Source organism: Xenia sp. Carnegie-2017, unplaced genomic scaffold (genome assembly GCF_021976095.1).
Source record: "Xenia sp. Carnegie-2017 unplaced genomic scaffold, XeniaSp_v1 HiC_scaffold_12, whole genome shotgun sequence".
NCBI classification, from domain to species: Eukaryota; Metazoa; Cnidaria; class Anthozoa; order Malacalcyonacea; family Xeniidae; genus Xenia; species Xenia sp. Carnegie-2017.
In genome coordinates, this window is record NW_025813425.1 from 39301 (window position 1) to 102783 (window position 63483).

General features: G+C 32.2%; 2 protein-coding genes and 3 long non-coding RNA genes across 10 annotated transcripts; 4 read left to right on the forward strand and 1 right to left on the reverse strand.

The window, feature by feature from the left end:
- Positions 1-1652: 1652 nt before the first annotated feature.
- On the reverse strand, positions 1653-5759 carry LOC124446599. The gene is made up of 3 exons (XR_006948489.1): positions 5677-5759; positions 4899-4949; positions 1653-1795 (listed from the first exon to the last, which is right to left on the reverse strand). It is a non-coding gene; the product is annotated as an uncharacterized LOC124446599 (long non-coding RNA).
- A 12894-nt stretch (positions 5760-18653) lies between these two features.
- Positions 18654-24409, forward strand: LOC124446449. Of its 5 annotated transcripts, XR_006948435.1 has the most exons (14): positions 18654-19232; positions 19586-19697; positions 19892-20077; positions 20340-20389; positions 20690-21016; positions 21199-21347; positions 21550-21664; positions 21743-21826; positions 22248-22428; positions 22944-23015; positions 23107-23166; positions 23269-23353; positions 23473-23565; positions 23676-24409. XR_006948435.1 is itself a non-coding variant. In XM_046997303.1 (4 exons), exons 1-4 carry the CDS (start codon positions 19050-19052, stop codon positions 20741-20743), a joined length of 570 nt encoding a protein of 189 aa, XP_046853259.1. In that variant the 5' UTR covers positions 18654-19049; the 3' UTR covers positions 20744-20924. The 5 variants fall into 5 exon arrangements, 1 of the variants encoding a protein (XP_046853259.1); XR_006948431.1 differs by lacking the exon at positions 22248-22428; XR_006948434.1 differs by lacking the exon at positions 22248-22428 and having other exon boundaries at positions 19928-20077.
- Positions 24410-30848: 6439 nt separating this feature from the next.
- LOC124446492 lies at positions 30849-31422 on the forward strand. Its single transcript, XR_006948454.1, has 3 exons — positions 30849-31016; positions 31095-31159; positions 31341-31422. It is a non-coding gene; the product is annotated as an uncharacterized LOC124446492 (long non-coding RNA).
- A 1758-nt stretch (positions 31423-33180) lies between these two features.
- On the forward strand, positions 33181-33637 carry LOC124446485. The gene is made up of 2 exons (XR_006948453.1): positions 33181-33280; positions 33368-33637. It is a non-coding gene; the product is annotated as an uncharacterized LOC124446485 (long non-coding RNA).
- A 2215-nt stretch (positions 33638-35852) lies between these two features.
- On the forward strand, positions 35853-41943 carry LOC124446466. 2 transcript variants are annotated; one of them, XR_006948450.1, is made up of 13 exons: positions 35853-36333; positions 36691-37182; positions 37443-37492; positions 37809-37890; positions 38059-38235; positions 38741-38888; positions 39091-39205; positions 39284-39367; positions 40483-40554; positions 40646-40706; positions 40809-40895; positions 41015-41107; positions 41209-41943. XR_006948450.1 is itself a non-coding variant. In XM_046997325.1 (6 exons), the coding sequence occupies exons 1-6, from the start codon at positions 39361-39363 to the stop codon at positions 41279-41281; spliced, it is 393 nt and encodes a 130-aa protein (XP_046853281.1). In that variant the 5' UTR covers positions 39214-39360; the 3' UTR covers positions 41282-41943. The 2 variants fall into 2 exon arrangements, 1 of the variants encoding a protein (XP_046853281.1); XM_046997325.1 differs by lacking the exons at positions 35853-36333; positions 36691-37182; positions 37443-37492; ... (2 more) ...; positions 38741-38888; positions 39091-39205 and having other exon boundaries at positions 39214-39367.
- Positions 41944-63483: the final 21540 nt, after the last annotated feature.

Consider the following 63483-nt stretch of genomic DNA (forward strand, 5'->3'; position numbering starts at 1 on the left):
TCATTTTTACAAATATGAGAATCCGCATACTCGTCAAATTTCAAATAATGCATGCATTTAAAGCAAAATAAATCCAATTTTAAATTAGAAAAAAGTTTAGGATTTAAGCTTAAGTCATAGTGAGAATCATTTAACCATAAAAAAATAATTTTATCACTAATGTGAAAGGAATCATGATTACTCACTCTTGAATCATAAATTATTTGTATCTAATTTATCTTTAGAAAACACCAAATGAAAATTATCTTTTAAGTAGTTTTCTGTAAACTAAATTTAATTGGTTAATGGCGACACTTCCTTCTGATAATTTGCTTCTTTATAAAATGATTTAACTTCGTCTACAGTAATTATTTCATCAACTGTTTTATTTAAATTTTTTAAAATTGTTAGTTTCTCATCATTATTAATAAACATTTTCCAACTAATACAGCCACAGCAAAACAACAATTTTTAACTTGAGTTTGCAATTTGTCACACTTAATTTGCAATATACCATTTCTAACTTCTCTTTGATGTTTCAATACTGGACGATTTGTTTTACCACCCCCCCTACTATCATCATCAGGATTTAAATTATAAATAAGTTTTTTGTTTTGTTTTTCCGAATTGGTCTTTTTTTTCCTAAATGAGATTTTCTCATTTTATATTGATTTGGGACAATCATAAGACATACATTAGTTTCCAGTCATTATTTAAAAATTCTGAAATATTACTTTGTAAATTATGTTCAAAAGTATCTAATAATCTCTGTATAGTAAATTTTTAAGGGTAATAAGGATGTTGAAAAAGGTTTTAACGGAGCTTTTCGAAAAAATCTAATTAAATCATTCTCAGAATTTACGGATAATTTTGCTATATTGAGCAAATAATATTTTTGAAAATTGTTTCAAAAAATCCAGTAAACTGTTGAAATTGTTTTTTATAAAATTTGATATACGTGATCCTTAACTTCACCATTTAACGTAAAATGGTATTTTATATTGTAAATCAATTAATTTTTATTTTTTTTGATGTATTAAATTTTTCACCAATTTTGAATGAAATATACTAACTATTTTTATTTCATCATTCGAAATAATTTTCATTTTTTCTTCTTTCTTCTTCAATTCTTCATTTTCCGTTTTGACATGGTTTGGGTTTTTTCTTTTTTATTTTTTCTTTATTATTTTCTTTTTCCTTTATTTTTTCTTCACCGTCTACATTATCATGATAATCAATTTCATTTTCGGAACCTTTTATACACATGCAGTTTAGATTTAATTTTATAAGCGGTGTATCGTTGATGGTTTACACATAGAATTACCCACATTGAATTAATTAATAAAATGGCTGGAGAAACACTATGTTATATAGAAGTTCATTTATTCTTAAATGAAAATGAAAAGAAAAATAAAAATAATAAAAGAGCTAGTACTAAATGTACCTATCAAATACTGGATAATGATAAATGTATTTTATTCTCACCTTCTTATTTCAACAATCAATTCAAGATTGGAAATCAGATGATAATGATGATAATTCTGTAAGGTATTATGATGTCAATTCATTAAAAAAGAATTTTCTTTTTTTAAAAAAAGAAATATATAATCTCGAGTCAAATCATTCTGATATATGTTTTAAAATTGAGAAATTAATAGAATATATTGAAACAAATATTGAACTTTATGCTGGAATAAGATTAATTTACTAAAAAAATGAAACAAAGTATACGAAAAGTACAACAATGTGATGGAATTACCTTAAAAAATGTAAGATGTCGAAAAAAAACTTCAATGACCAATTTATGTTGGATTCACTTGGGAAAAAAGTTTAATTTAAGAATTAAAACTTCAAACATTTCAAACGGTGGTAAAGGATTATTTGCATACAAAAAAAAAATTCCGAAAAACAAAAAAATTGCAAATTATACAGGAAGACATCTTACCTCAAGTCAAGTAATAAGAAAATATGGTGATGGTTTAGCAGAATACGCAATTTGCGATAAAGGAAAATGTGTTGATGCTAATGAAACAACTGATGGCGCACCAAGATATGCAAATGATGCTCGAGGGTCACGCTTTAAAAACAACTCGTTTTTACTTGGAAAAAAATTTAATTATTTCTTAAAATCATCAAAAAACATTAAACCACACCAAGAAATATTTACTAATTATGGTAGAGAATATTGGAAAAAAAGTAAAAAAGTAAAATATTTGTAAATAAATAATATTTTTTATTGAATAAAAATATATTTTTACATAAATGTTTTTAATTAATTAATTAGTACACAAATTGATTTCAACTAAAATATCGACCCCACATTGGTGCTAACAATGGTAATATTCTCCTTTTGACCTCTTCTTCTTTTTACCCTTACATACATCTGACCTCTATATGCACCTTTACCCAATTGATTATTTGCAATTTCAAATGCTTTATCCATTAAGGTGAATTTACAAATTTTTTTGCTTTAGAACCCAGTATTCCTGATTTTGCTATAGCTCTGGCAGCTTTTGCAGATTTTAGCGCTAAATGTTTTTTACTTAATGCTTTTTTAAATCCAGATTTAAGTGTATTGCGAATTTTAGAAAATTTAATAAATCCTCCTTTTGTCGTCTCCCTCCTCTTTGACGTCTCCCCATTTTTTTGTAATTTTAAAAAAATATTATTTCAGAAACTTAAAATGTGATTTTTGTAAAAAAATCTATATATATGTTATAACAATTGTACTACTCTGCATAAATAAACAGATATTGCTTCCATGCATATATTTATTGAATTTGCTTACTATTTATTTTACTTATTTATTCTTTTTTAAAAATAAAATAAAAATGTATAAAAGAAAACGAAAAGAATTAAAAAAAGAAAATATAGGAAAGCACAAAGAGGAGGAATTTGGTGGACTAGCAGGATTGGCATTAAAGGGTATTGTTCCAGCTATAGCCGGTGGAGTTGTTAAAAAAATATTTAAATAATAAATTGATAAGGAATAATTTCTTTCTGATGAAACAAAAAATGTGTAAAAGGAAAAGAAAAAGGAAAAATTATTGTATAAGAGGATCAATAAAAAAAATAAAACAAAAGGGAGGTGGTTATTTAAAGACAATGATGAATGAAAATAGAAAAAATAGAAAATTTGTATTTAATTAATCAATTATTTTCATTAAAATTAAAAAAAAATAATTCGTATCTATCAAGTCCATTTTTTTTTAAAATAAATAAAATATCATTACAAGTTGACGTATGAAAATTAGGATCTCTATTGAATATTAAACCAATTTGCTCAAACGTTAAAAAAGTACGTGTTGTTATTGTAAAATTAGGTTTTTCTAATTGTTTACATTTTATAATAAGTAAAGTTATAAAATCATCAAACAATATATTACAATATTTACAAGATAATATATGCCGTGCATAATCGGTATAAATTTCGTTTTCTATTAAAAAATTATAAATTACATCTTTATTTACATTTTTCAATTTTATTTTTTCAATTGTATTAAAAAATTTTTTACAAGATATATAAATTTTTACATTACTAACATGTTGAAAAAATATCTATATAACGTATTACACTCTAAACCTAAATGAAAACTATCTTTTTTTACAACCTGAGAATCATGCAAATAAATGTTGAAATAATCATATAAAATTATATTCGTTTGTTTATTTACATTAAAATAATGATATCTGCAACAAAAATTTTCATTAAATAATAATATTTTTTTATGTTGCATATAAACTTTGGGTAACCAATAAGTCGAAATTAAATAAAGATGTTCGGTATTTTCATTCTCCCAACAACGTATTATCCCTACTGTTCCATATAGAAATTCAATGAAATCTACATTTTTTTGACGGATTTGAATTTTTCATCATTTGAAAAAGATTTAAAATAAAGCGAATATTTTAAATCTTCTACAGTTGGTTTAATTTTAAGCACTTTCATTAGTGACGGTTCTTTTCAATTTTAATAAACAACTGCATACAAAATACAACGGATATAACAATGGATGACCGATATTCGTTCAATAAAATGGCAAATACTTGATAGATAAAAATCCATATCGTTAAACTATAAAAGAAAACCATTTAAAAATGAAACAATTGATTTTAATAGCATATTCATTTATATACATTGTATAGTTAGGTTAATATCAACTCTGGGTTTATATTGATTATAATAAAATTAGAAGTATGTCCACCAAAATGTCCTATAATGACAAAATATATATCCATTATGATCTATAACAGCACATGACTTTTGATATAATGTTTTCCATTATTCAATCTCCAAAAATTACTAATAAAAAGTAACATTAATTTAGTTTAACACACTCATAGCTTTTTGTCAGATATAATATTCAATTTATCAATTTCATAAAATAAACGCATAAAAAACAACTTCAATAATACAGTCCATTACTTTCTTTATATGTTAACTGAACCTTATTTTCAATAATAATGAAATTTCTTGAAATTCTGAATTTTTTCAAAATATTCGGTTCTTAAATAAGTTCATAACTCTATTTTTTCGAAATAACCATAATTTTTCCTAGCAAAAATTAACAAGAAAATCTATTAATGTTTTAAAATCCGTACCCTGATTCTTTGCATTATGCAAATAAAAATATCTAAAACTTTATCTAGATCTTTAACATCATAAAAGTTCTTTTCAAAATGTCTAACTTTTATAATAAATTGTTTTTTCATCCGCAATAAAAATTCTGTGGGTAATTGATATACGTCTTTAAAATAACATTTTATAATGAAAAACCAGTATGTTATTTCATCAGTGTGATGCAAATACTCTTTCAAATGATCCATTAACTGTTTTCTATACCGTGTGATCATCTATAATTTTTTCCATAAATAATATCATACTTCGTAAGTAAAAGCAAATAATATTAAATTCTTACCTTTATTTCAAACAACGTGTAGTCCTTCGAATAATCCGACTTTTAGCGTAGCTAGAAAAGCACTTATGAAATTGTGATATTAAGAAATTGCTTCGTAAAGTCTTTGCGATAGTATTTGGAAGAGTCGCCAATAAACAGACTTTTAGCATAGCTAGAGAAAAGAAATTAATTCGTGAATAAAAGCAAATACTATAAAATTCTTAACTTTATTTCAAACAACGTATAATCCTTCGGTATAGTATTTAGAAGAAACAAGTATATTTCATAAAAAGATATATTTCAAATACAATACAAAATAATTACATTGATGAAAGTCCGAAGTCCAATTTTAAATGATAATATGGAAAGTTCAAAACCCAATTTACTGATAATACAAATTGTCTCGCATCAATACATCATCCACAATAAAGAATCGGAAATAGCATTCAAACTTTTCACCATATTCATCGTCCCAAAACCAATTAAGGCAATCTTTCATTTGTAAACAAAGACATGGATAAAATCTTGACTTAGTTGATACATTACACATTCTAAATTTCACCAAAACCAAATTTACTCACAGTATAAACTGTTTCACTTTAATATTTCCCTTTCCAATAAACAGATTTTTTAACGTAACTAGAAAATTAAAATTGCGTTATTAAAACTAGCTCATAAATAAACGCATTTGTAAGACTTTCAAGTAAAACAGACTTTAACATAACTAGAGAAACGTTAATGCAATTGGGATATTAAAAAATTAGGTCATAAATAAAGGGAAATAACATTAAATTCTTACCAGTACAAGTTTGTCCTCAACAAATAGCGAGAGAATAACGATTTCCAACAAAGAATCCAACCGATTTCCAACAAGATAACTTCTACAGAGCTTGAGAAACTTCGATGCAGTTGTGATATTTACGTGTTCTTAAATACTCTCGTTACAACAAAATACCCTTTGTTTCCGTTTCACCTTGAACGTTCGTATCTACATCTCAATACACTATGTCTTTGTTTGCTAGCTGCCCTTGAACATTCGAGAACACAAACAACCCCATTTACTGTCATCATATCAATTAAATATCAATTAAACATCTGTGACTGGTACAATCTGACACAGACTTCAACAGAATCGAAAATGAACGTTTTGTATTAAAATAAAATACAAAAATTGTTTTCACCTCTTTAATATATTTAATAATCAAAGCGATTTGTGTTGTGACAAAATCGCAAGTTTTATCCATAGAATCACACTTAAATTCAAAACAGAATACCATAAACTCTAGAGAATACTAATAATATCTTAAACAAAATCCGTTTGGTGTCATCACGTCTATTAAGCAATTATCTTCTATACCTGTGACTGGTACAATCTGACACTGACTTCAACAAAATCGAAAATATGCATTTTGCGTTAAACAAAGATGCAAAAAATTATTTTCAGCGCTTTAATGTATTTAATAAACAAAGCGAATTGTCTTATAACAAAAATAGTATGTTTAATACATAGAATCACACCTAAATTCAAAACAGAACACAAATAATATCTCAAACAAAGACCATTGGTTGTCATCACATTTATTAAAAATTATCTTCCAATGCTGTCATCACATTTATTAAACTATCATCTTCAACAAAATCGAAATATAAGATTTGTATTAAAATTTAGTAAAATTCTAACATTTTCTGTACAATTTTATCACATTTAGCAGATTTTCGCGTTCTTTTTGTAATTTTTTGATTGCTTTGATTTCATCTTTACACATCCAAAAATATCGATGTACTTTAACTTGATCGTAATTTTATTCTTTTAATTCAGAGTGCATCATCTCTAATATGTCTTCTATAAATTCCTTGAAGATGTCGATGCGAAGTTCACATTTATATATCTCATCATCTATTATATTGTACCAATCCCCGTCTGGTGTCAAACCCATTATGATACACGAGTTACAAAACACACTTCAACCTTCAACTACCAACAATCGGTGCAGTTTGTGTTGTGACAAAAAAACGCAAGTTTTAATATATAAAGAAACAATTTTTTTACAAATAAATTCAAAACAGAATTTTGTAAATTTTAGACAACGCCAATAATAACTGAAACAAAAGCCATTTGCTGTCATCACATCTATTAAGCAATTATCTTATGGGTGATGATGGAATCTGATACTGCTAGCTTCAACAAAATCAAAAATATAAAGTTTTATTAGAAAATCTAAATGCAAATTTTTTTTCACCACATTAATATATTGAATACTCGATGCGTTTTATGTTATGACAAAAATCGCAAGTTTTAACATATGTGAAACAAGTAAACTCAACAACAGTATGTTTGTGAGGTCAAAAGGTTATATTTGCGCAAAAATTTGATCTATAAAATTCAAGCATTTATCTCGTTTACTTCACTTGCAAGCATACACTTATCGCAAAGACAGTGAGAAAAAAACGGTGAAAGCAAACAAAAAAAGATGGGAAAATGCCAAAAAGAAAGAATATACGGTACAAAAGACGCGAAGAAAAAAAGAAAGAAGACAATAGAAAATACATTAAAATATACGGTAATATTTGGAAAAAGGTTTGCGACGAGATGATAGAATTTATTGAAAAAGAAACAATTCAATTTGGAAAAATCCTCGAACTAAATAAAAAACAAATAGAAGAAGAAGAAAGAAGAAAAAAAGAAAAAGTAATTAGAAAATCTAAAGATTATTTAGATTTTATTTTTTTAGATGTTGACATGTCTGACAATGAAAAACAACTGCATGTTAATCGTCTAAACAAAATATTTGAAGAGTTATATTAAAATTGTTATATGAACTATATTTCATCACTTTGAAGTTCTTCATCCAACTTAGCTTGTGCTAATATTAACTTTACTTGAGTATTTTCTTTTATTTTTTCATAATCAGTTAACGAATTGTTTAAACAATCGCATTCATCTTGTAAATCTTGAACATCTTTTAAATATTCAATATGCTTTGCTTCATTTTGCTCTTTCTTTTTCCAACTCATCTTTAAAGCTTGAATTTCTTTTGAAAATTCGCTCATTTTGCTCCATTTTGCATTAGCTTCTCTTTCGTTTCTTCTAATTCACTCTGCAAGTCAAGTATTTGTTTTCTAAATTCGTTAAGTTTTTTATAATTTTCGCTAAGTTCGATGTTTACATCATCATCATCAGATATATAATAAAATTTTCTTTTGAGCCAATGCGATGTGTTTGGACTTTCATCTTCAGATGTATTTGGACTTGAAATGTGTGATGTATTTGCGTTTGATTCTTGTGATTCCATTTTATAAACAAACTTAACAAATATATGACACGTTAATTCTTCAATGCATACAATTTTAAATAACTGATCTTTTATATATCCCACCAATATTAAAAAAAAAACCAAAAAAATTCAAGCAATGCAAATATGAAGCGATCAAGGTTATCGTGCATGTAATAACCATATATAGTAATAAAAACATGTAGTAATTCTTCATTGACGTCAAAAAATGCAAAACAACTCAATTAGTAACTTCTAGACACTCAGTAATGTCAATCAATCAACTTGAAAAGTCAAGGTTATATTCTAAATTTAAGCAAAAAATGGTATCAGATTGTACCAAGTACAATCAAGGGTGTATAGCAAGTTCACCCAAGGGTAATAATACCATAAATAGATTAAATGAAAGGAAATACAATTTTTTATATCAAATTCCAGTAGTATATAAGAGCTTGCTCGTTAACAATTTCTTTATTATAAAGTAAAAAATGGAGTCAAACGTGTCATATGAAGATTTTTTACTTGAAAGATAAAAGAAACAAAAATCGCTTCGATATATTTATAAAAAAAAAAAATAAAGAAAAAAAAAATCAAGAAGAAAATCAATTTCAAGAAGAAAATCAATTTCAAGAGAATAATGAATATCCCTCTCTACAAACACCCATGCCGAATTGGATAAATACTGAGAAAAATAACGAGACAAATTCTGAGACAAGTTTCATCGAAAATCAAAATCGTGCATCATCATCACCAGATTCTCCACAACCCATGGATGAAGATACAGCAGAAAAGATTGATGGTAAAAGTCCTTTGAATACTTATCATGATAATATTCAAAAATCATCTCCTCTACCCATAATTAATAATGTATATTCAAAAAAAATTCTCCTACTAAAAAAAATACAACTCTTATGAATATCATGTCTCCAATCTCAACTACAAGTATGATGTCACCAGGCACGATGTCTTTCTTAAATTACAATATCCCCACACCGCGAACTATTTTAAGAGAACTTGAAGACGTTGAATTTAATCAAGATCAACAAAAGCAAGGATTTACAACTCCTCCTAATAATAATACTATGAATCAAAATCAAGGAAACACATCTCCTCCTCCTCCTGAACAAATGAATCAAGATCAAGTATTTGTTCATCCCAATCTAGTATTTGCTCATCCCAATCTAGTATTTACAAGTCCTCCTCATAATCGTAAGGAATGGGTAGGTAAAAAAATACAATTAATGGATGCTACTGAAAGTATAAAAAAAAGGGAGGACGTCCAACCAAAAAAAAAAACTTGAAGAATACAACAACGAAATTGGTAAAAATCCTGAATACTCTTGTAATATGTTATCTTTTAACACCGGTCAAAATTGTATTAATAGACAATTTTATTCCCTTATAAAAGGAAATATCATATGTAAAAATGAGGAAGAAGTAAATTTTTTAATTGATCTATTTGAGAGAAGAAAAAAATTACTTGATAAATTAAAAGAACTCAACCAAGAAATTAATTTAAACAACACAATGGAGTATTTTTTTAGAAAAATGTCTTAAAATTCGTTTATATACATCATTTTGTAAATACTTTATCTAATACTTCATATAATACTTCATATAATACTTCATATAATAAAAAATTCATGTTTTTGTATTTTATTGAGGTTAGTATCAGGTTGTACCAGACACGGTTCTTAAAGATGCTCGCTTAATTGATGGGATGGTTGTTGGTGTTAATAAATCAGTTCTACATATCGGACAGTTAGAAAATCCTTGTAATAATAATTGTGTCAAACAATCAAAATGTATTTTGTGACCACATTTTAACATTCCGATTCCAGTTAATGTATCTTCCAAACATATCATACATTGAACATGTTCGTTTTTGCATATATGATATTGATTTTTTCCTTTTTCCTTTTCGAAACACAATCCACAAGCATCACAATGATATGATCTATGTAATTTAACTCTACAAACACCACATTTTACACAATGATAAGGATCTTTCGAATAATCATCGTAAACCTTACATTTACCACAAAAATAATCAGCCAGCTTTTTCTTACACTTGATACAATATTGTTGAATTCCTTGCTCAAAACCACAATAATTACACATTATCCAGGAAATATCTTTTGGATTGACTTTTTTATTGCAAAAATGATCTTTATTATGACAATGATGACATGGATAAAATCTTTCACAACATTTAAAATAAAAGAACAATTTTTTAGAGTGTATACAATTTGTAAACATACATTGATACTTCTGTATCCGAGACATTTTTCCATCAATCTGTTTTACATGGAAGGGTAAGTTATATATACATATCCTCACATACTTTAGCATATGGATATAGCTATATATATCCTATTCAGCTACATAAAAATTATTTTTCAACATTACTGTTCATAAGTTTTCATTTGTTCAAAATGTTGATGATTATCATCATTTTCATCCAAATATTTTTAATACTTTAATAAATGCTTCAATAAGTGATTTTTGTTCCAAGATATATTTCTTTTCAGTTGCATCAAAATCATTCTTAAATTATCTTCTTGACATTCATCAATAACATCAAAAACCTGCACTGCTTTTTCCAACTCAAAATGACATCTGAAGATAGAAACACTTTATTCAAAAATCATCATCATCAGTTAAGAATATTATAGTTCTACCACGCCAATCCGCCATCATCACCAGCAAGAAATGATACTAAACATCTAAACCTCAAATGTCAATCAGACTTCATCTTCTTAAATATATCTTCTACATCATCTGGAAAACTGTAGCGATCTGGTTGTCGCTTGATGACTACGGTTATAAATATAATACTTTATCCATCTTAAATTTGCATTTGAAGAACGCAACCATTTTACCGAAATTTCAGCAATTAATACAATAATTCTGTACAAAACAGTCATATTACCAGTAAGAAATTATATTATGCAATATCCGATACTTTTACCATCTTATATATATCATATAGTTACTATTACAATTTTTTCAATAATATTATTATAAAATACTTTAAGTAATTCCAATTGTGTAATATGCTTATAAAATTCTTTTTCATCATGATAATAAAAGTAGTCTTCCAATTTTTCTATAAATATGTCAATACTATCTTTTTCGCTGATTATCATCCCTTCATCGCATAATTTGAAATTAAATTTTCTTCCATCTTCAATTTCTTTATTAAAAATAATCATTCCACCACCATCAATGAATTTAGATATATATTCTGATTTCATAATAATTTGACTTAAATCTTTTTCTTCATCAAAATCTTCATCGCGCTCAAATATAAAAGTAATACTTTGATTTGAAGATTTCGCCATTATCAATTAGACAGCAAAACATTCAAATGAAAAATAAATCTTTTATTGAAGATTTTACATTAAAAGAGTGATAAAAAGGGTAAGAAATTCGAATTTTTTTAAAAAAGAAAAAAGAAATATGATTAAAAAAGTGAGAAATTCGAATTTTTTTATAAAAATAAGAAATATGTTTTTTTACAATAAAAGATAAGAAAGGTTAAATTTTTTTATTTATTTACTAAAAAAGTGTAATATATAAATCCTTAATATCAATGTAGAGTAGATAACCACATTGGTATTGGATAAAGAAAGATGGAAAAAAATGATGTGAATTACCTTCCCAAAAATTATGTTGGATTTGGAAATATTTCATATGGAAAACCGCCAACATTTCGTGAATTTAATAATTTTAATTCACACCATATTTCTCCTCTAAAAAGATGTAAGCAATCAATATGTACAAAATGTATCTATTGTGAAATTGAATCTTCTGTAGATTCAAAAGTTTTTTCTGAATTTAACAAAATATTACCACTAATAAATGGAGAAATAAAAAATTGAAGAAAACTTACAGAGAAAATTGATGAATTTATAAATCATCTAAGAATGGAATTTGAGTTTAATATAAAAGAAATGTATGAAAAGTAAAAAAGATATAAAGTAAGAAAAAGACAAAAAAAGATTTTATTAATTTAAAATAAAATTATTTGTGTAAAAATGTTTGTACTTATAAAAAAAGAAAATAACGAAAAAAAACCAGAAAAGGAAGCGTAACAATGATTGGTTACTAGTAATCATTGTGAGGCTTGCTTTCATGGTATTATTTACATGATGGCCAAGAAACTGATAAATGCATCAAGACGAAATACAAGAGAAAATATTAAACGAGTGAACTGTATTAACTATGTTGAAAAACACTGTAAAGAATATCCTGATGGAAAATGTGTTTACAGCCACAATGCGAATGAATTTCTTTGGAGAGGAAATATTGTTCATTGGTTGCAGAATCGACAAGAAAGAATTCAACAGAATCAACTTTATTATGAAGGAGATGATGAGCTTTTTCAATTTCCATATAAATCAAATAGAGGTGAAGTTGAATATGTTCCCTATTCTTTATATTTATGGATAAGGCAAAAAGAATATTATTATGCTGGTGTTTGCAATCGTTTGAAGTCGTTTTTTACCAAATAACTCAAAGCAATAAAAGAAACCCTCATTTACAACTTGTGTGTACAATGTGTGACATACCATCTTCTACAAATTCTTTTACATGCGTTTGTGTACAAATAGAAGATTGGATTAATTGGTTTTGGGAGGAAAAAGTTGGTAAAAAGGTTGAGTCATATTTACGATTCTTTCTTGTGGATCATGCGATAAAGCGAGATAATTTGTATCATCAGTAAATTGGACTTTGGGAAAATTTAAAATGTGTAACATACAAAGTGGATCGAGTTTTTATCAATGTCTTTGTTTACAAATAGAAGATTGGTTTAATTGGTTTTGGGATGAATAATTTGGTGAAAAGGTTGATTCCTTTTATCGATTCTTTAATGTGGATGAAGTATTGAAGCGTGACTTTTTGTATCATCAATAAATTGGACTTTGGACTTTCCATAATATCATTTTAAAAAATTGGACTTTGGACTTTCATCAATGTAATTATTTTATATTGTATTTGAAATATATATCTTTTTTTTTATGAAATCTTCTTGTTTATATATTATATATTACTCTTATCCACTATTATAATATATATATATGTATATTATCACAGGCTCACCCTTCTCTATTTTTATGTTTACTACCGCTGACTGCCTAAAAAACAATCCCCCCGGTTTTTTTTATTATAAGATGTATTATGACTATTTTTAGACATAATACATTTTATAATAAAAAAACTTGAGCCTGCGATGATATATATATATATATTAGTTAACTACTTCCTCTTCTTGTATCATGAAATGTTTCTCTGGTTTCATTTCGTTATCTTCGTTTTCTTCTTCTTTAAGATATTTCTCTGTGTTGTGCTAGTAGTCCATATCTTTATCTTGGAATTCTTCTTCGTCGATATCTTCAAGCTTCTTTTCTTGTTTGAACTAATGTGCTTTCTTCTCGTTTATTTCCTCTATTGCAGTTTCTTTTTCCATGTCCTGGTACTGTTCTTCGATGTTTTCTTCATTAAACTGTACACATCAATTTATTAATAGGATGTGTAATAATCACGCAAAGTGTGGAGAACTTATCGTAAAGATACATTTGACGAATTCTTTTTAGGACAATTTATTTTCTTTATTTAACATTTTTTACATTTAATTATTCAAAGTATTATCTTAAGTCTGTAATGTAATTGCAATAGGAAAGGACGATTTCGGTTAGTTCTGCCTTGTTGAGAACTTTCCTGAAAATTTTCTTATCGTTGTTGCCATCTGGAAGAATTGCAATAAATTTTAAACATAGTTTAGAAAACACACAATAAGGACATAAATAAATCATTAATTAAACCTAGTGCAATCTCTTTTCTTGCTGATGGTAAACAAAACGGTATGTGTAACGGCCAAAAAATTAGCATAGCTTATATTTCTACCACATTCTTCTAAACACTTTAACACTGTTAGCATTCTCATCACTCGTTTAAACTCAAACTAACAATGTCTCTCTAATAAAACGTTTTTACGACCATGGTTATATATGCCGAAAACTGGCATACTTTATATTTCTACCACATTTTTCTAAACACTTTAACACTGTTAGCCTTCTTATCACTCGTTTAAATTTAAACTATTAATGTCTCTCTAATAAAACTTTTTTACGAGCATGGTTATATATTATTATAGTAAGTACACAGAACGCCACTTTTGTCATGTGTCACCAATGCGCAATATCTAGCTAGGAGTCTTTTCTACTTGATTAGTCCAGTTGTCGTTAGGTCTGAGGTAGGCACGTTTTTGGTCAGCAGATACCCTCATTTTGATGGTTGTATTTGCATCTGATGCGCAATATATTTTTTGCTACTTTGGCTAGCAATATTGTGATGCATCACACGACATCACACTATCACACTCGTATGACGTAATGTCCGCAGTGTCGCATTCGTCTTTCTCCCGAAAATACTCGATGAAAACTCTCCTCACTGACAATTTAACCCATTCCGTTTATTTTTACGTCTTAATACTCAATAATTCGAGCGAAAAAAGTTTGCAAAACGCTTGCAAATATCGAGCAAGAGTCTGCTATTATACTTTTTTATTTACAATTTTGCATGGACAATTATATGATATGACACCTATAGCATTGTGGGTAGGTTCTTAGCCAATTGCAATCGAGATTGCTTAATATGCATAATAATAGTATTTCCCATGACTTCTGACTGGGAAAAGCCAAAGTCATTTCTCACTGGATCACTGGGGAAAGCCAAAACATTTCTGACTAGGAAAAGCTGAAAATATGTCAAAGCGCAGACGTAACAATTGTCAATCGGTTGACGATTTGCGAAAAGATGTCAACGAGGAACTACATCAAGAATATGTGGGGTCGAGGATATTAAGTGATATCCAATCTATTAATTTGAAAGTCTGCAATGATCTAAATGTTGATGTAATTCTGTTTGTTCTTGTTTTGAAATATGGGTTGTCACTTGTGTGCTCTATTGCCAATGTTGCGTCTTCTTTGCTTGTACTCCCCGTGAATGTACGTAAAGAAGTGTTGGCTTTGTATGTCCCAATTTAGAAGAAGAAGATGGAAATGTTCTTTTACAGTCCGCTTCTAAATTAAAAGTTCCTAGTACAACGATAGGAAGTTGCATGTAGTTACACCTCCATGCTCCAAATGTATTAAGTGCAACCATGATCTTGTGAGCTACAATAAGCCAGTAAAAGTTCAGGTACACGATCTGGAACTACCGATGGAGTGAAAGTTTCGCTTAGATGCAATCGCTGTAATTTGCTTTATGGATATTCCAAGTACGGTAATGGGAAAGATGGCTGGATGTTATATCCCGAACAAAGAAAAATGATCGAGGCTACGGATCTCTGTTTTGTTGATTCAACTTTGCTTCAGTGGCAGCTGTCACTCGCGTAAGTTACAATATAATCACTTGATTAATTAATGTTAAAATAGCAAGTAGATTTTACAAATGAAACATGTTTTCTATAGTTGTCATTCGTGGGTATCATTTAACGGTTTTTCTGAAGCGTTTAATGAAGTATACAATGGCAGTAAGAGAACGATATGTTGTAGATCTGTATTACTGTTATCACGTTGTTACAGTTTTGATGGTAAGCATTATTTGCGTTTTATATAAAGATTTTGGAAGAAACAAGTTGCTGCTTCATTTTGGGTCGGCGAGATGGAGAATGAGTTGAGGGAATTGGGACAACTGGACTTTTTTGGTTTGCTTAAAGAAGATGGGGACTCTTCTAGGGTTCTAGAACAAATCGACAAAATTAGGGCGAGAAGTTTGTACGAGCATACATCAGATGATTGTTCTGATACTTGCAAAGAGCGCGGTAAGTTAGATGCAATTGTATTTTAAAGTTAGTTTAAAAGCTATAAATATATTCTATTGGAAAATAGCTGTGATTCTCATCAGGCTAAGATATTTTCGTAATCAAACTTATAGGATGTGGAAGGCTATAGGTTGCCGATGGAATATGGAAATTAATGTTTCCTCATTGCATGATGCGTAGAAAGGTACTTATCTTAGTTTTATATAAAATTACTCCTTTCCTTTTCGTAACTTAATAATATTATATGAAATTGTTTTCAGAATTTTGTAAAGGGTATTCCATTGCTGAACTTTCCCAATGTATGCACTGAGTCGCCTCAGCATGGAAAGGCATTCTGCAAACAGCATGTGCAATATTTGGAAAAAAACTTCCCTAATGTACCCACTAGTGTGCGTGGATTTTTAAGATATTGTGGTGTGAAGCCAAGTAACATAGGTATGTACTCCAAAATTGTCATGACTATAATCATGCTTGAGAATAAAGTCCGATTTTCATGATCAATTCGAGATACATTAACAGAGCTTTTACACTTAATCACAACTGCTCTTGCTTTGGTATATAGTATTTTGCAGGGAAATTGGTACCCCTTTCTCTAAATTTGTCTCAATGATATGTGTATTACAGAGCTGACAGAAAATTACTACAAAGAATTACTCTATTTTATAGGTGAAGAATTGATTGACGACACAGGTCTGCTTTCTAACAATGACGTGTCAAAAATGGACGAAACACTGGGAAAGCTTGATAAAGATGACGACACTTTTCCAGTAGGAAATAGTGTTGTGGAGTCACAAGGTATATTTGTCTAAAATTTGTTTATTTCACAATATGAAAAACAGTTTTACATTGTAGCTAATATAGTAATATATCAGTGAAACCTAAGTTTTCCTACTAACGTAAAAGTGGTCGTTAATGACAGTGTGTTATAAAGCAGGTTTGTGAATGACGGCATGAATTTGAATTTTTTAATCTCATCCACATTATATATATGATGAAATTTCAATACATTGGTACCGATAACTAATAACTTATTATTTTTTTAAGATAGAAAAATAACTTTTTATGACAGCATTTGGATTATAGTTATACATGCACGTGTGATGGTGGGGAAATTGTTACTTTGGATTAGTTTGATTTTGCGTGCTTTTTCTTTGCCTTCTCGCACTTTCAATGTTTATAAAAGTGTGGCGTCAAAAGTTTCAGGCCTCAAGCCTCAAAGTCATTCTTTTGTAAATGAAAACCAAATCTCTTGACAAATTTCTTGTCGGTTAGAACTTAGAAAGCCTTGTGTAGGTGTTTTATTCTTTTTGAACAATGCATGGAACAACAAAGCTGTGTATTGTGTGTCGTTTCTAAACACAATTGATAACTAGTGCTAACGCTAATTTGTACCATATAGGCAATGCTGAGTTCGTTAATAATGAGCCAGATGCAATTAAAGCTATTTTAAGAGATTGTGTTGAACCAACAAAAACAAATGAAATAAGGAAACTGGGGGAAAACAAAGACTTCAAAAGTGGTCAAGAGGGCATTTGTTTATAGTTAGAGGAGGAGGAATAATCGATAAATGGAGTCCTCTTTATAGGTAAGCACAGAGAATGCTTGACTAAAGCGCATCTTCAGAAAAACTTTGTATTTATTATACATTTACATAACAATTAATTTTTTTCAGATCTGAAAGCCCTTCTCAAGTGTTTTTGATAACTCTTTCTTGGCTGCGCATTATGTTAAAGGAAATCAACCCAATGAATTGGAGTTTATATAAGTGATACATTGTGATGTAGTGTGATGCATTGTGATGCATTGTGATACATTGTGATACATTGTGATGTAGTGTGATACATTGAAAATATGAAAATATGTCGAAAAGCTGAAAATATGTCGATGCGCAGACGTAACAATTGTCAATCGGTTGACGATTTGCGAAAAGATGTCAAGATGTCAAGATGTCAATTGTGATACATTGTGATACATTGTGATGTAGTGTGATGCATTGTGATGCATTGTGATGCATTGTGATGCATTGTGATACATTGTGATGCATTGTGATACATTGTGATGCATTGTGATGTAGTGTGATACATTGTGATGCATTGTGATGGATTGTGATACATTGTGATACATTGTGATACATTGTGATGTAGTGTGATACATTGAAAATATGAAAATATGTCGAAAAGCTGAAAATATGTCGATGCGCAGACGTAACAATTGTCAATCGGTTGACGATTTGCGAAAAGATGTCAAGATGTCAAGATGTCAATTGTGATACATTGTGATACATTGTGATGTAGTGTGATGCATTGTGATGCATTGTGATGCATTGTGATGCATTGTGATACATTGTGATGCATTGTGATGTAGTGTGATGGATTGTGATACATTGTGATACATTGTGATATAGTGTGATGGATTGTGATGCATTGTGATGCATTGTGATGTAGTGTGATGTAGTGTGATACATTGTGATACATTGTGATGCATTGTGATACATTTTGATGTAGTGTGATGCATTGTGATACAGTGTGATGCATTGTGATGTAGTGTGATGGATTGTGATACATTGTGATGCATTGTGATGCATTGTGATACATTGTGATACATTGTGATGGATTGTGATGGATTGTGATGTAGTGTGATGCATTGTGATACAGTGTGATGCATTGTGATCAGTGTCTGGGATTTATTAATATGTACTGTGATGCATTGTGATAACAAACGATGACGAACGCTGTAGTGTGACGTTACGTAATGCATCACAAACTTTTATACTGTTTAGCCAAAAAATATATCGTGCATGGTATAATACTCTTTGACTGTGAAGACATACTCTGCGGCTGGGAAACTTAGTAGAAAAAATATTTCTCTCTCTCCTAATGTTGTTGTTCCATTTCGTACGATCGATACATTTGAAGGCTTTCAAGAAAACCTTAACGAAGGTACAAATAATTTACGTAGAACTGGATCTCGATATGAAAGGAGGAGAGTGAATGAAAGCGAATCCTGGAAGTGTTTGCAAGATAATTTAGTAAAGTCGTACATCGAAAATTGTGCCATGTTACCAGGACAATGCTTTTGTGTAAAATGCGTAGAAGATGGGATACCAGCAAAAAGTGCGTAGAAGATGGGATACCAGCAAAAAAAGCAGAAATTAGATGTCGCGATTGTGGTCACGGACAGTTCTACTGTTTTGAGTGTGCGGAATCCCTTCATCGAACGAGGAATGTTTTCCATTTGGTTGAAGTATGGAAGGTAAGCTTAATTCTTTCTGGCGGCATAGATGAATCCCTATAAAATTTGTCTGCCAGCAAAACATAAACAAGTTAAGTCGTCTATTGGAAGGCAATTCTAGGTGATTATTTCCAAAAGTCAATTCTTCAGATGAAATATTTTTGCTCTTTACATTTGGAATTTGGCTTGTTAAGCTCTAGTATTCATCAAATGCTGGCAATTTCTTACGACCATGTCTTAACTCTGAAGTAACTTAATCTGTAGTATTTTGTTAAAACTATCAATCATTTTCAAGAACGATATGCTGCTATATGCTGTGCATGGTGTCTTATGTAATGTATACATGTTTTGATGCTTAAATAACTACTCTTTAGACTGATTGTGAAATGTTTGTTCCATTACTTTTTGGTGGTATATTACGTGACAGTCAGCATGCTAACTGCTCTTCAACAGAATCACATACTATAATATGTGTGGATGGAAAAGGTACAGTATGGCAGCAATGACAGTATTTTGACATTGACTACATGTAAATGTGTATATGTTGGTCATACTGTTAAGTATTAGCTTCATTTAGGCCAATAATTTCTATGTTAATTATTTGCATATCAAATAATCCAATTTTTAATCTCATACAAAATTTGGGTCGGCAGCATTTAAAAATTGTTGAATTCTGTCAGTGTATTAAGGATGCTGAAAAACTAATTAAACTCCAGATGTGGCCAGGCTCATCTTCTAAACCCAAAATTGCATTTCACTTTGACTTTATGGATTTTGCTGAAAAATTCTTGCTCGAGAGCCATGTATCCTTGCACAAATTTTGCAGCACTGTTGAAGTTGAATATCCTGAAATGCTACCTAGACTGGTATGTATTTCTTATAAACCTGAATTGTGTACCCATGTGATAGTCTACCCATCAAATAGTGGAAATAGATGGGAAGTAGTTTTATTGAATCACTGTTATTTACAAACAACATAAATAATGCGTATTTGCCTTAAATAAGATAAGAGCACATTCAAATTGTTCATGAAGTTTCCTTTGCTGTTATGACTTTGTGTATTCAACCTTATTTTATTTTTGAAACAAATGCACAAGTTTACTAGGTGTTCATTTTATTCATGTTAAGGTGAAAAACATATATAACATGTTAAACAATTGATCATTCGATGAATACAGGTATGTTATGTGTTATAAAACATAAGTCTATTTACAGTTATTGTAGACCTAATAGTTAGATTATATGTGTAGAGCAGTACAGTCTAACCTGTTTTAAGTACACACCATTGGACAACAGACTAGTGTCAGCTTAATGAAAGTGTCAGCTTGATTGAGGTTTCATCATTATACTTTCATCATTATTATCTATATGAGATTAAGTTTTGGATTTTACACAGTATCTGCTTAGTACAGGGTCATTTGATACAAGAGGTTTGACTGTATATATTATATCATTTAAGAATTTGATTTTTTTGTCAGATCTTTCAAACACCAAGTCAGATCATTAAAGTTCATACAGAAAGACCTGATTGATTATAGAAATTGCCCTCTTTGCCCACAAGTCAGTATTTGATTTCTTTTTTTCTACTATTTGCTTTGTGAACTATTTTAAAGTATATGTTTTTTTGTCACATATATTATCAGAACATTTAAAGTTGTTGTGAAATATGAAGTGTTACATGTTTACCATAAAATTTACATGTTTACCATAAAATTGTTTACATGTTTACCATAAAATTGGGCTGGCTTCGCCCCTGAGAAAAGTGGGTCTATGCTTCATGCAGGTCCATTGGCCCTGATACATACGTAAGTAGCTACGTGGATTTAAAATCAAAATTACAAACAGCCAATTTTTTTTCATTTCCTCTAATTTATTATGTTTATGTATGGTCTATGACTTGATTGTGTAAACTGTCATGTTTATTTTTACAGTAATAAAACAATTGTTATATATGCGCTAATCTATAATGTGCTCCAACTTCTTTTAGAGTTGTCAGATATTTAAAGCAAAAGAAGTTACAGAAGCACTTCACTCCAAAGGAAAAAGTCAACTTTTTGATGAAAAAGGAGTGTTTGGTAGTTGTTGTAGTCAGCATTCACACCCTGGACGACTTTTCAGCACTAAATATGGGGAAAGGTTAGTGTCTTAGCCTTGGTTTGCACGTAATTGCCAATATTCTTGATCTTTGATGAGGTAGTAAGGAGAACAAAACGTCGGGTTATAATTTCTTTTCCTTTGTCAATTTTGAAATAAAGGGACAAAGGACAAAACGATTCTGTGCTAACGAGATCTATTATTACCCTTTAATAATATTTAGTGTCTTATTATTAATATTCAGAATTTCGTATTCGCTGTTCCTATTCCAAAGCATTTTAAAAGATGCTGACCAAAGTCCTAGTGTTGATTTTAAAATAATGTATGATATTGGATGTGTATTATCATCACATTTAAAGGTATTTTAATGTTGGCATGTATGATGTGGGACAAGTTCATTCACCAACTAAACTTTGAATAAATTGGTACCGTTCTAGGCAAACAAGAGGCATGACATTTTTTCAAAAGTGTCCTTTTCGGTGCCGATATTTCATTGTTATGGACACAAGGCTTCATGCGAGGTAATGAATAAAGCTTTGTACCTGGTAATGACAGGGATGGATTAAGAGGCGGGATAGTGGAGGAATGTGCTCTCCTCCAACCTTGATTAATGGAGATGGATGAGGAGTGGCAGTTTCCCTAAGAAATTTATGTATACCAAACCATCAAGCGATCGTAATTGGGGTTTATGGAGCACAATTTCAAAAATCTCCAATCATTGTATATAAGTAACAAAATTTAACGAAAAATGTCTTGCATGTTACGGCAACAAGCAGCCACTAGAATCTTATCCAAACTAGAGCACCCCCTCCCTCCAGAAAAATACATCCCTGGGTAATGATGTAGCGATTGAAGAAAGACAATCTTTTCTGCTCTGGTTTCTTCCTTGATAAAAAGCCGCCGTATGTAAAATATTATTTTTTAATGTCTTCAAAAAAACAGGACAAATTCTGTCCTAGAAGGCTCGATGGTTTTGGTCATACAGATGGTGAGGCTATTAAAAAGGCTCTGGGCTTACCTTCGTGGGTTCTCAGCAATTACTAAGGAGATGTCTGCCAGTAGAAGAGTAATCTTTTGACAGACGCGCTTTTTCACTTATCTCGAAGAAATTTTAGCAATGCAGGTGCTTGAATATTGTCATTGCTTTATGTGAAACTATGCGTTGACACAATGAAAATGTTTTTATTTGTTTGTTGCGCCTTAATTATTTTTATTTTCTGTATACGATTTGTTAAAATATACAAAATATATAAAATCGTTAACGTCGAAGCTTAAAAAGGTCTACAACTTATCATTAAAACGCAACAAGAAATGAAAGATTTATTTAGATAACTAACTGGGAAGTAGTTCTGGTAGGTTAGAAATTTCTTATGTTTTCTGTGGCCGAAAAGTATTTAAGATTTGTTTTTGCCTAACCAAACTCTCAATTCAATTTGCATCTAAGGAAAATATGTCGTAATTTAATAAAGGCTTCTTCATCGAATTTAAAAGATAAAGATTTATTACTATTGATTGTACTTCAAAATAGCATACTCGTTTTTACGAAATACCCTACTAAAAAACGAGATTTTTTATAGTACGGGAAAATACAAAACCAGTAGCATATATAGTTACATACATATTTATTTTGTTTGTTAGTGACGTACGATCCTGAAATTGTTTGTCAGTGGGAGGCCAGAGAGAAGGAAATTATGTCAAGAGTCAACCCAGGTATATAATGTTATTCATGGGAAATAGTTTCATTCTTAACAATTAAGTCTGGAGGATTTAAAGACATACTTTTTAAATACAAAACATAAAGATACCACGGAGAACTGGAAAGTGACGTACGTTCAAAAGCTACTGCATTTTAACAACTTAGGTAGGTTTTAATGTACTAAACTGGCTGTTTCTCTATAATACATGCCTATAGACGTTTTAATATTTCTTTTGAGCCTAATTGGTGAATTATTTAAATTCTTAGTGCTACATCATTCGGATGTTTTGAAGAAAACCAGGAGATAACAAGAAGATTACTCAATTCATCAGATGTCGAAAAAACTATACCAGTATGTATAAATGTGTCAAAGAAATATTCGAAAGATTTTAACAGATATTGAACGAAAGCATTCTGTAAAAGAAAGATGGAAACCTTGTCATCCTAATTTTGACGTCGTTGCATTGCTAGTCATACAAAGAAAACGAAAAGATACTATCGGAGCTTTACATGGACTTTCCTTAGAAAGGGATTTCTTAATAACATTGAGAAAGAAGTATGCAGGTACTGTAATGCACAGTAAATTTCCCATACCTGTAACCTAAGCTATGTTACCATATCTGTCTTTCGTTGTTCTTGTAAATGTTAATTTTGTATTCCTTTTACTCGTTTAGATGGTCAGAAAATTGCCACTCGCTTGTCAAGGCAAATCACCAAGGTCACGAACAAGATGAAATTAACAATTAAGAAACACAATGCTGTCATTGATTCTCTTCGTGATTTTATAAACAGTTTACATGATCGTCTGACATTTGACAAAACGAAAGATCCTACATCAGACCTTATATGAGGGATTTGAGTCTGGTGAGGATGACATTCTAGGGGAAGCCTCGGTCCCAGTATACACAAAGAAGAAGGCTATTGAAATGTACTTAATTCTAAAACGATGTGACGAGAAAGAGAAACTTTTAAACTTGGAAAGAAAAAGGCTTCTATTGTATTACACCAATCTTAGGTCAAAAATTGATAAAGCACTTGCTGATCTTGGTGATTTGAGCAGCGATGAATTCATGCTTGGTTAAAACCATTAACTGATGGGATTTAAAACCAAATTACGGAAGGAGTTGTTCAGCTTGAAGAAAAGTTTTGAACTTCCTCTTGGAGAATTTTTTCTTCTCCATGCTGAGATTGTCAACTTAACCAATAATGTCAACATTCCCAACGAATCTGAAAACTCAACGTACGAGGAATCCGATACTGAAGATGAAAACATCGAAGAGTACAGAAGTGGACATTGACATTGAATAGACGACATAGCTATTATTCGTAAACTAATAGCTACTTTTTATGTACTTATTATGTAATTTAGTTGTTCACGTATTTAGTATAATAACTGATATCACGCAAACATTTGGTTTTGTGACGTCATGTTATTGCACAGTCGTTTTCTCTTCTTCTGTACAACACCGGAAGTTTTGACCCGTAGTTGAATTGTGAGAGAACTATGTTCTTTATCATTTATCAATGTCTTACAAATAAGAGTTTATATGCGACATATATCCCAACCAATTAGCTCTGTCTGCCCAACCCAATTCATTTTAAATTGTGAGCATTCATATCATCTATAAAATAGACGACACGTATCCAAAGCTCGGTCAGTTGATCAACGGGGTCTGGGGCGAGTTTTTGAAAACACCGAATCTCATGATTTGTCCGTCTAAATCATCCAATTTGTTTTTTATCGTTATAAGCCTTCCCATGTTTCATATTCTGCTCGAGATTAACTCCAAACAGATGACTAACTTTACCGATGTTCAAGCTAACGAAACGATGCTGACGAGAGAGTGCTGTCTGGTTCGGCACCCTTGATGGCACTGCCGCTTTAAGAGGTGAATGAGAAATGAAACCGAATACGTGTTTGGATTGAAATACTATTAAACTCAAAATTATTAATGCCCATATATCATCTGAGAAATACAATTTGGCTTATGCAAACCAATGAGACCTTTGGAAAAACTAAAGAGCATATCAGTACAAGCAGGTGACCGAAGGTCTTGGGTTGCACGATTGATCTGCTCGAGTTCCCACAAACGGTTCAAGGTTTGCATAAGCCAGTGCAATGGTGCAAACACGAAAAACAGTTTTACCTCTTGTATACAATGATACGAAACAATAATTCAAAACAGACAAATTTAAATCGATATGCAAATTCTTTTTGGTTAATAGATTGAATTGATTGGTTGAGTTGAAATCGGTTTGCACAGGTCAATGCACACACGGCTATAGACCAATCACCCAGCGGGTACTATTGTTTTTATTTTATAAATGAACAATGGACATTACATATGTTGCATACTCTTATGTACTGTACTGCCCGTCCATATTACAGCCCATTTGTGTCATTTGATTTGAAGCAATGCCGAAAAAAGATGCATCAAGAAGAAAACATAAACCGTCTGACTTTCGAGAAGCTCGTGCAAATTGGTGAGAATGTCTCCACTTGTGGTGTTTTTTGTCAACCGGTAATCCGTGAACGCAGTCGCTTGTGTCCTTAATCGTTATATATGACTTTATTATAGGTTATGAACTCTGTTTCATCAAGATTCCTTATGTCGCGTAAAATGCTCTAAAAGTGTTGAGAAATAAATATAAGAGTATATCTGTTCGAGAATGTGGGTTCATTGTACGAAAGTGTTTTCCTATGGTGAACGGAAACCGTTTGGTTGCGACAGTTGGAACAACATTTCAAGAGTGCCCTGTAGATCGTCAAGATCGTTATTACATTTACAAACTGTTTGCGTCTTATTCATGTTTCTACATTTTCCCAATAATCTTCATGATTGTGACTTACTCCATAATCGCTCGAGCATTGATTAAACAAAGAAAAGCACTACGAACACTCTCCAATCCGACACATTCTCATATACAATCTTCCACCAGCTCAAGTCTTCAAAGATATTTTTTCAAAGTTTGAAAACATTTTTTGTTTGTGCTTTAACGGTTGTTTGATTTTCAGTTAGTAATATTTATTTTATGACAGCTTTGTTGCAGAAGTACTATAATCCAGAAACTAACATGACACATGTATTTGTTGGTGTTTGTCTTAAAATGCTGGGGTCGCACGCTGTTAATCCATTAATCTATGGAATATTTGACAAACAAGTGCTGTACTTTTGGAAGTGTTGTACAAGAAGATTTTAGCAAATGCAGATAGCAAAACATTTTTAATCACTTGCATATTTCCTGTTCTAATCTAGTAGTGGAGATGTTTAAAAATTTAATGTGTTGAAACGAGAATTAAGCCTTTTACAAATTTAATAATAGAGTTAAGAAGAAGGAAGACCTCTGATTCGTACTTTAAAAATTTAATTGCTTTCCATAACACAACACGGAAACTAGCCAAAATAACTCAAAGTTATCTGCAAAATATCTTAAGCAATATATACGTGCACACTAGAACCTAAATAAGTAATGAAACTCGTCGTCATTTTTCTAGTAAATAATAAACGTTTTCTTCATTATGATGCTATTTTTCAATCTTTTCTTCTATGGAATGTTGGAAAAGTGTTGGTGCATGTTCTTTTAAAGATTCGAGAGAGAAATGTAAAGATAGAAAGATATAGGTAAGTTATTAATAAATAGAACCTAAAATGGCTTCGCATTCAGAAAAAAGCAAATTAAAATAAATTTGTGTCCTTTTCCACTTTTGGAAACAATGCTTGTCTCCCATAAAATGACCACTGTTTGAAATATCTTGTATAAAATATAAAAGAAGTTAACAATAATGTCGCAAAAAAGATAAGCATAAAGGTTGACGTAAAGGTAGAAAAAAGGTAGATATGAGTGTGATAGAGACAGGTTAGAATACTTATAACTAGAAAATGGTGTTAAAATGTTTAATTTGTTTGTTAAGATCGGTTTTTTTGGCGGATGTGTAAGGCTTCATTAAGTTTTCGAGAAAATTGAGCGTTGGCGGTGCCTAGGATAGTGAAACATGAGCGAGTGTATTTGGAGTGTTTAAAACAATAAGTTAGAATAAATGAGAAAGAGCAGATGCGTAAACTTCTATTGCTATAATTTAAAACACTTTACTTGAACAACTTAAAAATCTAATGAACCGTTTTTCATAGCATTTGGAAAGTGAAATATAGAAAAAATGAAAAAGCTAGAAATTCTCGTAAAAACGTCATTTTTCGTTTCCGTCAGTTTATGCTTGTTTCCATGATCTTAAATATTGACAAGCATTTGATCATTGAGGTTATTGATATTTTATAGAATTTAATCTAATGATTTTGCCTAAAATAGTCAAAATTTACTGTTCAATATGGCTTTTCGTCGAAGAAAATATGGTAAATTTGGATATTATTAAATGCGCTTTGTCTTAGGGAACGTGCCTATTCACATTTGCAGCTGTGATGAGACGTTACGTGGGTTTACTTTTATTTAACTGTAATAATATTTTAAAATTAAATATTATAAAAAGCATTACGAAAAATTTAGTCTATTATAGTTAGTCTAAGAGACCAAATTATAATTTCACAAACAACAAAACAACGCAAACTTGATTAGTTTTGGATTCGTATCGTTTTAAGAACGTGCCCTCATTAAACACAGCTGTGCATGATGCGATGCGGTGTTGAATATTTACTCAAAAACTGATACTTTCACCTCATAAGAAAATATGAATATTCAGATGCTCTATAGACTGCTGGGAAAAACATTTTTTTACCTCTTCGGACTTCGGTAGCCCTCTTCACTTCTATGGGATATAAATTTTGCAGTTCACTTACTTGACGCACATTTTGGTCATTTATTCGTGACTTTATATCAGTATTCTAGCAAATTTTGGCTGTTTTTATGTTAGAGACAACCTTCCGCTGTAATGACATTTTTTTATTCTCTTGTAAAGAGAGAAAAGACGACATTAAGGCATCTGAAAGATTGGCTTATTGGAAAAATTTGCAGAAAAAATTCACTTTTTCATTGGTAGAAAGCGAAGTTGTTGGTCTGTAGAAGATGTCTTGTTGGTAATTATCAAACTTCAATAAACATAACGTGAACAATTGGCGTTTTTTGATGACTTCGATTTTCATGAACTCTTTTATGATTGATTGTTACGCGAAACAAGAAAATTTAATATCTAAGCTGTCAAACACAATAGCGAAACGTAAATTTTATCTAAACAATAAGTGTGTGTCCGGTGTCCCCAAATACTACCCTACCCACCCCCTTCATTAACAAAGGAGATGCTTAGTCATATCTTAATTCACTGACATTTAGTTTAGACATTAAAACAAAATTTTCATCAATATAGTGAAATCTCAGGAGCAGCTTTTTTTCGTCAAGCCTATTTGGATTAACTATAAAACACAAATTTGTCATAATATTGTCATCTTAAATGCTACAGTTCTTCAATTTTCATTACTATAACTGCCAATTTGTTGTAAGGAAAAGACCAGCAGCTGTATTTCATACCGACAACATATAATTGATGCTAATTTGAAGTATCACAATATGTAAAATAAGCATCATTCTTTAAGTATATTTTCTTAAGGCATATGCAAAATGAAATAAAGGAAGAGAAGGCACTCAGTACGTCAGACATATCAGTAATATCCTGATGGAGCCTGATATAATTTCATGAATTCTAATTGGTCAGTATAGCCATTAAAGAAGGCAGAACAAATAATATAACAAATTTGTTGAGAATTTCACTTACTGAGCAACAAAAAACCAAATTCTTTTTGGTATTTGCAAAGTGAAATACAGAAGTATACAGACCATTCCAAAACGTATAGTAAGTCAGTCATATCCATCATATATTGTTATGGCAATTTTCTTTGTGTTGAGAATTGCAATATGCATATTTGGTATTGTTGGAAATACTCTTGTGATCGTTACAATATTAAAACAAAAGATTCTGTTAAAAAAGAATTACTACTTTCTTGTTTTGCATCTCGCGATATGTGACGCATTTTTATTGATAAACTATATTTTTTTTGGTATCTTTACTATCAAATCAAAAATTATCTCATTTCGGTCGGCTTGGTCAATAGACGGCATAGAGGCTTTTTTTAAAATAAGTGGAGTATCTATGATGTTGATTATTTCAGTTCTACGTTATCGTGCCATAGTTCATCCATTGAAACTTTCCTTCAGTCGACGAAAGATAAAAATCGTTTGTGGCTTAGTGTACATCATTAGTTTGGTTGCGGCAGTTGGAAGAATAATTCTCAGGTGCTTTGTGGATCCTGAACGTCGTTATTACATTTACGAATGGTTTGCGTCTGTTTCATGTCTCTACATTTTCCCAATGATCTTCATGATTTTGACTTACTACATAATCGCTCGAGCATTGATGAAACAAAGAAAAGCACTACGAACACTCTCCAATCCTTCACATTCTCAAGTACAATCCTCCAGCAGCTCAAGTCTTAGAAGATATATTCGAAGTTTGAAAACATTTATTGTTTGTGCACTAACGGTTCTTTGTTTTTCAGTTGGTAATATTTATCATATGACAGCTTGGTTTCAGAAGTACTATAATGCAGAAGCTAACATGATACATGTATTTGTTGGTTTTCGTCTTAGTATTCTGGGGTCACACGCTGCCAATCCATTAATCTATGGAATATTTGACAGACAAGTGCTGTACTTTTGGAAGTCTTGTACAAGAAGATTTAAGCAAGTGCAGATAACAAAACCTTTTTAATTACTTGCATATTTCCTGTTCTAATATAGTAGTGGAGATGTTTAAAAATTTAATGTCTTGAAACAAGAATTAAGGCTTTTACAAATTTAATAATAGAGTTAAGAAGAAGGAAGACCTCTAAAACGTTCTTTAAAAATTTAATTGCTTTGAATAACACAAAACGGAAACTAACCAAAATTACTCAAAGTTAGCTGCAAAATAACTTAAGCAATATATACGTGCACACTAGAACTCAAATAAGTAATGACACTCGTCATTATTTTTCTAGTAAATAATAAAACTTTTCTTCATTATAATTTTTTTTTTCAACTTTGCTTCCGTGGAATGTTGGAAAAGTGTTGGTGCATGTTCTTTTAAAAATTCAAGAGAGAAATATATAAATAGAAAGATATAAGTAAATTATTCACCCGTTTCGCTCGTTCTAAATGGGTATTACTCAGATTTCTAAACTTTAGAATGCGGAAGATAGCCAATTTAGATTGCTTTCTGTGCTATCTAAAGGCTATGTTTGTCTCTCCTGACCTCAATATCTCCGGACACTGTTAGTGTGAGACAGAAAGAAAAGATGGCGCTTAGTAGGAGCGTGGTATGTTTCGCTGCCGTAAAATGGCATATACAACCACAAATACAACCATCCGACTGGTGCAGCTTAAGAAAGAAATTTTAGGGCTTCCATTTACTACATTTTTCATAGTTGATGTATGAGAACAATATTTCTTTGTGTATTCATATTTTTTAAGAGTTTGCAACATCAAAAGTTCGAAGCAAGGCAATCGATCAACAGGGCTCAGTTACTCAGTACAAAGCTTAGTACTTTTGTAAATATCTATCGGAGAAGTCAGGCTGGGAGAATGGTACTTAGTCTAATTCTAGGCTAACTTTGTGAATCCAAGAACACGTGCAGTACTGGTTTTTATAAATCGGGGTATTATTTTTTGGGTACACTTGCAAAATGTATCAATTCAGGAAGAAATAAGTTCTTTTACAATAACGTGGAGAGGAAAGGAAACAAACAAAAAGATGATGAAGTAGGAATTTTTAAAGTGTTCTTTTTATTGTTTCTTGTTGCACAATTTCATATTAATTTATATTTATTACCACAGTTATATTAACAAAAGTATGTGTACAAATTTATTTATGCCCACAATGTTGTGTAAGGAAAAACAATTATTCTGAGCACATTTTCCAATTTCAAGTCTGGATTCTCTATATCCTTTAATCACAATGTCATATATGTTAATAGAATAGCAGTGTGTCATATGAATCTCAATTTTTTGAGCAAGAAAATGAATTTAGGGATTTGGTAAGTTTACATATATTGTAAAACTATGTAGATATAAAAATACGCTATGTTTATGGTTTTTTTTTCATTTATATGTAGAATGAACAAGTGAAGATATTGCTGACAATTATGACAAGCACCAAGACTTAACCACCCAAACACAGGTTTGTAATGTACATATTGATATTGTTTCTCATGAAAAGTCAATGGAAATGGTTATATGTAGGACTGCTTTCACAAGAAAAAATGAAAAATTTTGAAGTAATTTAAAGAAGGCATGCATTATTTCAACACTTATTAAAAGTCTGTACACATTTTAAATTAAATAATGGTCTTTATTTGTAGGATTCTGAAGATATTTTTACCAAGCAATCTATCTCTATTATTACAGAGGATTTTCAATATGAACATAATAGCCCAACATAAGACTTTGAAAAAAGCCATCACAATAATAAAATAAAAGGTTTTTTTATTAATAACGCTTCGTCTTTTACTTAGGACATCTTCAGATTATTTGAGATAAATTATATACACGAGGTTTTAAATACAAGCATATATTACAGGGTGTTAATTTACATGTGAGGGGAGTATGAAGTTTAGATGACGGAATTAAATGAGAATGGCGGTATATTAAAGAAGGTGAAGGGGGATTGAGTTGCCTTGGGGGTTAAGAGAGGGTTTCATGAATGATAAGGTCATAAATGTCCGAAGAGGAAGAGAGAATTGAGAAGTAGGCAGAGTGAGATGTATTTCTTACATGGGAAAGAACTGCAGATGGTGGTGGACATGAGGAAGGTTTCCCTGTTATGTATTCAAAAGTAACGCCGCCCCAGCCCGAGTTAAAATGTTGCAACTCTTCGTCATATCATTGCATTCATGTGACAACCCTTGCAAAAGCCATACAAATTGTTGAAGAGGATGAAATGGATTCTCCATTGGCCCTTTAAGTTTTCCTTTGGAATTATACCAGAGATGCGAGACTATTTTGAATTGGCTACACTTAGCAAAGAAAAGGTTTCTTGATTTGAAACAGGTATGCAAGATAATCTGCAATGGTGAACATCCTTTTAGCCTTATATATACTATTTCCTTTATCAGTATGGTATTTAGCACTTTCTAGCATTTTGTAAGTATTACAATTTTATCATTTTAGCCAATGAAAATGATGCAAGCGATTTCGCTGATCTTCCTGAAAAAGATGGTCATAAAATTTTGGCGCCATATGAAAGTGGTATTTGTTCTTGTGGTGCAGAGTAGGATAAACGTTCTATTCTAGATTAATGGTTGTACGTAGACTTGTGTTCAGTTGCGTACTTTTATTCAATCCATGACGTGAAGGGTAAGTTCTGATTTGTTATAGGTTACGCTTTACTTCATAATTATTTGACTTAAATAGATTATTTAGTGTATTGTAGACCTTGTTCCTCTTGTGCTACGAAAAAGCATTATGATGGCATTGAAAACAGGATTGTATGATTTGGATCATATTCAATATCTCATGCCGTTCTGAAAGATTACATTCGGCTTTTTATAACGTCGAGGCACTTTTTAATGAAAATGTGCCGAAGCATTAGTAGCTACGTTTGCCCTATCTCTTTTGAATGTTTTCTCTTTTTTATTCTTGTTCAGTTTACCTATGTACGAATATTATGTTGCATATGTACAAAGCAAGTGTCTTCGGGTAATTTGAATTTCCCAAAGGAAATAACTTACGCCAAGTTTCGTCTCGCTATCATTGCCATGATAAGGGTAAGCATCATTTCATTTTCAGCTGTAAAATGTGAATATTCCATTGAGATAGTGATCGCTTGTTTTATTAAGTTATTGAGTTTTCTCTTATCAAGGTTGCTTGATATTGATTTTGACAATGGTTTTTTTTTGTGAATTACGTAGAAGGATTCCCCAAAAGGTGGTGATGGATGGAGCGTCTCTTGAAATACAGAAACTTTCTTGCCAAATAATTTAAGAGAGTCTGATACTGGATTGCTAGATGGAAGATAAGTATTTTTGAAGTTTATCTGTAATATATAGTATATACAGGTCTGCTAATTAGTAAATACGAGTGTTCATCTACGTATCAGAAAGCATTTTGTGCAAGATGGTGACTTCTCTCACTTTGTTTTTGTACACAGCTTATAGTTATAAAAATAACAACCTGTTTTCTTTTGTCAAATACTAGGTTTGAAATGCGCAATTTCATCAACAGGAGAAATGTGTGAGCTTTATTGAAGAAGTACAGTGATTCGTAGCTAAGTTGGGACGAATTTCAAGAATTAAAATCTGAAGTAAGAAGAATTTATTACACGACGAGTACAGAATTTTCTATGACCACTCCAGAGTTCGTTTTATACTACAATTCCTCGTATTTATAGATATCTTCAAAGGGGCTTAGGACTCTACTTCAATGGTTAGAGACACAAGGATTTATCACGAGTTGTCCAAAGTCGTGCAGAAGGTTATTGGCAGCATTGGCTTCTGACACACCAGTATGCGCAATTGTGCCCCCCAAATTGAGTTTTTATCAGAAAGGCATGTTGTATCAAAATTAAGCTTATGATCACTTTATTCAATTTAAAACCGTAGAATTAAATGGTGTGTACGGCGATTAATTAGATTATTCGATAATATCTTCTTCCAGGAAATTCTGAATTTCAGACACAATTTTCTTGCCTGCAGTTTCCGTATTCGTTTGCCTGGTGCGCTATAATAATAATCAAATCTCAGTTCATTTGAATTATTAAGGATAAATCTATATGTGAAATAATGTATTATTGGGTAAATTTTTTAGGTAGAGCAAAAGTCACCTCTAGTGCTAAATTATGCTGATGGGAAATTCCGTACAGGAAGGCATCAAGTTTCATCCGGTCAGGATCCGTACTAAGCGCCTCAAAGATATTTCCTGGCTCACTGGCATCATAGCCTTGAGGCAAACCCATTGCTTCTATCTTACTCGATCTATAAAATAAAAACGTAATCACAAGTAAAATGTTTTAAAAATAATTAAGTATAAACTTTAAATGTGAACCTTAATGCATGAGTTACAGGTTGATGATGCTTTTTGGCGGATTGCAACAATTCTTGACAAATTTCATAATTGTTGCTCATTTTTGCCATCCTGAATCCAGAAACTATATCACCTATTTCCCCCAAAAAAGATACATATGTGCATTCGCTGGCACATTCCACTGTCGTATAAAAACACTTTGCAAAAGTCATCCTGAGAAGTAAGAATTACTATATTAATTGCGTATTGTTTATCTTGATAGATATAGATCTTAACTTTCGTCATGTGAAAACTCAAATTTACCTTTTCATACATATTTTTCATATTTAAGTCTGCTTTCGGTCTAAATTCAGAAATTGCACATAAGATTTGATGACGAAGAAAAACATATCTAAATATAAATCTCATTCCTCTTCTTGTATCATGAAATGTTTCTCTGGTTTCATTTCGTTATCTTCGTTTTCTTCTTCTTTAAGATATTTCTCTGTGTTGTGCTCGTAGTCCATATCTTTATCTTGAAATTCTTCTTCGTCGATATCTTCAAGCTTCTTTTCTTGTTTGAACTCATGTACTTTCTTCTCGTTTATTTCGTCTATTTCAGTTTCTTTTTCCATGTCCTGGTACTCTTCTTCGATGTTTTCTTCATTAAACTGTACACATCAATTTATTAATAGGATGTGTAATAATCACGTAAAGTGTGGAGAACTTATCGTAAAGATACATTTGACGAATTCTTTTTAGGACAATTTATTTTCTTTTTTTAACATTTTTTACATTTAATTATTCAAAGTATTATCTTAAGTCTGTACTGTAATTCCAATAGGAAAGGACGATTTCGGTTAGTTCTGCCTTGTTGAGAATTTTCCTGAAAATTTTCTTATCGTTGTTGCCATCTGGAAGAAATGCAATCAACTTTAAACATAGTTTAGAAAACACACAATAAAGACATAAATAAATCATTAATTAAACCTAGTGCAATCTCTTTTCTTGCTGATGGTAAACAAAACGGTATGTGTAACGGCCAAAAAATTAGCATAGCTTATATTTCTACCACATTCTTCTAAACACTTTAACACTGTTAGCATTCTCATCACTTTTTTAAACTTAAACTGACAGTGTCTCTCTAATAAAACGTTTTTACGACCATGGTTATATATGCCGAAAACTGGCATACTTTATATTTCTACCACATTCTTCTAAACACTCTGACACTTTAAGTATTCTCGTCACTCGTTTAAGCTCAAACTAACAATTTCTCTCCAATAAAACGTTTTTACGACCATGGCTATATATGCCGAAAACTGGCATACTTAATATTTCTACCACATTCTTCTAAACACTCTAACACTGTTAGCATTCTCATCACTCGTTTAAACTCAAACTAACAATGTCTCTCTAATAAAACGTTTTTATGACCATGGTTGTATATGCCGAAAACTGCATACTTTATATTTCTAGCACATTCTCCTAAACACTTTAACACTGTTAGGCTTCTCATCACTCGTTTAAACTTAAACTATTAATGTCTCTCTAATAAAACGTTTTTACGACCATGGTTATATATGCCAAAAACTGGCATACTTTATTTCTACCACATTTTTCTAAACACTTTAACACTGTTAGCCTTCTTATCACTTGTTTAAATTTAAACTATTAATGTCTCTCTAACAAAACTTTTTACGAGCATGGTTATATATTATTATAGTAAGTACACAGAACGCCACTTTTGTCATGTGTCACCAATGCGCAATATCTAGCTAGGAGTCTTTTCTACTTGATTAGTCCAGTTGTCGTTAGGTCTGAGGTAGGCACGTTTTTGGTCAGCAGATACCCTCATTTTGATGGTTGTTGTATTTGTGGTTGTATATGCCAGAAAATGGATGCGATACAAATATCTAGGAGCGGCAATCGCAGGGTAAAACCATACTCTTTGACTATGAAGACATACTCTGCCGCTGGGAAACTTAGTAGGAAAAATATTTCTCTCTCTCCTAATGTTGTTGTTCCATTTCGTGCGATCGATACATTTGAAGGCTTTCAAGAAAACCTTAACGAAGGTACAAATAATTTACGTAGAACTGGATCTCGATATGAAAGGAGGAGAGTGAATGATAGCGAATCCTGGAAGTGTTTGCAAGATAATTTAGTAAAGTCGTACATCGAAAATTGTGCCATGTTACCAGAACAACTCTGCGTAAAATGCATAGAAGATGGGATACCAGCAAAAAAAGCAGAAATTAGATGTCGTGATTGCAGTCACGGACAGTTCTACTGTTTTGAGTGTGCGGAATCCCTTCATCGAACGAGGAATGTTTTCCATTTGGTTGAAGTATGGTAGGTAATCTTAATTCTTTCTGGCGGCATAGATGAATCCCTATAAAATTTGCCTGCCAGCAAAACATAAACAAGTTAAGTCGTCTATTGGAAGGCAATTCTAGGTGATTATTTCCAAAAGTCAATTCTTCAGATGAAATATTTTTGCTCTTTACATTTGGAATTTGGCTTGTTAAGCTCTAGTATTCATCAAATGCTGGCAGTTTCTTACTACCATGTCTTAACTCTAAAGTAACTTAATCTGTAGTATTTTGTTAAAACTATCAATCATTTCCAAGAACGATATGCTGCTATATGCTGTGCATGGTGTCTTATGTAATGTATACATGTTCTGATGCTTAAATAACTACTCTTTAGACTGATTGTGAAATGTTTGTTCCATTACTTTTTGGTGGTATATTACGTGACAGTCAGCATGCTAACTGCTCTTCAACAGAATCACATACTATAATATGTGTGGATGGAAAAGTACAGTATGGCAGCATTGACAGTATTTTGACTTTGACTACATGTAAATGTGTATATGTTAGTCATACTGTTAAGTATTAGCTTCATTTAGGCCAATAATTTCTATGTTAATTATTTGTATATCAAATAATCCAATTTTTAATCTCATACAAAATTTAGGTCGGCAGCATTTAAAAATTGTTGAATTCTGTCAGTGTATTAAGGATGCTGAAAAACTAATTAAACTCCAGCTGTGGCCAGGCTCATCTTCTAAACCCAAAATTGCATTTCACTTTGACTTTATGGATTTTGCTGAAAAATTTTTGCTCAAGAGCCATGTATCCTTGCACAAATTTTTCCAGCACTGTTGAAGTTGAATATCCTGAAATGCTACCTAGACTGGTATGTATTTCTCATAAACCTGAATTGTGTACCCATGTGATAGTCTACCCATCAAATAGTGGAAATAGATGGGAAGTAGTTTTAATGAATCACTGTTATTTACAAACAACATAAATAATGCGGATTTGCCTTAAATAAGATAAGAGCACATTCAAATTGTTCATGAAGTTTCCTTTGCTGTTATGACTTTGTATTCAACCTTATTTTATTTTTGAAACAAATGAACAAGTTTACTAGGTGTTCATTTTATTCATGTTAAGGTGAAAAACATATATAACATGTTAAACAATTGATCATTCGATGAATACAGGTATGTTATGTGTTATAAAACATAAGTCTATTTACAGTTATTGTAGACCTAATAGTTAGATTATATGTGTAGAGTAGTACAGTCTAACCTGTTTTAAGTACACATCATGGGACAACAGACCAGTGTCAGCTTAATGAAAGTGTCAGCTTAATGAAAGTGTCAGCTTCATTGAGGTTACATCATTATGCATTCATCATTATTAGCTATATGAGACTAAATTTTGGATTTTACACAGTATCTGCTTAGTACAGGGTCATTTGATACAGGAGGTTTGACTGTATATATTATATCATTTAAGAATTTGATTTTTTGTCAGATATTTCAAACACCAAGTCAGATCATTAAAGTTCGTAAAGAAAGACCTGATTGATTATAGAAATTGCCCTCTTTGCCCACAAGTCAGTATTTGATTTCTTTTTTCCTACTATTTGCTTTGTGAACTATTTTAAATTATATATTTTTGTCACATATATTATCAAAACATTTAAAGTTGTTGTAAAATATGAAGTGTTACATGTTTACCATAAAATTCATTTCATTTTATTAAAGAGCTTTGTTTGCTTTAGACTGGTGAGTTAGGTGTGGCCATTCATTCCATGGATGCTCGCTTTGGTCTAACTCGTAAAAAGTTGGAAGGGAATAGTTTTGCTGTCCCAAACCATGGCTGCCTTAAGTTTGCTGATCAGGATGAAGTAGATGATTTTGTTGATCATTATAGCAAGTCTAATAACAAAGTAGGACAGGTAATTATTGCATCATGAAGGACTTTGAAGCCTATTCAAAAGTATTCTGTAAAGGGGAGGGGGGAGGGGAGTGAATAGTTTGAAAACAAACTTTATATGTAGTCCAATGAAAAGCAATGGCAAAGCCAGCACTTTTTTACTTTTACATTGCAAATATTTTTGTATTCAATCACTGGAAAAACAATGAATGGATTTGATTTTCTAAAGAAATTATTAACAATTTTGCTGACAAATTTTCATTGTAAGAGTAAAAGATTGGGCAGGCTTCGCCCCTGAGAAAAGTGGGTCTATGCTTCATACAGGTCCATGGGCCCTGATACATACGTAAGTAGCTACGTGGATTTAAAATCAAAATTACAAACAGCCAATTTTTTTCTTTTCCTCTAATTTATTATGTTTATGTATGGTCTATGACTTGATTGTGTAAACTGTCATGTTTATTTTTACAGTAATAAAACAGTTGTTATATATGCGCTAATCTATAATGTGCTCCAACTTCTTTTAGAGTTGTCAGATATTTAAAGCAGAAGAAGTTACAGAAGCACTTCACTCCAAAGGAAAAATCAACTTTTTGATGAAAAAGGAGTGTTTGGTAGTTGTTGCAGTCAGCATTCACACCCTGGACGATTTTTCAGCACTAAATATGGGGAAAGGTTAGTGTCTTAGCCTTGGTTTGCACGTAATTGCCAATATTCTTGATCTTTGATGAAGGAGTATGGAGAACAAAACGTCGGGTTATAATTTCTTTTCCTGTGTCAATTTTGAAATAAAGGGACAAAGGACAAAACGATTCTGTGCTAACAAGATCTATTATTACCCTTTAATAATATTTAGTGTCTTATTATTAATATTCAGAATTTCGTATTCGCTGTTCCTAATCCAAAGAATTTTAAAAGATGTTGACCAAAGTCCTAGTGTTGATTTTAAAATAATGTATGATATTGGATGTGTATTATCATCACATTTAAAGGTATTTTAATGTTGGCATGTATGATGTGGGACAAGTTCATTCACCAACTAAACTTTGAATAAATTGGTACCGTTCTAGGCAAACAAGAGGCATGACATTTTGTCAAAAGTGTCCTTTTCGGTGCCGATATTTCATTGTTATGGACACAAGGCTTCATGCGAGGTAATGAATAAAGCTTTGTACCTGGTAATGACAGGGATGGATTAAGAGGAGGGATAGTGGAGGAATGTGCTCTCCTCCAACCTTGATTAGTGGAGATGGATGAGGAGTGGCAGTTTCCCTAAGAAATTTATGTATACCAAACCATCAAGCGATCGTAATTGGGGTTTATGGAGCACAATTTCAAAAATCTCCAATCATTGTATATAAGTAACAAAATTTAACGAAAAATGTCTTGCATGTTACGGCAACAAGCAGCCACTAGAATCTTATCCAAACTACAGCACCCCCTCCCTCCAGAAAAATACATCCCTGGGTAATGATGTAGCAATTGAAGAAAGACAATCTTTTCTGCTCTGGTTTCTTCCTTGATAAAAAGCCCCCGTATGTAAAATATTATTTTTTAATGTCTTCAAAAAAACAGGTCAAATTCTGTCCTAGAAGGCTCGATGGTTTGGTCTTACAGATGGTGAGGCTATTGAAAGGCTCTGGTCTTACCTTCGTGGGTTCTCAGCAATTACTAAGGAGATGTCTGCCAGTAGAAGAGTAATCTTTTGACAGACTCGCTTTTTCACGTATCTCGAAGAAATTTTAGCAATGCAGGTGCTTGAATATTGTCATTGCTTTATGTGTAACTATGCGTTGACACAATGAAAATGTTTTTATTTGTTTGTTGCGCCTTAATTATTTTAATTTTCTGTATACGATTTGTTAAAATATACAAAATATATAAAATCGTTAACGTCGAAGCTTAAAAATGTCTACAACTTAAAATTAAAACGCAACAAGAAATGAAAGATTTATTTAGAGAACTACCTGGGAACTAGTTCTGGTAGGTTAGAAATTTCTTATGTTTTCTGTGGCCGAAAAGTATTTAAGATTTGTTTTTGTCTAACCAAACTCTCAATTCAATTTGCATCTAAGGAAAATATGTCGTAACTTAATAAAGGCTTCTTCATCGAATTTAAAAGATAAAGATTTATTAGTATTGATTGTACTTCAAAATAGCATACTCGTTTTTACGAAATACTCCACTAAAAAACGAGATTTTTTATAGTATGGGAAAATACAAAAGCTGTAGCATATATAGTTACATACATATTTATTTTGTTTGTTAGTGACGTACGATCCTGAAATTGTTTGTCAGTGGGAGGCCAGAGAGAAGGAAATTATGTCAAGAGTCAACCCAGGTATATAATGTTATTCATGGGAAAAAGTTTCATTCTTAACAATTCAGTCTGGAGGATTTAAAGACATACTTTTTAAATACACAACATAAAGATACCACGGAGAACTGGAAAGTGACGTACGTTCAAAAGCTACTGCATTTTAAACAACTTAGGTAGGTTTTAATGTACTAAACTGGCTGTTTCTCTATAATACATGCCTATAGACGTTTTAATATTTCTTTTGAGCCTAATTGGTGAATTATTTATATTCTTAGTGTTGCATCATTCGGATGTTTTGAAGAAAACCAGGAGATAATCCCTGAAGATTACTCAATTCATCAGATGTCGAAAAAACTATACCAGTATGTATAAATGTGTCAAAGAAATATTCGAAAGATTTTAAAAGATATTGAACGAAAGCATTCTGTAAAAGAAAGATGGAAACCTGGTCATCCTAATTTTGACGTCGTTGCATTGCTAGTCATACAAAGAAAACGAAAAGATACTATCGGAGCTTTACATGGACTTTCCATAGAAAGGCATTTCTTAATAACATTGAGAAAGAAGTATGCAGGTACTGTAATGCACTGTAAATTTCCCATACCTGTAAGCTAAGCATATCTGTCTTTCGTTGTTCTTGTAAATGTTAATTTTGTATTCTTTTTACTCGTTTAGATGGTCAGAAAATTGCCACTCGCTTGTCCAGGCAAATCACCAAGATCACGAACAAGATGCAATTAACAATTGAGAAACACAATGCTGCCATTGATTCTCTTCGTGATTTTATAATCCGTTTACCTGATCGTCTGACATTTGACAAAACGAAAGATCCTACATCAGACCTTTTATGAGGGATTTGAGTCTGGTGAGGATGACATTCTAGGGGAAGCCTCGGTCCCAGTATACACAAAGAGGAAGGCTATTGAAATGTACTTAATTCTAAACGATGTGACGAGGAAGAGAAACTTTTAAACTTGGAAAGAAAAAGGCTTCTATTGTATTACACCAATCTTAGCTCAAAAATTGATAAAGCACTTGCTGATCTTGGTGATTTGAGCAGCGATGAATTCATGCTTGGTTCAAAGCATGAACTGATGAGATTTAAAACCAAATTGCGGAAGGAGTTGTTCAGCTTGAAGAAAAGTTTTGAACTTCCTCTTGGAGAAACTTTTCTTCTCCATGCTGAGATTGTCAACTTAACCAATGATGTCAACATTCCCAATGAATCTGAAAACTCAACGTATGAGGAATCCGATACTGAAGATGAAAACATCGAAGAGCTCTCTGAAGTGAACAGTGACATTGAACAGACGACATAGCTATTATTCGTAAAGTAATAGCTACTTTTTATGTACTTATTATGTAATTTAGTTGTTCACGTATTTAGTATAATAACTGATATCACGCAAACATTTGGTTTTGTGACGTCATGTTAGTGCAGAGTCATTTTCTCTTCTTCTGTACAACACCGGAAGTTTTGACCTGTCGTTGAATTGTGAGAGAACTATGTTCTTTGTCATTTATCAATGTCTTACATGTAAGAGTTTATATTTGACATATATCCCAACCAATTAGCTCTGTCTGCCCAACCCAATTCATCTTAAATTGTGAGCATTCATATCATCTATAAAATAGACGACACGTATCCAAAGCTCGGTCAGTTGATCAACGGGGTCTGGGGCGAGTTTTTGAAAACCCCGAATTTCATGATTTGTCCGTCTAAATCATCCAATTTGTTTTTTATCGTTATAAGCCTTCCCATGTTTCATATTTTGCTCGAGATTAACTCCAAACAGATGACTAACTTTACCGATGTTCAAGCTAACGAAACGATGCTGACGAGAGAGTGCTGTCTGGTTCGGCACCCTTGATGGCACTGCCGCTGTAAGAGGTAAATGAGAAATGAAACCGAATACGTGTTTGGATTGAAATAATATAAAACTCAAAATTATTAATCTACGTTACTGAGCACTGTTGCCATTTCACAGAACACGTAAGCCATTTTACAGATCGAATACTCTTGTCATGTTGCACGCCTACCGTAATCATTGCACGTATTACGTGTCACGCATTCTTGCCGTGAGCTTCAAATATTTTCTACGCAATACCAACCCTCCCTACAATCACATTCTGAAGTAACATTCTGTTGTTAAGAAAAGAACGTGATCGGTTTTTTGGGATTTTTTTTATTATAAGATGCTACATACTCTGCTACTAATAAGGTCTATGCTACAAGGGTCCATGAACTAACTAAAAAAAATCAATATTTTATTTAAAACTTAATTTGTTAAAAAAATTTAAAGCCGCAACTGTCAATTATTTGCTGTAACAAAACTTTGCTATTGGCTACTGCATACTTCTGTGTAACAATCACATACGCTCGATGATATTGGATTATGCGGTGCTGTTTATTTCACAAAAAGCACCGTAAAGTGAAAATGTCGACGCAGCGGAATTCGAAATTTCGAAATGTTAAAAGTGGAATTCATTTATGATATGTGTTGCTTTACTTTGAGTGTTCGTTGGTACCGTAAATGAAATTATCAACGGCCAGGGCGTTTAATCAATTCTAGATGTTGTGGTGCAGCGAAATGAAAAGAGAGACGTGTATATTAGTTGTTTGTGTGAACAAATAAAACAAAACTAAGACAAACTAAACTTCTTATAAGCCAAATTGTGATCCCACTATAGTTAATATATCATAATGGTAATGTTGTTAAGGTGGTGGGTGTCTATTGAGGACGGGGCTTTATTAGTAAGTGGCGCTGAAAGGAGCAGTGGCGTGGTGGCATAGTTTTTACTGCGGTGGCCAACACAAATTTTGCGCCCCTTTCACCTTTTCTTATAGCTATTTTCAAGTATTTTAGTTATTTTTATTTTATAAAAGACATACATGAATCTTCATAAAAAGGAAAGTAACTTAAAAACCAAGTATCATCAAGCAATTATATGTCTGTTACGTTATTTGCTTTTAATAGAAAAATATATTCATATTAATGCCTTTGCAAGCGTTGGGAGGTTTTCCCAAGTAAAGTTATGATTCTATCTTTGTCGATAGAAAGGAGAGTTTCCCTTTCAACTTCCATTAAAAGCAATGATTGCAGGCGTTCCTGTACCATCGTAGATTGAATACTCGTTTTTACTCTCTTCAGCGAAGAAAAAGAACGTTCAGCAGTTGCTGAGCTAATGGGTATGGCCACTGCAATTGAATAAACTTTGCATAATGATGGATATGCGTCGACTAAATGGTACTTTGGAAAAAAAGCAGCTTCAAGGCATCTAAGAATGACGGGGTTTTAGCCTTCTCGGTAATTGACGCATTATTCGAATGCTTACTTATGTCAGTATCAGAATGATTTTCATCATCATCATCACCATCACCATCATTAATAGTTTCAAAGTTCTGCTCATTATGATCATGGTCACTTTGAGTTGTAAACTGAGAACAGTGAAATTTTTTAAATGTTTCTGCAAAGCTTAACTGTTCAGTAGCGCATCTTTGGGAATCTATCTTATACACATCACAAAAGGCTTTCACTGCAGATTGAAGATCGTGAGGTGTCTTGTACTTGCTCGAGAGCTCGTCAAATTGATTAGGTGCGAATAAAGCAAATGATTTCATTAGTGGTCGATTCTTTTCAAAACGATTCTTCATTGAAAATTGAATGAAATCTAGCATTTTATAAAATGTGTCTCGCCTCCATTGTGCTTTTGGTGAATCTGCCAAATCATCTCTGGCTTGTTCTCCGTCCATTGGTCGTCGACGACGAGGTCGTGTAGACCTCCATTCGACATCTAACGCAAAAGAACCGGACATTTCAATGATTTTTTCTGGTTTGTTACGTATGATTTGAATTTGAAATAGAAATTGAGCTATCAACCATATCCATTGCTTTCCCAAAGTCAGCATTTACGCTCAGTAGATATCGACTTAAAGGTCCAGTAATTCCAAAAATTTCTTGGAAAAGACAGGCAGTCGCAATAAATTGCTTTGTCTGAAAAGCTACTTGCAATCCATTGCTGTTGCTCGCTGACTTTCAGTGAACGATCTTTCCTCAGCCACTTTTTGGAGCACTCGCATGATGCACTCGAACCTCAAACGAAATACGTTTAGACAAAATTCTCTTGCATTCCATCGAACTGTATTAAGACGTTTAAATGGAAAAATTTTGAGGTTTTCATTCTTTTGAACCAATTGAAACAATTCGTGTACTTTACGAGAATTATTAAAGAGAACGTGCCGTTTTTCGAGAGAGTCAAAAAGAGTAATGACATCAATAGCAACACAAGCTGAATCGAACAAGACAAGATTTAGCGTATGCGCATAGCAGTGAACATAGATGATGTGGTTTCCGATTTTCTCTTACAATTGCCTGCAAACCATTATAACATCCGCTCATACTGGATGCTCCGTCATACGTTTGGGCAACAAGCTTTTCAAATGAAACTCCATGCAATCGTAATATTGTTGTAATAGCAGTGTATAGGTCATGTGCAGTTGTTCCAATTGCTTTTTGGCATGACAAAACGTGTTCAGAACACTAGCCAGTTTCATTAACAAGCCTTACGCATATACTCAATTGCTCTGTATGAGTTATATCGGGTGTTGTATCAGCAATCAATGCCCATGCTTTGCAGTTGCGTATTTTTTGTACAATTACAGAAGATATTTCCTATACCAATGATATTGATTAACTTATTTTGAATATCATTGCTCAAAAACGTTAGCCATGAGCCACGTCTTTGATTACTTTTACACAAGTTTTACCACCATCCTTTGTCTATTGCTTTACTTGGTGATCACGAACTTTCTCAAGATGCTCATTGATTGGTTGATCGTACTCTGACAATAATTTATGCGTTTCCAAAAAGTTTCCTGTATTAAGATAGAAATTTGTCAGTGATTCACAGTGACCCCTAAAGGAAAGCCCTTGTCTTCCAAGAAACATAATAACATCTATCACACGTTTCAAAACTGTTTTGTTCAAAACAACTTCCTTTTTACGTCTTTCAGACTCGATTTTCCCCTGGTGATGAAACTGATCCGATATTGAGTTTTCTTGAAGGAAAAGAGCTTTCTGCAACTTTTGCGTTTAGATGAGAATTGCATTTTTCATGCTCCAGAATTTCCTAGATTTGACCGAATATTTTCTCCCCTAGACGTTAAATCTGTAAACAGAATGCACGGTATGCAAAACGAGCTGTCTTCACTTAGAGAGTAGGAAATCCATTTTCGTCTTGTTCCATCATCATGGAAGAAAACCTGCTGGGAGCATTAGCGAGTGCGATCTCCTTGTACTATCCTTCTTTGTTTCAAAACAAACTGGGATGGTTGGCATGGATTCATTTTAAGTAAACGCCTTTTTTCGCTAATGCTAAGATTAAGACCAACAACTGTCCCAGGGTCAAACGTGTTTTCCTTCGTATCAATAGAAATATTTCGATTCAATTCGTTTTCAGCAGATTCTGAGATGCCTTCGCCTTCGTTACGTTCATTTGAAATAACAAAGCTGTCAAATTCAGGGCATTCACCAACAGAATCGTTGCTTTTGATTGATTTGAAAGTATGCTCATCTTGATCTTTTACATCTATCGACTCAGATTTTTCTTGCGCATGCACTTGTTTCAGGTCTTCACTGATGTTCGGCGTTTCCCTGAGTTTTAATTATAACTCCTCTGTTGTTTGTAACAAAATGCATGGTGGGTAATTTTGTATAGGTTTAAAGTAATCAAGCAAAACTCCCCCAAGTTTTGAAAATTCTTCTTGTCTAGCTTTCTGTAATCTTCGATACTCAGCACCCGACTTTTTTCTCTTCGTGGTGTTGAAAGAATTAGACATTGCAGTTAGTCTTTAACATTGCACCATGATCCATGATGTACATTAAAAATATTAAAATAGATTTCCCAACACAAATGGAATTATCAAATGAAATGTTTGTTTTGTGAATTAAATCTGTATTGCCAGCAATGGAAGCTCAAAATGAGAGTTTTGCCTTTGAGACATTAATTTAATTGGTCTTCAAATGTTGTTGTTTAAAAAATATCTTAATTTCAATTAAATATATGCTGTTATGCATATTCGATAACTGCGGATAAATGTATCTTGAACATTTACGAAGAAGCTTTAAGTGATTTAAAAAAGTTTTACCGTATAATAACTTGCTTTACTACTGAAAATGACAAATGTGTCGTGTAACGATGAAAATGTAAATACCAACAATGCAGTACATGCTGCGGTATCATTAAAGGCTACTTCATGTTAGACTATGCATTATGATAGCAATTTACCGATGACTGCACTACTGTCATTTTTAAAAAATATATTACTACGCTCGGATTAATAATAAGATACAATGCCAGTAACGATTACTGTCTGTGAGGGAAGCAAAAAACATTGATTAAGATAGGCAAAAAGTTACACATTTTAGGCCTTGTTGCGCCCCTTAAGAGGACAGTTTGGCCGTGTATGCATAGGCGAAACTAGAATGCTAACTGGAGGGTGGTGAAAATATTCATATATTCAGCTCTGCCTTGCTGTTGATTTCTTTTCTTGGCGATGTTAAATTCAATAGAAATCAGAAGGGCAAAGCTGAATATAAGAATATTCACCCCCCAATTAGCGTTCTAGTTTCTCCCATGCATGTATGTTGTCTACAGTCATCGTGACAAATCATGCAGGCGTTGTGGCCACAAACGAAACATCTAATTCTAGAATGCTCGTCAATATCTTATTCTTTAATCGACCCCCTGACAAGGTTTCATTTTGGTCCGTCTACTTCCTTTCTTCCATAATTCCCTAAAGTTAACTTCATTCACTGAATATATAACTGTGAAAATAACTGTTCTGTTTCAAATGCGTTTTTAATTTTTTGCAGCCCATATTTAAAACTTCATGGCTCGTATTCAATTCAGCGCCCCCCAAAATCAACAGCTAGGGGGGCCCTGGCCCCTCTGGCCCCCCCCCCCTGCGACACCGCCACTGGCAAGGAGGGGGGAGTTTAATATGTATAAGGTGTTATTTTAATATAGGGCATTTATTAGATCTTTACGTCACATATGCCCATATATCATCTGAGAAATACAATTTGGCTTATGCAAACCAATGAGACCTTTGGAAAAACTTGAGAGTATATCAGTGCAAGCAGGAGACCGAAGGTCTTGGGTTGCACGATTGCATCTGCTCGAGTTCCCACAAACGACTTCAAGGTTTGCATAAGCCAGTGCAATGGTGCAAACACAAAAAACAGTTTTTACCTCTTGTATACAATGATACGAAACAATAATTCAAAAGAGACAAATTTACATCGATATGCAAATTCTTTTTGGTTAATAGATTCAATTGATTGGTTGAGTTGAAATCGGTTTGCACAGGCTAATGCAAACACGGTTATAGACCAATCACCGAGCGGGTACTATTGTTTTTATTTTATAAATAAACAATGGATATTACATATGTTGCATACTCTTATGTACTGTACTGCCCGTCCATATTACAGCCCATTTATGTCATTTGATTTGAAGCAATGCCGAAAAAAGATGTATCAAGAAGAAAACATAAACCGTCTCACTTTCGAGAAGCTCGTGCAAATTGGTGAGAATGCCTCCACTTGTGGTGTTTTTATCAACCGGTAATCCGTGAACGCAGTCGCTTGTGTCTTTAATCGTTATATATGACTTTATTATAGGTTGTCAACTCTGTTTCATCAAGATTCCTTATGTCGCGTAAAATGCTCAGATGATCTAAAAGTGTTGAGAAATAAATAAAAGAGTATATCTGTTCGAGAATGTGGGTTCATTGTACGAAAGTGTTTTCCTACGGTGAAGCAAATTCATAGCAATCATGTCTACTTTTATTCTGGCATTAGCCACATCGATGCCATTGAATGTGTTAACCAATGTCATACGGAAAATGGTATGGTTTAAAATAGCTAGCGCAGTCCCTAATTAACATAAATTTCAAAGGCACACGATAAGAATAAGTTGAGGAAGGGCTTGATTTTTGATGTTAATTTTTTGCTGTTAATTGTATATAATATTGAGAACCTTTTTGGTGGGGAGGGTTATTTTCCATCTTGAGAAGAACTACCTTGGACATGGAGCAAATTTTATTTTCTTGTCTCATTTCATAGATTGCTCAACTGAGAATAAAATGCTATGTGGATTACCTGATTGCATGAGTATCAATCGGTCGGAATTGCTACGTTCCTCATCAAAGAAGCCTACATATTCATTCCCAAATGGTAATTTTGATAGCATGGAGTTATGTTGGTTTAGAGGAGTGGCAGTTGCATTGAGGAAATCTGAGTTTGATGTCATACAGGAAGCAAGAACTATTCTTAGCTTACCATCTCATCCATGTTTTCCAATCTTAATTGGTATTTGTGAGATGAGAAGCCATTCATTTTAATAACAAAATTTTATAGTCATGTAGGAGCTGGAGTGTATATGTCCTTGGAAGGATTGTGCTACACTCATGGAATCACTTTTGCCGATTGGATATCTTTATTAATTAAGATATGGGAAGGCATAGAGTTGTTGCATTCTTGTGGATTTGCTCATAGAGGTCTTGGAGTTGAAAACATTATTGTTGTGAAAAAGAAAGAAAAGAAAAAAGTTTGGGTGCCAGTATTTTTGAATCTTAATGAAGTCAAAGCTTTATGTGGAAGTATTGACAACAACGTAAGTGAGCAAGACTGCTTAGACTTTGGCATCTTGCTACATAAAGTAACTACTCTCCCTGCAATAAAAGAAACATGTGCATTACGAAAGCAAGAGAAATTGTCCAAAGCTATTTCTTCTGGTTGCAATGCATTGTGAAAAGCAAGACGTTTAAAACATATTGCACAATCATAAATATTTTTTACTAATGCATAAGTATCTCAATTATTACAGTTATTTTTACAAATATGATATCTTATTTGCTCATCCAGTGAATTGTGCATGTCTTTGTGTAGGTGAAAGGTAGAACCCCCGCACCTCAAAAAAAATTATTTTTCTATATAATGTACCACTTTTGGGCTTTAATCTTCGAAATTTTAATTATAAAATTAGACATTCTGCATGGCTTATATGTGAATAGTAGAATATTACCTTTTAAAATAACATGTTCAATCCAACTAAACCTGACTTATTTACAATCCAACTAAAACTGAAAACTGAGTTGATTACAATGCACATATTATACCCAATATAATCAATAAACCTATGAGTCTCAAAAATTACATTGCCATTGTCCTTAATAATATTTTTTCCAAAGATTGTTTCCTTTTATTTAATAAGATGGAAGGTATTGCCTGACTCATGATTTAGCCAAAATCCTGTCAATTTACCTTTTGCGCTTATCTGGTGCAAAGCTTGTAGAGATCCCGTAAATGAAAAAAGCCAGAACTGACTTTCCTCATCATCACAGTACACAGGCAAAACGAAATGATTTGACTGAGACACATATGCATTCAATTTTTTTTTAACTCTGTCAACGCTTCTGGACATAACGCTTTTCAGTGTGTTGATATTATTTCTTTGATTTCAGAAATGCTATGTGTCTCATTAATATCCAATACCTCCACATCTTCTTTTGATACTTTAAAGTCACATTTCCGAATACATTACTAAGCAATTCCTTGCAGTCTTCACCAAAATCTTGCAAAGGTGCACCTTCTGACGTTTCAAGAATGAAGGAATACTGTCCTGGCAGTCCATGATTTTCTGTATTTACTTTGAGCCATATTGTCGTGGCTTCTTTAGGCGAATGTTATCTGGTAGTCCTTCAACATGAAAACCACCAGAAAGATATGGAACGCGAGAACCAGTCACACCTTTTGCTTCACCTTTAAGAAAAATGCTCACTGACAAGAACTAACAAACATAATGACTTAACAACATGACTGTAAAAAGGATAATTTTTACAAAATTACTCACAGGAAAAAATTTTGTATCTTCCATATACTTTTTATTAAACAACAGAGAAGATTTCTTTATGCAGGTGTATCAAAAGGTAAAATTAAACTATCACTGTAAGGTAAACACTACCATTCAGGAATATACAGGCAACCTTTGTACATAACTTAACAATACCAGTTAACAGTTAACAATAACAGTTAACAATAACTGTTATTAACAACATTATACTGTTTTGAAAAGTATTTAATGAAAAATTTATTCAAAAAATATTTTTTTTAAACTTGCAGCCATAGAGTGAAATACTTTATCCAGGCCTGTGGTGGTTAAAATTACACCTGTATGGTCACGTCACTCTCAATGGTGAAGACCTGCGTACAAGAATAAATAAAAAATTAACTTACTATACTTCTTGTTAAAGAGCATTCTTACATCCTCATGAGTCCATTTCTGTTTTTCTCGGTCTACATCTACCAAATATAGCATACAAATTTTTTTTTAGCTATACAAACTACAATTTTATCCTTGCTTATCAATTTAAAAATTAACTCATTTTGGTTGGCTTGCTCAAATGACAGCTTACGTTTTTTCTTTCCAATAAGTGGAGTATGTATTATGTTGATAATTTCAGTTCTACGATATCGTGCGATAGTTCATCCATTGAAATTTCCTTCAGTCGAAGAAAGATAAAAATCGCTTGTGGCTTAGTTTACATCATTGGTTTGGTTGCGGCAGTTAGAGGGACATTTCAAAATGGTGTTAAAATGTTTAATTTGTTTGTTAAGATCGGTTTTTTTGGCGGATGTGTAAGGCTTCATTAATTTTTTGAGAAAATTGAGTGTTGGCGGTGTCTAGGATAGTGAAACATGAGCCAGTGTATTTGGAGTGTTTAAAACAATAAGTTAGAACTAATGAGAAAGAGCAGATGCGTAAACTTCTACTGCTATATTTTAAAACAATTTACATGAACAACTTAAAAACTAATGAACCGTTTTTCATGGCATTTGGAAAGTGAAATATAGAAAAAATGAAAAAGCTAGAAATTATCGTAAAAACTTCATTTTTTGTTTCCGTCAGTTATGCTTGTTTTCACGACCTTAAATATTGACAAGCATTTGATCATTGAGGTTATTGAGATTTTATGGAATTTAATGTAATGATTTTGCCTAAAATATTGAAAATTTACTGTTCAATATGGCTTTTCGTCGGATAAAATATGGTAAAATTGGATACTTCTGAATGCGCTTTGTCTTAGGGAACGTGCTTATTCACATTTGCATCTGTGATGAGACGTTAAGTGTGTTTACTTTTATTTAACTGTAATAATATTTTAAAATTAAATATTATAAAAAGCATTAAGTTTTGTTGATGTTTGGTTATGTAATTAAACATTATGAACTTTCATGAATTGTAATTGGTCAGCATAGCCAACAAAGAAGGCAGAACAAGTTATATAACACATTTCTTGAGTATTTCACTTACTGAGCAACGAAAAAAACAAATTCTTTTTGGTATTTGCAAAGTGAAATACTGAAATATACAGACCATTCCAAATCTTATAGTAAGTCAATCATATTCATCATATATTGTTATGGGAATTTTCTTTATGTTGAGAATTGCAATATGCATATTTGGTATTTTTGGAAATACTCTTGTGATCGTTACAATAATAAAACAAAAGATTCTATTAAAAAAGAACTACTACTTTCTCGTCTTGCATCTCGCGATATGTGACGCATTTGTATTGATAAACTTACCTTTTTTTATAATCTTGCTTTCCAATTTAAAAATTGACTCATTTCGGTTGGACTGTTTGATGGAAGGCATAAATTTTTTTTTTCAAATAAGTGGAGTATCTATGATGTTGATAATTTCAGTTCTACGATATCGTGCGATAGTTCATCCATTGAAACTTTCCTTCAGTCGACGAAAGATAAAAATTGCTTGTGGCTTAGTGTACATCATTGGTTTTGTTGCGACAGTTGGAATAACATTTCAAGAGTGCCCTGTAGATACTGAAGATCGTTTTTTCATTTACAAAATGTTTGCGTATTATTCATGTTTCTATATATTACCAATAATCTTCATGATTGTGACTTACAGCATAATCGCTCGAGCATTGATGAAACAAAGAAAAGCACTACGAACACTCTCCAATCCGAAACATTCTCATGTACAATCCTCTACCAGCTCAAGTCTCCGAAGATATATTCGAAGTTTGAAAACATTTTTTGTTTGTGCTTTAACGGTTCTTTGTTTTTCAGTTGGTCAGAGTTATTTTATAACAGCTCGGTTGCAGTGGTACTATAATGCAGAAACTAACATGACACATTTATTTGTTAGTAGTTGTCTTAAAATTCTGGGGTCGCACGCTGTCAATCCATTAATCTATGGAATATTTGACAGACAAGTGCTGTACTTTTGGAAGTGTTGTACAAGAAGATTTTAGCAAATGCAGGTAGCAAAATATTTTAAATCACTTGCATATTTCCTGTTCTAATCTAGTAGTGGAGATGTTTAAAAATTTAATGTGTTGAAACAAGAATTAAGCCATTTACAAATTTAATAATAGTATTAAGAAGAAGGAAGACCTCTGAAGCGTACTTTAAAAATTTAATTGCTTTCCATAACACAACACGGAAACTAACCAAAATAACTCAAAGTTATCTGCAAAGTATCTTAAGCAACATATACGTGCACACTAGAACCCAAATAAATAATGACACTCGTCATTATTTTTCTAGTAAATAATAAAAGTTTTCTTCATTATGATACTATTTTTCAATCTTTTCTTCTGTGGAATGTTGGAAGTGTTGGTGCATATTCTTTTAAAGATTCGAGAGAGAAATTTAAAGATAGAAAGATATAGGTAAGTTATTAATAAATAGAACCTAAAATGGCTTCGCATTCAGAAAAAAGCAAATTAAAATAAATTTGTGTCCTTTTCCACTTTTGGAAACAATGCTTGTCTCCTATAAAATGACCACTATTTAAAATATCTTGTATAAAATATAAAAGAGGTTAACAATAATGTCGAAAAAAGATAAGCATAAGGATTGACGTAAGGGTAGAAAAGGGTAGATATGAGTGTGATAGAGACAGGTTAGAATACTTATAACTAGAAAATGGTGTTAAAATGTTTAATTTGTTTGTTAAGATCGGTTTTTTTGGCGGATGTGTAAGGCTTCATTAAGTTTTCGAGAAAATTGAGTGTTGGTGGTGTCTAGGATAGTGAAACATGAGCCAGTGTATTTGGAGTGTTTAAAACAATAAGTTAGAACTAATGAGAAAGAGCAGATGCGTAAACTTCTACTGCTATATTTTAAAACAATTTACTTGAACAACTTAAAAACTAATGAACTGTTTTTCATGGCATTTGGAAAGTGAAATATAGAAAAAATGAAAAAGCTAGAAATTATCGTAAAAACTTCATTTTTTGTTTCCGTCAGTTATGCTTGTTTCCATGACCTTAAATATTGACAAGCATTTGATCATTGAGGTTATTGATATTTTATGCAATTTAATGTAATGATTTTGCCTAAAATATTGAAAATTTACTGTTCAATATGGCTTTTCGTCAAATAAAATATGGTAAAATTGGACACTTTTGAATACGCTTTGTCTTATTGAACGTGCCTATTCACATTTGCAGCTGTGATGAGACGTTGTTTGGGTTTACTTTTATTTAACTGTAATAATGTTTTATAATTAAATATTATAAAAAGCATTAAGTTTTGTTGACGTTTGCTTATGTAATTAAACATTATGAACTTTCATGAATTGTAATTGGTCAGCATAGCCAACAAAGAAGGCAGAACAAGTTATATAACACATTTGTTGAGTATTTCACTTACTGAGGAACGAAAAAATCAAATTCTTTTGGGTATTTGCAAAGTGAAATACAGAAATATACAGACCCTTTCAAAACATACAGTAAGTCAATCATATCCATCACATATTGTTATGGGAACTTTCTCTGTATTGGGTTTTACAATATGCATATTTGGTATTTTTGGAAATACTCTTGTAGTCGTTACAATATTAAAGCAAAAGATTCTGTTAAAGAAGAACTACTATTTCCTCGTTTTACATATCACGATATGTGACGCATTTCTATTCATAAACTTATCTTTTTCTGGAACCTTGCATGCCAATTTAAAAATTAACTCATTTCAGTTGGACTGCTCAATAGACGGCATAAATATTTTTTTAAAATAAGTGGAATATCTATGATGTTGATAATTTCAGTTCTACGTTATCGTGCCATAGTTCATCCTTCAAAACCTTCCTTCAGTCGACAAAAAACAAAAATCGTTTGTGGCTCAGTATACATCATTGGTTTGGTTGCGACAGTTGGAAAAACATTTCAAAAGTGCATTGTGAATCCTCAAGATCGTTATTACATTTACAAATTGCTTGCGTTTTATTCATGTTTCTTCATTTTCCAAATAATCTTCATGACTATAACTTACTCCATAATTGCTCAAGCATTGATCTAACAAAGAAAAGCACTTAGAGATTTTTCCAATGCAAAACAGTCTCATATACAATCCTCCACCAGCTCAAGCCTTTACAGATGCAGATGGAATGTTAAAACTTTGTTTCTCTGTACGATGACATTTTTTCGTTTTGCAGTTTGTTGTGTTTATTTGTTTACAGTTTTTTTTGTATTAGATATGTACTAAAGAATGTTGCATAGTTAATGTAAATGTTGGTTCTGTTCTTGGTATTCTGGGGTCGCACGTTGTCAATCCAATAATCTATGGAATATTTGACAGACAAGTGTTGTTCTTTTGAACAAATGGTGCACAAAAAGACAAATTTGAATCAATCCAGAAAACTACATGTTTGCTTGTTAATTACTTACGCATGTTTCTTTATCGGTCGTTAAAGGATATATTTATCTTAAATATAATGATTTGTTTAAAGAAATGTTCTTTTAGAGTGTGAATAGAATTTAATTTTTGTTGTTATGTGATTGTAACTGAAACCTTCCTTTAATCAAAGAAATTGCATTAGGTATGTATAGAAATTCATCATTAGTTTGCCAGCCAAATTTGGAATGACTATTGTAGATTAAATTTCAGATTCTTGAAGTGTATATAAAAAAAACCTTTTAAGTTTTAAGTAAAGAGTTATAGCTATGTTTGCTTAATGAAATTGGAGCCACAAAATTCAATTATTGCAAAAATATCATTTTTCTGTGTGCAGCAGCTTTATTGTACACCAACAATCTTTAGCTTTCCCAAAGTATATTCAGTGTGTCATCGCCAATCCACCATATCTTGAAATGATTAATGAACAATTTTTCCCAATAAAGTTCTTATTAATAGACCAAACTAATTGCTGCTTCTTGTCCAATAAAACACCACAAGTTAAATTAGTTTTGAATGTATTTCGTTTTAAGAACGTCCTCATTAAACATAGCTTGTGCACGATGAGACACTGTATTTAATAAGTGCATCTTCACTCAAAACCTAGAAACTGTTTGTTTTTATATAATTTGAGAACTTACTTTGAACAATATATTGTTTTGAACACCATCAATGGTTGCCAATATTCAAATCAGTGAACTCAAAATTCAGTAAAATTATTGTCAACGGAAGAGCATCTCATCATTTATACTCTCTCCAAACATGCTATTACAAATCAAACGCATGCCTTCAGAGATATTAGTGATTAAATGTTCCCTTTATCCTCGTGAGGTTTAATCAAAAGTCCTTCGGTTCCTGCATATTACAATGATATTTGCTAATAGATAACCAATGAACATGCAACTGAACAGCAACAATAAATTGAAACATTGTCAAAAAAAGATGGTATTGTAACGCTGTCGAAAGAAGTGTATAAGCTAGTTATAGCTTTAGATAAATAGTTTTAGTTTGTGAAAGTTAGATGTAAATGAAATGCAATTAAATTTTCATCTTTCTGTCTATCTATAATTTTCACTTGAATTTTTAAAAGAACGCGTGCAGTTCCACACGTAAAAAAACTAGAAAATAATAAAAAAGACAACTTTTATGCAGCTAACACTGAATTATGATAGTTTAGCTAGTTGCAGATTATACCTATCGTGTTAAGAATATTTTGTTAAAACAAGCGTAAGAAGTCTTCTTGAGTCTGTATATTGAACTACATAAAAGACCTCTTTAAAAACATTATGTAATTCAAACACATAAAACCACTAAAACAAGAACATGCAAGTGATTGAAAGGGTAGTGCTTTGTTATTTGACCTTGCTCAAATTTGTCTCTTTGTATAGCACTTCCAAAAATACAACGTCTTTCTGTCAAGTATTTCATGGATTTGGGGATTGACTTTGTACGAACAAAGAATTTTAAGAAAAAGGAGCAACGTATATAATTTTTACGTTTTTCACTGGCGTCAAATAAAAATACACAAAACCTGTCATAAAATATATATGACCTACTAAAAAACAGAAAACAGTTATTGCACAAACGAAAATTTTTTTAAACTCTGTGTACATCTTCGAAGATTGGAACTGGTGAAGAATTGTAAATGAGTAAGAATGTGTTGTGTTGAAGTAGGCTCTCAGGGCTTTCCTTTTTTTTTGAACAATGCTCGAGCAATTCTGGAGTAGCTAAGTGAAAGAAAACATTATAATGAAAATGTAAAAACAAATAAAATAAGCAAACGATTCATAAATGTAATAATGACTCGAAGATACACAATTCGCTCATGAAATTTCATTCAAATTGTCGTAACAAACCAAAGATGTACGCTAAACCATAAACAATTTTTACCTTTCGTCGACTAAAGAAAAGTTTCAATGGATTGACGAACGCACGATGACGTAGAAACGAAATGATAAACATCATATGAGACTCCACTTGTTGTAAACAAAAAATAAATGTGATTTATATCAACGCAGTTAAAGAAAACTGTGACGCTTTTGAACTGCTAAAGAAATATACATAACAATGGCAGCACGTCACATATTGCAAGACGCAAGAAAAGAAAGTCATAGTTCTTTTTATAAAGAATCTTTTTTCTAATATTGACGCTATCACAAGTGTATTTCCAACAATACCAAATACTCATATTGCTATATGTCACACAAGGACAACTTTCATAACAATATACTTAATAAATTTGAGCTACTTAATGTATGGGAGAGCTCGATTTTCTTTATTTCATGTTTCAAATGGAATGAAAAATGACATTTTTCAATATTCAGTGTAGTTTTAATGCTCGCGGAGTGCTTTTAAGAGTGTATAGCAAGATCTTACTTAGAATTGTATACCTACATAGGACTGTATATAAGTCACTTATCCCTAGATGCTAGACAAGAATTTAATAGTTTTTCTTTCATAGAACCTTTGATTTAGTATTAAAGGATTACAGAGTATTTCCAATAATGTGAAATACACATCTTGTCACAATGGAAATTATAAAGCATCCATTACGATATCATTGATATAACTCATTTATACAAATTGTGACTATTAAATGTATAGGTTAGAAAAGATAAATCTGAAATTTTGAAAAGTTGTACTGTAAAGTTGTTTAACGAAATATCAAAGAACTTCACTGCCGTTCAGTAATTCCTTTTCCAGTGAATAAACAAAAATCCAATATAGCGTAGCATTACGGCTGTGCTAACAAGCAGGTCTTTAAGAATAGAACTCGTAAAAATTATTGGCCATTTTCTATGACAAAAACCCATATTAGAATTTGTTGAAATGAATTATTTCACCAAATTGAGAAAAGTACCATTAATTGTCAATACAATAGATAGATAGATAGATAGATGATCTATTTCTTAAAACTGGCAGCCATATTGCTGAAATACGTTTAAGATTACATATAATACATACATAAATAAATTAACTAAATTACATCTTCAATGAGTTATAAGTTATAAAACTATTTCTAAAACGTTTGGTATTAAAGTTAGTATTAAATGAAGATTGAGTCCTAAGTTCCATAGTTGAACGTTCTAAACGAGGAGGCAAAAGGTCATGAAGCTTATGCGAGGAATCTGCTACTATCTTCTGAAACAACGCTGTTGTTATATCGTTTCTCCTTTCGCTAAGGCGTTGCAAATGAGTAAACTGCATAGGGTTTTCATATTCTTGATGAGGCAGGATTATTTTTAATGCTCGCTTTTGGACTGACTCTAGGTCATCTGACAGATACAATGTCAGACTATTGTGGAAAACTGGGCAAGCATACTCCAAGACAGGTCTTATACACGTTTTGTAAAATTGGAGCAATTCCTTGACTTGGATATTTGCTAGTTTTAGTTGAATAAGATAATAGAGGCGTTTACGGCATATCTTAATTATTTCACTTATGTGGATGTTCCACTTAAGGTTGCTGGCTATAACCAATCCCAAAACTTTCGCGTGTTGGACAATATCCAGTGTAATGTTATTGATGGTAATTGGTTGAAGGTCATTGGTATTAGATCAAAAACAAATTCCCATCTCTTTACATTTGGTTTCATTTAACTGGAACGTATCACGCGAGATGCTGTTCGCTAATGTGTCCATTTGGTTTTGTAAGTTACTTGTTTGATCTTTCTCAATTACTTCACTAACAGTGGTATCGTCCACGAATTTCCACATTTCATTATTTGGTAACTTGAGATCGTTAATCATTATCAAAAATAGCCAAGGCCCCAATTTGTGCCCTGCGGAACGCCTGCAGGTACGAGCTCCCACTCTGAAAAGCAATCGAATTTCAGCTTTACTCTTTGTTTCCTGAAGGAGAGGAAATCCATAATCCAGTGTAGAACCCATTTCGGTATATCGAATGAACGTAGTTTTTCAACCAATAAGTTATGATCAATCAGATCAAAAGCTTTCTTGAAATCCAATAACAGCACACGAACGGCCGCCCCGTTACCATCAGTTGCTTTATTCCATAACTGTAACATACTAAGTAAAGCTATAGTTGTGCTTGAATTTGGAATTGCCCCATACATATTAGAGTCTATCTTCTTAAGTACAGCTGGTTTGACATAATTTTCCACAACAAACGGATACTTTTGATACAATCGCAGTAAGTGATATAGGCCTTAAGTGTTTATTAATATCTCGTACAGGTTTCTGCTTTGGAATCGGTGTAATATTTGCTTTTTTCCATGATTCTGGTAACCGGGCCTCTTTAAAGGAGCTGTTTATAATATCTGCCAAGGGAGTGGCCAATAAATCAGCATTCTCTTTTAGAACCCAGGCGGGAATACCGTCTGGGCCAGTGCTTTCCTTGCGTTAAGAGCTGACAACATCTTGAAAGCAGTAAACTCAGTGACAGGCAGCAACCTCGGGAAATCATCATTCTCATTATCAAAGCATAAATGTTGGGGCAGTGGGTTAAAATCTTTCATGGGTGTTAGAAAGGATTCGTTGATCATGTTTGCAAGTTGCTCAGGAAAATGATCAGAGGGTGTTAGTGCATTATCAATATTTTGCAAGGTTGACATCATATCTTCCTGTGAAGAAACCGACGGTGAAATACCACTTAACTTTTTGATTTCCTTCCACCAACTTGCAGATGAACACGATTTTAAATGCTCTACTTTGTTTTGGTAAAAACGTTTCCGACAAGATTTTCTTTCTCGGTTTACTTGGTTTCTTAATTTCTTGAAAGAGTCAAGGTCTTTTTGTGCAAAAGCTTTTTCCCTTCGGCGCATCAGTTGTTTTAGCGATTTGGTCATCCAAGGAGGCTCATTATTGATCAGCACCTTCTTTTTTGTGGGGAGTAGGAAATGAAGACCAAAGTTAATGATGAGCTCTAACATTTTCATTTTGTCATCACTATTTCTCATTTTGTCGTCACTATTTCTTCCTAACCACTGTTCGACATTAACCTCTTCTAAATATTTACCAAAGGCCGAACGTTTGGATGGTCGCAAATCCCTTGACATTACCACTACTTTAGTCCCAGAGTTTTCAGATCTTTTTAATGGTTGCACTTCTACGGTGACATGATCGGATAGTCCAAAGGGAGGACGTTTAATTGGAGAATCGTAAAATTCTTTCAAATTTGTTAAAATCAAATCCAGCTTATTATTGCCACGAGTAGGGAAATTTATGATCTGACGCAATTGGAAACTATTCTTTAGCAGACGAACGTTCAATTTGTTAAAATCGCCCGAGATAATTATCCCACAATTTGGAAATTTTGTTTCAACTGTTTGTAGTGATTCAAAAAGAGAATTGATCATAGCCTCATCATTCGCCCCCGGTGGGTGGTACAAATTACATAAAATAATATTGGACACACCTCTTGGTAAGCGGGTCAGTCTTAGATCTAACCATTATGCTTCGAACTCATTTGTTAAAAGGTCTTGCAGGATGCTAAAGTTAATTGCATTTCGAATATAGACGCAAACACCACCATGAATGCGTTCACGTCTATCGCGTCTAATTAAATTATACCCGGGTAGCGAAACAATGTTATGATCAATATGACTTTGCAACCAAGTTTCCACGATGCATAGAATATCCACACTTGAACTGGCAATGTACGCATGTAATTCATCGATTTTTGGGGCCAGCGACATGATATTAGACAACATTATGGATAGTACAAACACATTTGGTGATCCACAACTTTTAAAGGATACTCTTGGAATAATAATACAATTGCTTTTGTTATGACCAGACGGTCTGCAACGGGAACGTAAGTTATAATGATCGCTTGGATTAAGAGACGATCTTACTAGTGTAGGTATTGTTCGAACGAACTCAAGCGATTGTGTGATAGACAAACAACACTCTAATGTACTATAATAATGTACTATAATACCTCCCATTTATTAAATGTTTGCTCATAGGAAAGGTCGTAGCTACAAACAAATACGCTACGGGAATTTTTTTACATGTTTGTGGACTCTTACAGGTTAGTAGAGTTCTGAGAAGACTGTTGGTGTTGATGTTGTCTGACGTTTTGACAACCTTAGCGATAGTCATCTTCAGAATCAAGCAAGAATTAATTGCAATAAACATTTTGTCGTCTGGAAAATTAACTAAGTCAAATAATTAAGAAAAATAATTAAGTCGACTTGGAGTTCATTATAAAATGCATCAGGGGAAAACGTGCGTGAAATCTTTTGCTCAATACTTTCATAGGCTGTATTTTATCCTCAATTCTGCATTTTATCTTCGATTCCGCGTTTTATAACCAATTCTGCGTTTTAGTGTAAGCCAGTAGCAGCCTAAGTGGCAACGTAAATAGCAACCTAAGTGACAACCTAAGTGACAACCTAAGTTGCAACCTAAGTGACAATGAAAAATACGTAGCAATATAAGTGGCAACGTAAGTAGCAACCTAAGTGACAACCTAAGTTGCAACGTTAGTCGCAAGGTAAGTCACAACTTGAAAGAAAAAATATGGAGGAACGGTCCCTTATGAGCCACCGTAAAATACATATATTTTCGAAGTCCAATATTTGTATACTACACTTTATAATAATCAAATACTTTGATTTGAATACTCAATTTTTGTTTATCGATTTCGACAGAAATATGTTTACTCGTATTTTTGTCAGCAACGGAACGTGATAATACGTTGTCGTGTCAATTAAGCATGACACATTGACTTGATATAATTTCAACCGGAACTGGGAAAACATTGATTTTACTTGAAAAAACAATTGCGTAAAACAAAGGAGCGCTTTTGACAAACTACTCGGTATGAATAATAATTTCATAGTAATAGTTTTGGCATTTTTCTTAACTAATGAAAAGAATATTGTGTATGAAAGTACTGAGCAAATGTTTGATACACGTTAAGTGAAACAATTTAGTTCAAAATATCTAATTGATTTAAGAAATCTTAAATGATTTAATGCATTTTATTCTTGGGAATTAACCTACTTATTAGCATTTAGTACAGCTGCAGCGTGATCACAGCTGGAATTAAAGATTTTCTCAGCATAATATTTGATTGTGTCTGATTGGTCCGTTTTCACCTACATTTAGTAGCGACATTTAGTACGTAACTCAGATACATCAATTTTATCGTCATGGAAGCTTATACATTTTCAATTGTCGCGATATGTTCATTTGGCGTTATTGGAAATAGTCTTGTGATCGCTTCGTTATTAAGACAAAAGATTTTGTTAAAGAAGAACTTCTACTTTCTTGTCTTGCATCTCGCGATATGTGACTTGCTGGTACTGCTAAAAATATTTCCAATATACATTATAAGAGTCACTACATCGTTCAACTGCGTGCGTATGGATCGCACAATTCTTTGGTTTCAAATAAGTGGAGTTTCTATGATGTTGATCATTTCAATTCTACGTTATCGTGCGATAGTTCATCCATTGAAACCTTCTTTCAGTCGACGAAAGATAAAAATCGTTTGTGGCTTAGCGTACATCATTGGTTTTCTTATGGCAATTGAAGTAGCAACTCAACCGTGCATTTTAGGTCCTGAAGGTCGTTATTACATTTATACGTTGCTTGCTTTTTACGCCTGTTTCTACATAATCCCAGTAATGTTCATGACTGTGGTTTACTCCATAATCTCTCGAGTGTTGATCAAACAAAAGAAAGCACTAAAAGCATTCTCAAATGTCACACAGTCTCATGTACAATCCAACTCAAGTCTTCAAAGACACACTCAGAATCGTAAAACATTTTTCGTTTGCATCAGCACGGTATTCTGCTTTGCATTAGGTCATATTTATTTCACAATAGCTCGGTTGGATTTGTTTTATTCTGCAGAAACTAACTTGTTAAATCTATTAGTTGCTTATTGTTTTAGAGTTCTCGGCTCGCACGCCGTCAATCCATTAATCTATGGAGTATTAGACAGGAAAGTGTTGTGTTTTTGGAAGCGCTGCACAGGAAGACAAATTTAAGCTAATTCAGATCGAAAATCGTTTGCTTTTGAATCACTTGCATGTGTTTGCTGTTCTGTAGATAGTTTTGGTGTTGTAACCATATGCTATTTTCCCCATCCATCTTAATCAAAAAGGTCAAGTTAAACCTCTTTTCTCAACTGACATTGGGTAGACATCACACAAAATTGGTATCAATAAAGTGAAATTTCATGAACGACTTTTGTTCTTCAGGC

Excerpts from the sequence above, each read along its gene's own strand:
- LOC124446449 (XM_046997303.1), top strand. The coding sequence starts at position 19,050 with ATGCTTTTGTGTAAAATGCGTAGAAGATGGGATACCAGCAAAAAGTGC. Across the intron at positions 19,233-19,585 it reads ATTTGGTTGAAGTATGGAAG|ACTGATTGTGAAATGTTTGT; the intron begins GTAAGCTTAATT and ends ACTACTCTTTAG. Across the intron at positions 20,078-20,689 it reads CTGAAATGCTACCTAGACTG|ATCTTTCAAACACCAAGTCA; the intron begins GTATGTATTTCT and ends TTTTTTTGTCAG.
- LOC124446466 (XM_046997325.1), top strand. Across the intron at positions 40,896-41,014 it reads ATGTCGAAAAAACTATACCA|TCATACAAAGAAAACGAAAA; the intron begins GTATGTATAAAT and ends TTGCATTGCTAG. Across the intron at positions 41,108-41,208 it reads ATTGAGAAAGAAGTATGCAG|ATGGTCAGAAAATTGCCACT; the intron begins GTACTGTAATGC and ends TTACTCGTTTAG.